Below are 63,703 nucleotides of genomic sequence, written 5' to 3' on the forward strand. Positions count from 1 at the left end.
CGCTTACCACACAGCTCTGAATTTATTTTGCAAGTCTCTCTCCTCCACTAATCTGCAAATTCTCAGTGGGCCGGATCTGTTCCGCTCGTTTTATGTTCTGATGAACACTAGGCAATAAACGAGTCGAATGAACTGATGAATGAGTAAGTGAATGCATGGCTGAATGCAATTTTGGGTTCCAAAGATCCTCCCGTTCCAGGATCTCATTAGTTGGCCGGGGTCATTGTGATTTTCTAAGGAGGGAAAACTGTGTCACATCAGTGACCAGCCACATTCTCTCTCTCCTTCTCTCTCTCTTACACACACGCCTCCCTTCTGATGCCTGCCGTATGATGCTGGTGATTATATCCAGCAACAAGGAGTGGTGTGGAAAGGAAAAGTGTGAAATAGCCCAGTGCGGGGAAGGAAACACTTGTGGAACTTTCTGAATTGGTCATGGAGGAGAGAAATGTTGGAAAGGGTGGGCTTCCCAGATTTTGGGGATCTGCTGCCTGGTACCGCAAAAAGCTCCCCCTGACCCTTCATCTCCAGGTGTCAACACTGCTCCTGACTGTGATACAGAACAAGGGTGTGGCGTGCTAAGAGCTGCGGTCGGTGCATAGAGATGCTTGACGCAGCTCCCAAGTTTGACACAGAAACACGCAGCCCAATGGGCTTGGACATGTTGCCAGTGGAACTGAAGACCAGGGACCCAAACATTCTGACCTGAGTTAGACACTGAGCCCCTCAGGGAGTAGATTTGAGGAAGCCCTGGGATCTTGGGGAATGGAGCATGCCTATCAGACAGAGTGAAAATGCACCGGCTGTCTGTGCACACAGCAGGCCGGTGCGGTTGTGGCGTGGTTTGGCAGTATGAGCGCGGGGAGATGGCCCTACATAAAGAAGGAGGGTAGAATTAACACGAGGAGGCCCTTTGGGACACGGAGGGCCCTGGCATTTCATTCTAAGGTGCATTTTGTGATGTATGCACAATGCCCAAATCCATTCCCTCATTATGGCATGCAAAATGGGGATATTTTCACTCTAGCTATCTTCCTTCACTTATTAGCTAGAAAGCTTCTTTGATGAAAACTTCCCCTCATCCATGACTGAGGGACTATTTATATAGCAAAGATAAGATAAATATTTGACTTTTCCCCTTTATTTACCACCTGTCAAAATAACAACTCAGTGTGCCAGCATCATTTAACTTTAGTTTGTTAGTATCATTATAATTATGTTCATGGGTATAAGCATAAATCCATTGCCATTATTATGTTTTTCTATCTTTGGTCAGGACAAGCCCATTCAAATTGGTCTCTAACCAGGAACACGTTGATGTGTCAAAAACAGTACATTTAATCTTGTTTTCAGTATTTAAAAAATTGGGGCACAGACACCTTCACTCTAGCTAATTCTCAAAAGGATAATGATTTATAACGCACTGAATGGAGAAAGAAGTTACACGTGGAGAAAAAGCCCTATGATGAGGAAATCACTATTTTGCAACCCTCAATGTGATAACAGTAATTATTAAGGCAAGGATCATAAATGGGTGCCAGAACCATTGGTTGATTGGTGTTTTGGGCACAGGGCATTGGCACGGTGCCCAAATGTCACCCTACAAACTCTAGTCACAAATGGAACATGGACGTTTCTGATGGAGAAATTTGGTTATCACTCTCACTTGGCACTCAAGCCTGGCTTCTCATAACGGGACAACTTGACACGGGTCTCTCCTGGCGGGCATAACAGGAAGCACTCCCTACTGATGGAGCTGAAAACATGTCACCTGAAGAGAGCCAAGCTGCCAAACTTCACTCCTAGTGCTCAAGAAATACAGGGGCCACAGGAAACCAATCATCCAGATCCAGACTGTGTACAGCTGGAAAAGAAAACTGGCTTGGCTTGGATTTTGAAAAGTGAATATCATGAAAGAAAAGGTTTAGGGACTCAGATGAAAAGAGACTAAAGAGACCTAACACGTAACTAGAATGCATGAACTGAGGTTAGATCTAGTTTGAAGACCAAAGAAAACAAAAACACATTAACTGTAAGTAAAAATCATCTTTGTGGACCATTGTGGAAATTTGACTATGAAGCAGCTACTATCTATTATGGGATTATATTGATTTTCTTCCTGATATTGTGGCTTTTTAGGAGAACGTGCCAGAACATCTGCAACTGAATTTTTCAGAACTTTTAATTTTGAAATAATGATAGATTTACATGAAGTTGTAAAGTAATGTACAGGGAGTTTCCACACACATTTCTCCCAGCTTCCTCCAATGTTAGCATCTTGCATAATTATAGTGCAGTATCAATTCCAGGAAGTTAAGATTGGTACACCCCAGAGACTGTTTAAACTTCTCCAGTTATACCTGCACTCATTTGTGTATGTGTGTATGTTGTGTGTGCGTAGCAATTTTATCACATGTGTAGCTTTGTATGATCACCTCCAATAGAGATATTTAACTCTGCCATCAGCACAAGGCTCCCTCATGCTACTCCTTTATAGCCACACTCATCCTCTCAGCCCTCCCATCCCCAATTTCTGCAAGCACTGATCTGCTCTCCAGCTCTCCATCTCTATAATTTTGTTACTATAAGAACGTCATGGAAATAGAATCATATAGTATGTAATCTTTTGAGACTGGATTTTTTCATTCGGCATAATTCCCTTTTAAGTTCATCCAATTTGTTGCATGTATCAATAGTTCATTCCTTTTTATTGCTACATAATATTTCATGGTATGAATCACCACCATTTGTATAGCCAGTCACTCATTGAAAAACATTTGGGTAGCTTCCAGTTTGCGCATTACGAATAAAGCTGCTATGAACATTTGTGTACAAGTTTCTTTGTGAACATAAGTTTTAATTGTTTTGGATAAATGCTCAAGAATGCAATTGCTGGGTGGTATGGTAAATACATTTTGTTTTAGTTTTATAACAAACTGCATACTCTTTTCCAGAATGGATGCCCCACTTTACACCCCCATCAGCAATGTAAGAGTGACTCAGTTTCCCCACAACCTCACCGGCTATTTGGTGTTACCACTATTTTCTACATTAGTTATCTGATAAGTGTAGAGTAATACCTTATTGTGGTTTTAATTTGCATTTCCCTAATGGCTAATGATGTTGAACATTTTCCATGTGCTTGTTTGCCACGTGTATATCCTCTATAGTGAAATGTTTGTTTGAGTCTTTTGCCCATTTTCTAATTAGATTTTTTTAAATGTTGAGTTTTGAGAGTTCTTTATATATTCTAGATACAAGTCCTTTATTGGATACGTGATTTGCAATTTTTCCCTTCTCACTCTATAGCCTTTATTTTCATCCCCTTAACAGTCTTTTTTTTTTTTTTTTTTTTGAGGAAGATTAGCCCTGAGCTAACTGCTGCCAATTCTCCTTTTTTTTGCTGAGGAAGACTGGCCCTGAGCTAACATCCATGCCCATCTTCCTCTACTTTATATGTGAGAGGCCTACCACAGCACGGCTTTTGCCAAGCAGTGCCATGTCCGCACCTGGGATGAGAACCCGAGAACCCCAGGCCACCGAGAAGCGGAATGTGCGCACTGAACCACTGGGCCACGGCCAGCCCCTAACAGAGTCTTTTACAGAGCAAAATTTTTAATTTTGATGAGGTCTGATTTATTGATTTTTCCTTTAACAGACTGTCCTTTTGTTGTCAAGTCTAAGAATTTTTCTGTTAGGTCTAGGTCCTAAAGATTTCTCCTATGCTTTTTCTAAAAGTTTTGTGCTTTTACAATTTTACTTTTAAATCGTGATCCATTTTGAGTTAATTTTTGTAAAATGTGAGTTTTAGGTCAAAGTTTCATTTTTGGAGGGGTCTGGATATCCAATTGTCCAGCACCATTTGTTGAAAAGGCTATCTTTTCTCCATTGAATTGTTTTTGCACATTTTTGAAACCTGAGTTGTGCACATTTGTGCGGGTCTTCTCTTTTGCTCCCTTGATGTCTGTGTCTGTTCCTCTAGAGCACCACACTGCCTTGATTACTGTAACTGTATAGTAAATTTCAACGTTGGGAAGAGTGATTCCTCCAATTTATTCTCCCCATTCCAAAATTTTTCGCCTATTCTAGGTTCTTCCTTTTTCTTTACACATTTTAGAATAAGCTTGTCTAGGACTACAAAAAACCTTGCTGGGACTTCAACAGAAATTGCATTAAGCCTCTAAATCAGTTTAGGGAGAACTGACATCTTTATTATGAGGATTCCAACCCATGAACATGGTATGTCTCTCCAAGATTATTTAGGTCTTCTTTGATTTCTTTTCATCGACAATTTGTACAAGTGCCATACATGTTTTGTTATGTCAATATTTAAGTATTTCATTTTTTTGGAGTAAATGGTACTGTGTTTTTAATTTCAGTTTCCACTTGTTTGTTAGTATATAGAAGTGCAATTGATTTTGCTGTTGTTGTTGAGTTTGTATCCTGCAACCTTACTAAACTTGTTAGTTCTATACGTGTTTTTGTAGATTCCTTGGGTAGAATACGCACATTCAGAGGGAGAAAAAAATGTAGCAAAATGTTTTATTGTCTCTAAGTAGAGAAAATCTAAGTGTTCATTGCACTTTTTGTCAACATATCTGTTTAAAATTTTTCAAAACAAAAAGGAGAAATTTTCCGTAGCTTGCAACCATTAGCCTGCTCAGTTGCAATTGAAGCCTGCATGAAATTTTGTTTTCCATCCCACACCATAAACTCCCCTCACATCCCCCAAGTTTCCTTGCCCTGTACCCAACTGCAGCCCCTGGGCACTGTGACCACATGGCTCTTTCACTCTCCATCTTCCCCATCCTGCCTCTTCTCTCCTCACCTGGCTCAGAGGCCAGGGTCCAGCAGTGGAATGGCTGATGCACAGATGCCCTCATTACCTTACCCCACCTCCCTCTGTTGGGCTTATCTGGCAAACCACAAGCTTTGGCTAAACCAAACCGTCTGCTGGCTCCTCACCTGCACTGAGGGGGTTGTTTCTGCTAGGGAAATTTGCATGACCAAGCTGGCTGGTCTAAGTCCCCTAACAGGCAAACCACAGTTCCCTGGGGCAATGCTCCACCCCTCTAGACAGGAGAGCTGAGGAAGGATGGCGTTGGAGGCTCATGTGCTCAACTCTCAGTGCTTAGCAAGGCCTGAGCTAGCTCCACCGGACACAGAGCCTCTGGCTGATCCCAGCAGCCGAGCTCCAGACCCACCTGCCTCACCCCAAGGTGGCCTTCCTGATGAGGAAGCTCCTCCTGCTACCTAGAGGGGACGGGCAGAGGGTCCCTCTCTCCTGTGGCTAGATAAGGAAGGAAGAGATGGGCCCGGCTCAGAGCCCTTTCTGGTGCCTCCCCTCTGGGACAGGTGAGCACTCACCTGGATCATGTGTACCTGCTGCTTCTCTGCCTGCCATCTCCCCAGTGCACTCTACACCCATGGGCCCTGAGGTTGACTGTGTCCTTGTCCTGGGAAAAACAGCCAGTAACGTCTGGAGAAAACCAGATAAACAGTTCTTGATTTTCTGCCTTCAAGTTTTTTCTGTGTCTGAAGAAAACAGAAGTTGGTTACTTTTGTTAAAGGTGGTAATTAACAGAAATGATTGAGACCATGTTAAATATAATAATTACAGAGACATATGAATATGGTTTGTTACCTAAGGGAATTGTTACAATTTATTAATACAATAAATTCAACGTAATAAATACCTTGCTTTATTTAATAATGTTATTTTAACTTTACAATTAAAGTTAAATGTTTAATTTTATTACCTATTTACATAATTATATATCTGGCATGTCTACACACATATTACAGAGGTATATTAAGACAGTTTTTGGGGGTTTTTTTTGGGTTTTGGTGCGGAAAATTAGTCCTGAGCTAACATCTGTTGCCAATCTTCCTCTTTTTGCTTGAGGAAAATTGTCGCTGAGCTAACATCTGTGCCAGTCTTCTTCTATATTGTATGTGGGATGACACCACGGCATGGCTTGATGAGTGATGTGTAGGTCCACACCTGGGATCTGAACCCACAACCCTGGGGGCCACTGAAGTGGAGCATGCAAACTTAGCCACTACACCACCAGGCCGGCCCCAAGATGCATTTTTTAAAAGTCTATTAAAAAATAGTAATATAATAAAAGGTGAAATTAGGGTATCTTGTGTATTAACCAAGGGTTTCCAGAGAAATAGAACCAATAGGATGCATGTGTATATATATTCATATATATATATATAATTTTTATTTATATATAAAAATATACATATTTATATGTAAATTTATCATAAGGATGGCTCATGTGATTACAAAGGCTAAGTTCTCAGATCTGCAGTTGGTGAGCCTGAGATCCAGGAGAGCGGGCGGTGCAGTTCCAGTTTGAGGCCAGTAGGCTAGAGAGCCAAGACTAGCCAGTGTTTCCATTTGAGTCCAAAGACAGGAGAAAAACAGCTCAAAAGCAGTTAGGCAGAAGGAGTTCCCTCTTACTCAGCCTTTTTGTTCTATTCAGGCCTTTACCTCACTGGATGAGGCCCACCCACATTAGGGAGGGCAATCTCCCTTACTCAGTCTACTGAGATCAAATGTTAATCTCACGCAGAAATACTCTCACAAGACATACCCAGGATAATGTCTCAGCAAATATCTGGGCACCCTGTGGGCAGCGTGGCTGGTGTAAACGTGGTGATGGATCTCAAAGGGCAGCAGCTGGGTCCTTCAGTCAATCACACTCCCCATAGTAGGTCTGCAGGGACATTCTCATGGCCACCACAAAACTATTTTAACAGGAGATGTCCACACTCTCACTTAAGATATAGAAAATGGGAAAGAGCATCACTCTTGTCCTTACAAGAAAAAGCTCCATGGGGTGGGGGAAGGGTGGACTTGTTCACTTTCTTGATGGTGGTGTTGAATTAACAGATGTATACACATGTGTCACAATTCCTTAAATTGCACACTTCACATATGTGCAGTTTGTTGTATGGCAACTTGTCTCAAGAAAATTTAAAAAGTACTTAAGTAAAATATACAAGATGTCAGAACATTCTTTGTAACACAAAAAGTGTAAGAGAACTGTTTTCAAAATTCTTTTAAGAGGATACAAGAGTCCACAAACAATGCTGTAGATCTTTGCTTTTGGCAGCCTCTGCTGTTCTGCGCTTCCCAAGCCCGAGGGCTCCATCCTCAAAGCCGCCAGCCGCCCTTCCTACCCTGCCTGGCTCCCCCCAACACTGGTGGACCCCTCCTCTGGCCTCTCAGAACTGTCTTCTCTCCTGGGTTCTCTGGGCAATGTCTGACATTATTAAGCTTGATAATGTCCTTTCCTCGAAGTCCGAATGGAGAGAAGAGGCTGTCCGTGACCTCTTCCCGCAGGTCCAAAGCATTTTGTGGGATACATCCTAGCATTTTTCTTGGCCATTGCTCATTTAAAGTGCAATGCTGGGCTCTTAAAGTTTTATTTTGCCCTTAAAACATCGCTAATAAATAGTACTGACAAGAATTATTATTCCTTTTGACTACAGCACAGTCAACAGCATGGTGTAGTTTAAAGTTGAAAGTGACTTAAAGAGAACAAAATAAGTTCAAGATAGAAAGTGGGAAGAGCCTCTTGACCCTCAATTCAGGTCAGTTACAACCAACACTGGTTATCATAGGAATTGTAGCAGCCAACAGTTCAATAGCTGTGTGTCAAGTGTTCTGCGAAGCATGATACAGGCATTATCTGACTGAAATGTCACCAACAGCCTTAGGAGACAGAATCGCTTCTAATTGCCAGTTTAAAGATGAGGAAATGTAAACTTGAAGGAAATTAAGTCACCTGGCCATGAACACATAGCAGCGGGACCTCCAACGCCACAACCCCATCTACTGTCAGATGACACTCAACTGCAGGAATAAAACAGCCACAGTTGGACTGACTTCTCAACCTGGAATAAAGGATGCCACACGTAAAACAGTGAGAAAGAAAAAAAGGAGCAGCCGTCTATCCCTGGGAGGCTGACCCGGCCCTCATGGCCAGCCATGTTGCTCTCCTAATGGACATAAACCATCTCAGAGAACACCACCCTCAGACAAGCTCCCTCTGAGAGCATGATAAAAGGAGAAAAAATAAGGCAGCTTCGTAATTTGGTCTAAGTACAGACAAAATCAGTGTCCCGTGCCTCCCCCAAAATGCCAAACATCCCCTCTCTTGGCCAAAATGAATGACTGCTATTTCTTTACCAATTACAGCCATATCCTTGTTCTAGTCTCCCCTCGCTACAAATAAGATTTTTTGACATACCCAATAATAGACTTGCCCCCTCCTTCTGACAGCATCCAATCTAGAAGGGACCCCTGATTCCTTAGCCCCTTCTCTAAATCACCCAGCCAAAGCCCACATCCTATAACAGGTTCTTTCCAACATCTTAGAGACAGCCCCACGGTCCCCCCATGCTGTGCGGTCTCTAGAGAAATAAACTCAACTCGTTCAACTATAGGTGTGTTTCTGGTGGTGTTTGGCTGGAGTGCATTGACAAGAGAAAGTGCATAGCATGAAGAAAACTAAGGCCTTTGTGAAATGCCTCTGTGATAAGAAGGCATATAACCAGAGATGTAAATTAAATGAGAAAAGGGACTATGTGGGGGATTTCTGGGGCAGAGCATCCAGGAAAAAAGCAAACAAGCACACAAAGTACAATGCAAAAAGTGCTGATCTTGGAGGAACCCAAGGAGGCGAGTGTGGCCTGGAAAACGAGTTGATTCCTTCGTTAGACAAATATTCGTCTGCTGAACAGCCACTTGGGGTCCAGCTCTGTTCTGGGGCACTCAGGATGAGTCAGAAAACAGCACACAAAGATCCCGGCCATCCTGCAGTTTTCTAGCAGCAGGAGACAACTAGCAAGCAAAAACAAACAAAAAATGTACATATTAGATTAAAAGTTTAAACGGTGATAAGTAATATGGGAAAAATTAGCGCAGGGAGAATGGAACAGGATGAAAGGGGAGGACGGCTGCGTGAGCATGAGCTGTCAGGTCATCTCCAGATGGGCAGCGGTCGGCTGGCCTGCTCTCTGGCAGGGTCCTTCTCCAGCGCAGGTCACAGCCGGGACCAGACACCTTCTCCCGCCCCCACAGAACCTCAGCTCCGCCTGACTAATCTCGCTCCAGTAGGCTCGCACTTGGCGTCCCTCCCAGGCTGCCCTGGCCCTCCGCCCCAACTTTGGCCCCGCCCAAGCCCAGAGCTGATTGGTCTAAGAGGGCCACCTGATCAACGCGACCAATGGGAGGCCTCTGCTGCTTTTTAAAGCGCGGGTCGGGGCGCCGGCTGCGTGTCTCTCGGGCCTGGCACCTGTCCGCGTGTGTCTTCGTTGTGTGGTGCCCGAGGCCCGAAGTCGAGGGGGTCGGTAAGCGCTCCAGGGCGCTACTGGTCATGCGCCCCTCGGTCAGTTCTGCTTCTCTCCTTAAGTCAAGGTCACTTTGTTTCATTCTCTCACTTTATTTTAAATAGCTGGTAAGAGGAATACATACATCCTAGTTACTCTTACATCACCTTCTAACCTATAATTCGCTCATTGTTCTAGAGTAAAGTTGGAATTTTTAGTTTGATTAACAAAAGAAACAATTAGTGAGAGTATTTTGTAAGTGTGTGTATTTTCCCCTTACTCTTACCATCCAACATTGTAGCATGGCTTTCTTTTATTTTAATGGTGAAAACTTTATTCTTCTGGCCGTCACTACTCATTTATCATTAAGTTCATGATTAGGAATAGTTTATGGCACATGATGAAGTAGACTGGTGTATATTGTACATCTTATTTATTTTGTCATTATTAGTAATAGGTTATTGCTGGTATATACTGACAAAGACTCCTAGAGCAGAGTCTAGCCAGGATCCTCTGAGCCCTCTTCTTGATTAGGCCTCACCCTTGGCCTATGAAGACTTGAACAAACGCTAACAGTTTCTAACAGCTCAGGTTCGCATGCCTAGAATGACCCTAGCCCCCCTAAAACGCCTGCCTGAGAAAACTCAAAGCTGCCTGAGGAATTTACTGTTTTTTCCAGGCAACACCTGAGGACAGAGGCCCTGTCTCCCAGCCTCTGGGGGAGGGTGGGAGCCGAACTGCCATAAGTGATAAGCTCCAGTCAGCAAATCCAGGTGGGTTTCATGTGGACCAACCTGCCCTTCCCGCTTTTTGTACTTTTTCACTTCTCTATCTCTGCTGAGCCCCACTCACCATCCTCCCTCTTTTGTCATTCTCTCTTTGTAATGCCCAGTCACCTCTCCGCAAATCCAAGTTGCCTGCAGTTCATGCTGCACTGTTTTCCCTTTCGCAGTGGTGTATTACTGGTAAAAATCTGTTGCTACCACTTTAGTGTCTGGTTTTGTTTATCTTTGACAATACCACGGACCCCAAAGCAACCACATCATTAATGTCACATTAATTAGCTCATTGTAATTATTTTCATTGCTTCTTTTAGGATTTCTAGGTACATAATTATATCTTTTCTGATTGTTTTTAATGTATCTTTTTCTGAACGATACATATTTGCTTCATGTCACTGGTCAGAATTCTCAGAACAGCATAAGTGTAATGGTGGTAGTTGTCTAGCAGGTAGGTAGAATTTTTGCCAAAGAAAAATGTGAGGAACAGGAAAGATTCAGTCAGGCTCTAAAGAAATGAGATAGATCCAGTTAAACTGGAAAGGAACTTCCTTGGACAGTGGGAGTAGACATTTGCGTCTGCTTGATTCCCTCGATCCCAAAGTTAAATTCCAGTTGAAAAATGAGCCCATGATGATTTTCTGTTATGTGAATGGCCTATTCATACACTTTGCCCATTTTTCGATTTTGTGGGTATTTTTCTTACTGATTAGCATTCTTTTTCACTTATTTTTGTTACCATGTCTTTGTCAATTATATGCATTGAAAACATCATTTCCTAGCCTTTGGCTTCTCTCTGTGCTCTGTTTTTCATGTCTTCTGTTGAAAAAAAGTCTAATGTTTTGTACAGGCTTGATTTATCAGTCATTTTTTTGTGGTTTATTTCGTGGGAGGGGGCAGGGGTGGCTGAATAAGGGTCCTGAAGGCCTGCTTCTTCTCAGGCCCCACTGCTGCTGGCCTCGTTGTGGCATCTCAGCCCGGCCCTCTCTTCTCCACAGGAGGCGGAAGCTGAGGGTGGACTTTACTCATGACTTGAAGGAGGTGCACTGGGAGGCCTGCTCTGGGGGCTTTCTACACCTCTTTTCTCTTATTAAAACCTGGTCAAGGTCGAGCTGGTCCTGCTCAGGGCCAAGCCCAGGCCAGTGGAGGTGTCAAGGCAGGAGCCTCCGCATGTCCCAGAGCCAGTGGAAATACACCTCAGTCTCTTCCTACCAAGCAGAGCCGGAGTCTCCATGAATGATCTCCTCTCCTGCCTGTTTCAAAGAGTGGAGAGGAGCCATGGGTCACTGTACACCCATGGAGCTGCGTTCTCCATGGTGACCCTGGAAGACCGCAGAAGACCCTGGGGAAGATGGAGCTGGCGTGAGTCCAGAGGTCCTGGTGTTTCACAGCTGTGTGCTGCGGTTTCCACCACCGGATCCCGTTCATCACCCAGCTGCAGTGAATGAGCGACTTGGGTTGTGGAATGCTGTGGATGACAACAGGTGGGTTAATGTTGATGGAGAGGAACTTGTCCGGGTGCACACCAAGTTGCGGGAGATGTTGCAAGCCTTGTGGTGGTCTGGCAGGGAGTTGAGAACTTCCATCTTTCTCCCGGTGCAGTAGGTGTAACAGACATGACAGGAAGGAGGAGATCAAAATCAAAGCGGCAGTGGGCAGCAATGGGCAACAAATGCCCTGACATTGATTTTAAAGAAAACTCTCAGAATAGAGGAATTATCAAAATAAACAGTCTCGTGGTGGCCTCTTTTATGTAATGTCTTGTGTTTTCTATTCCAATCTCAGGATTCTAAGGCTCAGTTCTTCAAGAATGTAGCGGATGTTAGTTGAATATCTGCAGTGTAATGGCCATGACAGCTCTAGATGCAGGGTATAAAAAGACAAAAAGGACCCCCGGCACATGTACCCTCTGGTCTATTTGTTACTTCTTTTCCACTTTATTTCACTGCAGTATTCCTGCTCTTCTGGGCCACATCAAATTGGATGAGTTAATTAATCTCACTAAGCTTCAGTTCCTCATTTGTAAAATGGAGAAAATATCATCTCTTATTTCATTAAGAGAAACAAGAGGGGGGCCTATGTGAAAGGTGTTTAGCACAATGCATCCATTTACTCATTCATTCAGAAAGTACCTGCTCCTGCCCAGGCCCTATTCCCAGTGCTGGGAGTGCAGAAGGGGAAAGACATACAAGGTTCTTGCTTTCCGGGAACTTATACTGAGACAGGCAATCTAGACAATAAGCAGGTTATCAAACCAATAAGATAATTTCAAATAAGTGCTATGAAACAAAACAATGCTGCAGAAGGCTATGGGGTTGAGGGGTAGGTAGTAACTTATGCTTGGGCGGGGTGGGAAGGAAGATCTCTCTGTGATGAAGATAATGGAACTGATGTCCGAAAGTCAAGAAGTGATGGATCATAAGATATGGGGACAGGCATCCTGTGCAGAGGAGACAAAGTGTAGAAGGAAATATTTCAAATGATGAAAGAAAAAATGTTGATGTGACTGGAACTTAGAGAAAGAGCAATATGTTAAGAAATGAAATTGGTGAATTCCACAGTGACTGGACCACACGTTATGTGAGTGTGAGTCTGTTCGTGCTAATGTTGTCACATCTTTGAAACCACCTTCAATGACATTATGAATAAGAGGAGTACATGCAGAGTAGCATCTTAATTACAGCAGAGTTCTCATCAGAAACTAACATAGAAGTCAATGAAGTGACATTTTTAAAGCGCCACTCATAATTCTATACCAAAAGTACTTTTAAAAAAATATTAACAGAGGAGAAATAAAGACTTCTTCATATAAATGAAAACTGTGAGAGTTTATTACCAGCATACCTAGTCTATAAGAAATGTTAAAAAAGTTCTTCAGGAAGAGTGTATGACGCCAGACAGAAATGTGGGTCTATCAAGGAAATGAAGATCCCCAGAAACTGAAAGAAAGTAAATATAAAAGACTTTTTTCTTATTTCTAATAATCCTAATATATAATTGACTATGTTAAGCAAAGTGGGAGTATGCATCATGGATTTATGGCATATGTAAAAGTAAAGTATATGACAATGATACTACAAGAGATGGGAAAGAGGAATTGGAAGTATGCTCTTGTTAGTTTCTTACACTATACGTGAAGCGGTATAGTATTTATCTGAAGCTCATCTGTGATTAAAGATGTATATAACACTAAGACAGTTACCTAAAAAATGGCAAGCCAATAGTGGAAATAAAATAACATCCTAAAAATACTCCTTTACTCACCTCCTCTCAAATAAGTAAGATAAGGAAAGGGAAGAGGGGGGAAGGAATGAAGACCAGATGGAACTAATAGAAAACAATTAGCAAGATGGACACTTTTAATCTAATCATATCACTTACATTAAATGTAAATAATCTAAGCAATTAAAACAGATTGTCAGAATGCATTAAAAAACAAGAGCCAACTATATGCTAGCTAAAAGATAGTTTAAAATAAGTTAAAAATAAAAAGATAGAAAAAGGGTATTCCATGCAAACACTATAATCAAAAGAAAGCTGGAGACTTATTAGACAAAGGAGACTTCAGAAAAAAAAATATTATCAGGGATAAAGAGGTATTAAGTAATGATAAAGTGCTCAATTCACCAAGAAGACATAATAATCCTAAATGTGTATTGACTAACAATGGATCCTCAAAATATATAAAGTAAATACTAATAGAGCTGAAAGGAGAGAGAGACAAATCCATAATTAGAACTAACTAATAAATTTAACAAGGTTACAGGACACAAGAGCTATATGCAAAAATCAATTGTATTTCTGTACTTAGCAATGAATAATTGGAAATTGAAATTTGTAAAACAGATCCATTTACAGTAGCATGAAACATGTTAAATATTTAGGCTATATCTAACAGTATATGTTCAGGAACTGTGTGCTGAAAACTACAAAGCTCTGAAAAAAAGACCTAAATAAATGGAGAGATATACCATGTTCATAAATTAGAAGATTCCATATTCTTGAGTGGTCAATTCTCCCCAAACTGATCTATAGATTCAGATTTCCAGCAGGATTTGTTATAGAAATCAAAGAGTTGATTCTAATATTTGTATGGAAAGATTAAGTAATTTTGAAAAAGAAGAATAATTTGGAGAGCTCACACTATTTGAGTTCAAGGCAGATAATAAAACTAGTTACCAAGTCAGTGTAGTACTGGCAAAACAATAGATATACAGAGCAAGCAGTAAAACAGCATAGAGAACCATACATATAAATGGTCAGTTGCTTTTTGACAAAGTCCAGAGGCAATTCAATGGAGGAAGGATAGTCTATTGAACAACTGAGCACCCCTATGCCAAAAAAAACAAGCCTCAAATTATACCTGGTATCATATACAAAAATTATTTCAAAATAGCCCATAAACCTAAATAGAAATCCTAAAACTATAAAACTTGTAGAAGAAAATAGGGGAGAAAAATCTCTGTGGCCTTGGATTAGGCAAAGATTTGTTAAATATGACAGCAAAAGTGCTTTCTACCCATACAAGAAAAAGTTGATAACTTCATAAAAATTAAAAACTTCTGTTCTCCAAAAGACACTGTTAAGAAAATTAAAACACAAGCCAGAGGCTGGGAGAAAATATTTGTGAAACACATACCTGATAAAATGTTTTTATCCAGAGTATATAAAGAATTCTAAAAATTCACTAATAAGAGAGTTCAGTTTTTAAAAGGGCGAAAGATCTGAACAGATACTTCACTAAAGAAGATATATATAGAAGACCAATAAATACATGAAAAGATGTTCAACTTGATTAGTCATTAGGGAATTAAAACCACAAATTAAAACTACCACAAGATAACACTACACATCTAAAAGAATAGCTAAAATTAAAAGTTTTTGACAAGGCCAAGTGCTGACAAGGATGTGGAGCAATTAGAACTCTCATACATTACTAAGGGCATTGCATAATGATACAGCTATTTTGGAAAACAGTTTGACCATTTCATATAAAGTGAAACATACACTTAAAACTCAGCAATCTCACTTCTAGGAATTTACCCAAGGGAAATGAAAAATTATTTTCACACAAATGTTTATAGCAGCTTTATTCATAATTGCCAAAAACGGCTAACAGATATGTCCTTTGATTGGTGAATGGATAAACAAAGTAGTACATTCATATAATGGAATAACAACTCAGCCACACAAAGGAATGGCTGCTGATGTATGCAAGGCATGGATGAATCTCAAGTGTGGTGTGCTATGTGAAAGAAGCCAGTCTCAGAAAGGCTACATACTGTTTGATTCCATTTACATGGCATTCTGGAAAATGCAAAACTATAGGGACAACAAAGAGGTCAGTGGTTGCTAGGGGTTGGGAGTGGAGGGATGAGGTGATGACAAAGAGGCATGAGGGATTTTGGGGGTTGATGCAACTGTTCTATATCTTTTTTTTTTCTAGATTGACAACTGAGCTAACATCTGTTGCCAATCTTCCTTTTTTCTTCTTCTTCTCCCCAAAGCCCTCCCAGTGCATAGTTGTGTATTCTAGTTGTAGGTCCTTCTGGTTGTGCTATGTGGGATGCCATCTCAGCATGGCCTGATGAGCAGTGCCATGGATCTGAACCAGTGAAACCCTGAGACCTGGGAAAGGAGAAGGGGAAAGGATTGGTGAGGAAGAGCCTTAGACCACATTTCTGAGAAAATTTTAGCCAGACTGATGGTGAGTCCTCCAGCAAAAGCTGCCCATCAGGGGAATCCATGTGGGGAGGAATAGGCCAACACTAGTAACCGAGCCATGCTCTGTAAAGGGATGGGAGCAGCCTGGAAGAAGCAGCCGAGGGCTGTCCCTTCCCCGTCCCTCCCACCCAGTTCTCTGGAAGGGGATCTAGGAGAGGAACTTGCCTGAGACCAGCACCCTGCCTTCATGGTAAGTACTTCCACCTGGTCCCTGTGGTTCGGTGCTGCCACTGGGACGCCTGTAATACCTATTGAAATGGAGGAACCCAGTTCTGTGGAAGTATCCCCACCATGAGCCCCAGCCTGCGGAGGACAGCCACTGCTGAGCTTCTCCAGAGAGGCAGTGCCTCCTCATGAGCTTCACCTCATGAAGTGAGCCCCCTGGGAAACAATCCGCTGGTGTTTCTCTGGTCCTCTGTAATACATCCATTGCAGCCTGAGCCCCTCTCTGATCATTTTGACCCTGTTTCTCAAGACTCTGCTGGGGCAGTTCCACCATCTCCATCTTTTTGACACTAGGCTCCCATTCATTCAAGCTTCAAGCACCATCCCATTAGGACCAACTCCAGGTGTCTGAGGTAGCGGGGAGACTGTGCCAGCATCAACAAACTCTCCCCATCCTGCCTTTATCCTCCTCTTGATCCAAACCCTCGAAACACAGCTAGTCAAGAGCTCCTAGGTGCTTTTTGGTGAAGCATCTTTCCTGTCACCCAGAGACAGTACTCAGCAGTCAGGCCACCCTGAGATTTGTCATCGGTTATTAGTCCAGAAGAAATTATAGGATTTGGGGCATGACTTCAGGAGGGCAAGCATTATCCTAAAAGACTCTTCAGGTGAGGTCTCTGCCTCGTCTCCAGGTGAGGGGAAGCTCTGGGCCTCTAGCAAGGGGGAAGGGCACTTCTCTTGGCCCAGATGTTTCACAGGAATTGGAGTTACACGTTCTAAAGTGTCTCCAGCTAGATGTCCCCATGCCAAGTCTCAGGTCCCATGCCTTCCCTATCACAGCCCTGACTTTGGTGTTGGAGAACTGCTGGGGCTGTGAAGTCAGCCTCCTTGTTTTCTGCATTACACTCGCCCTCGAATGTTGGCCTGGCCTCCGGCCACAGGTTGTGAAGGCCTCTAATCACTGCCATAGAGGCCATCTGACTCCCACACTGGCTAGCTGTCCTGAGCCTGTCATTTTTTTTCTTCTAGTGCTTGGGTGGTAGTTAGCAACAACCAACCCATTCCACAGTTTTATAATGACCATTTCCACTAATTGCTCAAATTCAGAGATGTTGCATTAGTCAGTGCAGCCCCTTCCATCTGAACCCCATAAGTCCCCCCCATGTGAGTATCTTATTAGTTAAATGTCTTATTACTTGTGGTACCCAGCACCCTAGAGTCATCACCATCCTACTTAACACCAGGAATGGGGTCCTTATTTCTGTTTGGCTGGTGAGTTGTCCAATTCCAGAATCTCATGATTAAGATCTGCTTCTTATGACCACTTACCACAGGACCAGCTGCTTAGTTTGGGTTTCTCAAGAACCAGATCCTGAATGGAGCGCCGGTAGCTTATTCGGGAGGAGATCCTAGGAAACGTGGATAGGGCAGGAAAACACACTACCACACTGGGCAACTGGAGTTTAATTCCCCTGGGGACCCCGGGAGACATTCTAGAACACACGCCTCAGAGATATCCCTCCAGAAGGGTGAGAGAACTGGGGTGTTTATACACCAACTCTCATTGGTCATTGGTCAAGAGCTGCTCCAGGGAGGAGCCAATTTCTTACACTCCTGTCCTACCCTGCACACAGCCACAGGTGACACTGGTGGCCCAAGATGCCCAGGTGACAGTAATGAAAAGTCGAACAGAAATGTAAGTGCTGAGGGATGTGGGCAGCCCCTGAGAGCATCGCCTGCGATATCCAGCGTGAATGAAAGCGCTAGCCGTGGAGACCAAGAGGAATATGTTAATTTGAAAGATGTTGTAGGGAGACAGAGAGTCCTGCTGTGTAGACCGAGGGTTCTCATTTAGGTGAGTGTCAGTCAGGGTTGATGGGAGAAGCAGAATCCCTGTGAGGGTGCAGAACAAGGGATTATGACAAGGGTGGCCTGGCGCGTGGCGCTAGCAGCAGAGCCATCGTCGCAGGCCACTGCCTCTCTTCCAGTGCTGAGCCTGCACTCGCTCTTGGTCTGTCAGATCCAAAGTTGGGAAGGAAAGCCAGGTGTGGATGAGGACACAGACAACTGGAACCCCCATCTCCTCTCTCCCTTTAACCTCAGTGCTGAGGGCGACCGGCAGAGGAAGCTGGCACAGGAACAATGGCTGTAGCACTGCAGCCACCTTCCAGATCTTACATAACTGTTCTCTTGAGCCCCACTCTAGCCAAACCATTCAGGGAAGAGAATTCTGCAAAGGCAGTTTAGCTGAGCTAAGTTGAAACAAGGCAAAACCACCACAAAGTGACGGAGGAGATGGCAGTTCTAGAGAAATCTGATAATGCATTTAATTTGGTTTATATTTTGAAGATTGTGGAGCATAGGGAGAAGCCAGCAGAAATGGGAAAAGAACATTCCAAGGAAGGTGAACACTGTCTATAATGAGTGGCAGGTTGTTTCCACTTAAGTGGTCGCAGCAGCTGTAAGCTGGAGAGAGGGTGAGGCCGAGGAGCATCTGTCAAAACCGGTACTGATCCGGGACACCGGGCTGGTGGGGCTTGCTTCCCCACGCACGGTCCCGGCAGGCAGCAAGCCGCTCCTGGGACAGCACACAAGTCCTGGTGCAGCGCACTCCACCACTGGGGCGAGCCTGAAGCCCAATCCCTAGGCCAGGAGGCTGCTGTGAGTAGGCGGCGGCGTCACCGCGGGACAAGCCCACAGCGCCACCTGCTGGCCACAGGTCAAACTTTGGGCTCTCCGTGAGGAGTTTCTTCTGCCGCTCAAGTCCCCAGCCTCTAACAGACATAGATTCGAGTCCCCGCGATGGCAATGCTGCTGTAAGAGATGGGGTGACCTGATGAATTCTAGGGAGCCGAACGGTTCCATCTCTTCTTTCTTGGCTCCTGCATCTTGTTACTAACCCTCCCTATCTCTAGGTTTAATAATGCACAAACTTGTGTTTCTGTTTCCTTTGCTTTGCTTTTAGCTATTCAATATATCTGGACTATGTTTTTGCATACAGAGGAGGTAGGTATTGAATATTTTTTTTAAATGTGGCAAGTTCTGGTAAGGCTTAATGACAAAAGGATTAAACACATGTTTGTGACCACTTTATATAGTGCTTCAAATTTCACTCAGGGATTAGTGAGACTTTTCTGCTCTTACTTGTTCAGACGACAAATGGTCATATTATTGATGTTCAATCTAATGTGCATCTCTTATTGGCTGAGATAAAATGTTTTCAAGTTTTTTTTACTATTAAGAAGACTGGAATGTATTAACTTCCTACAGTTTAATTAAATGGCAAAACATGACCGCAATAAAGGGAAAATCAACTATGTATATATAGTTAAAAATGTTGGACATCCAGATAATATAGATATCCAAAAATGAACAGAATCTTGAATTTCATCTTTTAATATTTTTCGACTTCTTTTTTGATGTGCTTCATACATCAAAAAATATATTTTTTACATTGAGGTATAGTTGACCTATAAGATCATATTCACTTTAGGTGTACAACATAATGAAATGTGCATATTGCAAAATGACCATCACAATAAGTTTAGTTAACATCCATCACCATACATAGTTACAATTTTTTTTCTTGTACTGCGAGCTTTTAAGATCTACTCTCTTAATGAGTTTCAAATATATAATACAGTATTATTGACTGTCGTCGCCGTGCTGTCCATTACATCCCCAGGACTTACCCATCTTGTAAGGGGAAGTTTGCACCTTCTGGCCCCTTCACTCATTTCGCCCCATATGTTTTTCCTTAACGGAAAAGCACTTTATTCCTTCATTCAACGGACACTAAGCAAGTGTCAACTGGCTGATAGGCGTGTCCGGCACTGGGGACACGGTGGTTGTCAGCAGGCAGCGCCCTTTTCCTGGGGGATCTCACATTCTGGTGAGAGAAGACAGAGGCTGAACAGTTAAGCAAATACGTCATCCATAGGGAGGGTGACAAAGCTGCCAGGAGAAACACAGCAGGGTCGGGACAGAGGGTCGCGGGAGGGCACTGTCCTGGTCATGGGCAGGATGGGCCTTCCTGGGGAAGACACCTTAGCAGAACCTGCTGTGGGGAGAGTGTGACCAGGCAGATGACGAGAGGAGCGTCCAGCGCGTGGGACCTCAGGCCGAGACCCACTCAGGATGTTCCTGGAATGTTCTCTGAGCAGCCAGACTGGGAGTTCTGAGAGCAGGAGGAAGGAGGTGGACAGGCTGAGGGGCCTGGAAGCCCCTATAAGGCCTTCGGCCTTTCCCCTGAGTGAGAGGGGAGGTCACCGCAAGGAAGTTTTGTTTGTTGTTTACTTGTTTTTAACACTCAAGCTCTATTTCTTTTCTTTTTAAACTTGAGACTTTGCTCAGGCTGAAGGCATTATCCATGTCCTGGAGGCGGTGGTCGATCCTGGGAGGGCACCCCTGGGCTGCAGGAAAGGGCAGGCATCAGGAGAGGGGTCTGCACTGCCTGAGCTCCCCCACCCCATGTGCGTGGGAGGTTTGTGTGTGTTCTAGCAGTTTCTGAGATAAATATTTTTAAGAGCTGTGCTCACCTCTGTGTCTTGGGGCATCTTACTTACCACATGGAACCCTGAGATCTTTTTCAAAGGCTCCCCTTTGGGGACTATGCTTTTGGCTATTCCAGGCCAGACAAGATTTTGCCACAGACAGCCTGTCAAAGGCCGTTGGGTGGCAGTGAGCTTGGGCTCGTCTTCCTGGTGGCGCCGGCAGGGCAGGGAGAGGTGGACAAGGCTGGTCAGCTGGGGGGTTTGTCTTGTTGACCCTTTGCCTGGGTCACTGTGGGTCCCACGGAGCTGCTCCCACAGCCCCAGTCAGCCTCTAGGGGAGCCAGCCTTGTCCTCTGCCTGGAAAAGCTGTCCCAGAGCCACCAGGAATGAGCAAGGACTAATAACAGCACCGATGAGCAAGGCGAGACGGCGGCTCAGACAGGCTCCTCCAGGAGGGTGGAGGGTGCAGCATTGAGGAGGGGACAGTGACAGGAGACCCTGTGCCTTGGCCATTTGGTTTGCTCATCCCAAGCTTCTGGAAATACCACCTGGCGTTTCTAGGGTGGTTTGAATGAATAAGTGAACATCACTGCAAACGGTGTCACTCATCTGAAACCACCAGCTCCATGTCCCCACTGGCTGACCCTCCAGCTGGACACATAGCTCCCTGCTGAGAGTAATGGTTCAGGCTCCCTGGGCTGTCTGGACCACTCCCCTGCATCCCTCCCCTTCCTCATCTTCCACTTCATCTCCATCCTCACACTCTCTCAGCTCAGATGCCCATAGCCTTCATTTCTGCCTCTCTATCGGAAATACCCCCAGATCCTTTTCCCCCTCTTAATTAAATTACATTCCCATGTGCCTTAACTCTGCCATAAACTTTGTTTGTGGTGTTTTTTCCTATGTACAGTTTGAAAATTTAAATAGTGAAATTATAGATTTTCTTTTATACTTAAAATTATAGATGGAAAATTGCATTCAAACAAAATTTCACCCCATCCCTGACCACTATGCTCTTCTGTATTAGTTAGGGTTCTCCAGAGAAACAGAGCCAATAGGAGAGAGATTGATAGATAATAAATAGTAGATATACAGATAGATAGATCTAGAAAGAGATTGATCATAAGATACTGGCTCATGTGATTATGGAGGCTGAGATGTCCCAGGAGCTGCTGTCTGCAAGCTGGAGACCCAGCAGGCCTGTGATGTGGTTCGAAGGCCTGAGACCCAGGGGTCAATGGCGTAGATTCCAGGTGTGAAGGCCTGAGAAGCAAGAGTGGGGGGCCAGGAAAGACCACTGTCCCCACTCAGCAGGCAGGCAGGGAGAGGGCAAATCCCCCCCTCTGCCACCTGTGGTTCTGTTGGGGCCCTTACCAGATGGCATGGCGTCCCCACACTGGGGAAGGCCAATGCTTTACTCAGCCACCAATTGCAATGTTCATCTCTTCCAGAACCACCTGCACAGACACACCGGAAGTAATGTTTAATCAGAGCTCCACAGACCACGGCCCAGTCAAGTTTCCTAGAGATTGGTGTTCATGTACGCGTTCATTGCAAAAATATTTATTGAGTGCTTCTCTTAAATGAACGGAGGCGTCCAGCAGCTGTCCCTGCGTCAGGCTGAGGTGGAGGCAGGACAGAGGGAAGGCAAATGCCCTCGTCCACTTAGATACTATAGTTTCTTAAGAATTCTTAATATTGTTTTTACTGTGGTAAAATATACATAAAATGAAATTTACCATTTTAACTATTTTTAAGTGAACAATTCAGTGGCATTCACAATATTGTGCAACCATCACCACCATCCATTTCCAGAACTTTTTCATCTTCCCAAACTGATACTCTGCCCCATTAAACACAACTCCCTAATCCCCCTCCCCCAGCCCCTGGTACCCACCATTCTACTTTCTGCCTCCATGAATTTGACTACTCTAGGAACCTCATAGAGGTGGAATCTATATAATATTAGTCCTTTTGGACCTGGCTTATTTCACTTTGCATAATGTTTTCAAGGTTCATCCATGTTGCAGCATGTGTCAGAACTTCATTCCTTTTTATGGTTGAATAATATTCCATTGTATGAATACACCACATTTCATTAATCCATTCATCCTTTGATGGACATCTGGGTTGTTTCCACCTTTTGGATTTTATGAATAATGCTGCTATGAACATGGGTGTACAGATATCTCTGCTTTCAATTATTTGGGGTATATACCTAGGAGTGGAATTGCTGGATCGTATGGTAATTCTTTGTTTAACTTTTTGGGGAACCACCAAACTGTTTTCCATAGTGGCTACACCATTTTACACTCCCACCAACAATTCATGAGGTTTTTAATTTCTCCATGTCCTCAATAATACTTATTTTCCTTTTTTCTTTTTTTTTTTTTTTTTTTGAGGAAGATTAGCCCTGAGCTAACATCTACTGCCAATCCACCTCTTTTTGCTGAGGAAGACTGGCTCTGAGCTAACACCTGTGCCCATCTTCCTCTACTTTATATGTGGGACGCCTGCCACAGCATGGCCTGCCAAGCAATGCCATGTCCACACCTGAGATCTGAACCAGTGAACCCCAGACCACGGAAGCAGAACGTGCACACTTAACCCCTACACAACCAGGCCAGCCGTTCCATTTTTTTTTTTTTAACAATAATCACCCTAGGGTGTGTGAAGTGGTATCTTATTGTGTTTTTTGTTTTTAACTTCGCATGTCTTTTTATTTGCAGGGAAATAGTCTCCCTAAGTTAACATCTGTTGCCAATCTTCCTCCCTGTTTTCTTCCTCTCCTGGCCCCCCAAAGCCCCAGTACACAGTTGTGGATAGTTGTAAGTTCTTCTGGCTCTTCTATGTGAGCTGCTGCCACAGCATGGCTACTGACATACGAGTGGTGTGGTTCTGTGCCTGAGAACTGAACCTGGGCTCCCGAAGTGGAGCGCAGCAAACTTTAACTGCTAGGCCATCGGGACAGGCTCTCCTGTGGTTTTGACTGCATTTCCCTAATGATGTTGAACATCTTTTCATGTGCTCACCTGCCATTTGTATATCTTCTTTGGGGAAATGTCTATTCAAGTCCTTTGCCAGTTTTTAAATCAGGTTATTCGTTTTGTTGCTGCTGTTGAGTTGTGATAGAAGTTTTGCTCTTTTTTAAACAATCTCATTGAGACCTTTGAAAGACATTCCTGACAGGAGACCCAGTAGCTCTGGACGGCAGATGGAGCCATCAATGTGCAGTCGATGGATCAGATGTGCAGTTACATGAATTTTGACAAAGGCATACAGTTGTGTGATCACCACCACAATCAAGATATGGAACAGTTCTTTCACCCTGAAAAAAACTCCTTTTTGCCCCTTTGCAGTCAATCCCTTCCCTGCACTTGCAGGTGCTGAAGACCACTGATGTGGTTCCTGCACCTCTAGTTGTGCCCTTTTCCAGAACACCACACCAACAGAATCAAACAGTACGTAGCCTTTTAGGTCTGATGTTTTTCACTTAGCATAACGCATCTGAGATTCATCCACATCGTTGCATGTGTTTTTTGTTTGTTTCTTTTTATTGCTGAATATTCCATTGCATGGATGTACCACAGTTTATCTGTTAACTGATTGAAGGATATTTGGTTTATCTCCGGTTTTTGGTGACTATGGATAAAGCCACTATAAATATTTGCTTACTGGTATTTGTATAGACATATTTTCATTTCTCTCAGATGAATATCAAGGGGTGGGGTTGCTGGGTCATATGGTAAGTGTTTGTTTAACCTATAAGAAACTCCTCAACTGTTTTTCCGGTGGCTGTACCATTTTGCATTCCTACCCACGATGAATAAGAGTCTCATTGCTCTGCATCCTCATCAGCACATGATATAGTCTGTGTATTTTTGCTGTTCTAATAGGTGTGTGATGACATCTCATTGTGGTTTTAATCCGTATTTCCCTGAAGAAGAACATTGGTGAGTATCTTTCTGTGCCCTTATTTGCCTTTGGTGAAGCATCTGCTCAAATCTTTTGTCCGTTTTTCACTGAGTTGTTGGTTTTGAGAGCTACTTACCTACCCTGAATACAGCCCTTTATCAGATACAAGTTTTACAACTGTTTTCTTCTCGCTCATAGCTTTTCTTTTTATTCTCTTAAGAGTGTCTTTCAAAGAGTAAACAATTTAGTTTTGGTTGCTGTCCAGCGCCTTCCTGTGTTGTTTTTTGCTTTGTCCAGAGTTTGATCTGTGAGAGGTTTGGCTGGAGAGGAGCTCACACAGAAACGACTAGAGGAGAAACTTCACACACTCTGATTCCTTTCCCACAGGCTGCAGCACGCTCTGGCAAAAACCCCAATCTGCTCATGTCCGATACCTCAGTTTCCTCATGTACAAAATGGGGATAATGAGAGCGCCTACGTCATGGGGTTTTAGTGAAGATTAAATGAGTTAATAAAGGTAAAGACCTTGAACAATGTCTGCAACAGAATAAGGGCTCAAGATAGATAATGTCACTCTCTCCCCTTTCCAAATCCATCCAAAAAGTCGCCTGTCACGAATGGATAAAGAAGATGTGGTACATATATACAATGGAATACTACTCAGCTGCAAAACAGAACAAAATCATTTCATTTGCAATAACATGGATGGACCTTGAGGGAGTTATGTTAAGTGAAATAAGCCAGCTAGAGAAGGATAATCTGTGTATGACTCCACTGATATGAGGAATTTAAAAATGTGGACTAAGAACAGTTTAGTGGATACCAGGGGAAAGGTGGGGTGGGGGGTGGGCACAAAGGGTGAAGTGGTGCACCTACAACACGAATGACAAACATTAATGTACAACTGAAATTTCACAAGATTGTAACCTATCATTAACTCAATAAAAAATAAAAAAAAATTTAAAAAAAGTTGCCTGTCGATCCCAGTCTCCATAAGAGCCTGGGGAACCTTTAGTTTTACTAAACCCTTAGTAAAGGTAAGCCCAGCGTTTCTCAAAGTGTGAACTCCAGGCCAACAACATCAGCACCCGCTGGGAGCTTGTCAGAAATGCAAATTCTCAGGCCCTGTCCAGACCTACTGAATCAGCAGCCTCTGTTTTAACAAGCCCTACAGGGGATTGTGGCGGACGTGAAAGTCAGAACCACTGCTATAGGTGGAATCCTGCGCCTGCAATAGCATAATAGTTAAGAAACATCCCTTCTCTTAATTTACTGCCATGGTGAATGAAATCCAACTTCGTTTTTTTTTTTCTTAAAGATTGGCACCTGAGCTAACAGCTGTTGCCAATCTTCTTTTTTTTCTTTCTCCCCAAAGCTCCCAGTACATAGTTGTATATTCTAGTTGTGGGTCCTTCTGGCTGTGCTACATGGGATTCCACCTCAGCATGGCCTGATGAGCAGTGCCATGTCCACGCCCAGGATCCGAACCAGGGAAACCCTGGGCTGCCAAAGCAGAGCTCATGAACTTAACCACTTGGCCACGGGGCCGGCCAACTTCTAAAAAACAGCCTGTAATTCAGATGAGATGGCAGTAGGGGCAGAAGAGAGAACAATATGCTCCACTGACTGAGACCACATGGGTATCAGGCATACTGAATACAGGCCCAAACCTCAAAACCAAGCCAAAACAGGATTACCACATTAATCAAAAACTAACCAGAAACAACAAAATATGGCTATTACTGAGCACTTAGGCAAATAAAAGAAATAAAGACATCCAATTTGAGAAGGAAAAAGTAAAATTATCTCTGTTCACAGAGGACGTGATTTAATATGTAGAAAATGCTGAGCCAGCTGTGGTGGCCTAGTGGTTAAACTTCAGCACACTCTGCTTCAGTGGCCTGGGTTTGGTTCCCCAGCGAGGAACCACACCACTCGTCTGTCAGTAGCCATGCTGTGGCATGTAGTTCACATAGAAGAACTAGAAGGACTTATGGCTAGGATATACAACTATGTACTGGGGCTTTGGGGAGGAAAGAAAAAGAGACGAAGATTGGTAACAGATGTTAGCCCAGAGCAAATCTTTCCCAGCAAAAATAAAAGAAAACCCTAAAGGGGCCAGCTTGGTGGCACAGCGGTTAAGTGTGCACATTCCGCTTCGGTGGCCCAGGGTTGATCAGTTCAGATCCCCAGTGCGGACATGGCACCACTTGTCAAGCCACGCTATGGTAGACGTTCCACATAGAAAGTAGAGGAAGAGGGACACAGATGTTAGTTCAGGGCGAGTCTTCTCAGCAAAAAGAGGAAGATTGGCAGCAGATGTTAGCTCAGGGCTAATCTTCCTCAAAAAAAAAATAAATAAAAAAGAAAAAAAGAAAACCCTAAAGATTCCACCAAAAACATGTTAGAACTAACAAACAAATTCAGCAAAGTTTCAGGACACAAAATCAACACAAAGAAATCAGTTATGTTTCTATACACTAACGATGAAAAATCCAAAAAGGAAATTAAGAAAATTCCAATTACAACAGCATCAAAAAAGAATAAAATACTTAGGAATAAATTTAACCAAGGAGGTGAAGGACCAGTACACCGAAATCTATGAAACATTGCTGAAAGAAATTAAAGAAGACATAAATAAATGGAAAGACAGCCCATGATTATGAGTTGGAAGACTTGATGTTAACATGACAATACTACCCAGAGTGGTCTACGGATTCAGTACAATACCTATGAAAATCCTAATGGTACTTTTTGCAGAAATAGAAAAATCCATCCTAAAATTCATATGGAATTTCAAAGGACCCTGAATAGCCAAAAAAAATCTTGAAAAAAAAGAACAAAGTTGGAGGTTTCACTCTTACTGATTTCAAAACTTACTGCCATGCTACAGTAATCAAAACAATGTGATACCAGCATGAATACAGACGTGTAGACCAATGGAATACAATAGAGAGACTGGAAATAAACCTTTATGAAAATTTTTTGACAAGAGCACCAAGACCATTCCATGAGAAAGGACAGTCTTTTTAACAAATGGTGCTGGGAAAACTGGATACCCACATGCAAAAGAAGGAGGTTGTCCCCTTACCATACACCATTTACAAAAATTAATTCAAAATAGATCAAAGACCTAAAAGAAGTGCTAAAGCTATAAAACTCTTAGAAGAAAACTTAGGGGAGAAGCTTCATGACTTTGGATTTGGCAATGATTTCTTGGATGTGACACCAAAGGCACAGACAACAAAAGAAAAAAATAGATCAACTGACCTACATCAAATTAAAAACTTCTGTGAATCAAGGGACATGGTCCACAGAGTGAAAAGGCAATGCACAGAATGGAAGAAAATGTTTGGACATCATATATGTGAGAAGGGATTAAAATCCAGACTCCATAAAGAACTCCTACAACTCAACAACCAAAAAACAAACAGCCCAATTAAAAAATGGGCAGAAGAGCTGAATAGGTACTTCCCCAAATAAGATAGACAAATGATCAACAAGCACATGAAAGATGCTCAACATCTCTAATCTAAGGGAAATGAGAACCACAACCACCATGAGATAGCACTTCACGTCCACTGCAATGGCTACAATATAAAAAAAACAAAAAACAAAATCGAGAAAGTAGTAAATGTTGGTGAGGATATGGAGAAACTGGAGCCCTTGATGGGAGTGTAAAATGTGTAGCTGTTGTTGCAAACAGCATAGCAGTTCCTCAAAAAGTGAAAACTAGAATGGCCATAAGACCAGACAGCTCCACTTGTGGGGGAACACCCAAAAGAATTGAAAGTGGGGTCTCAAAAACGTATTTGTACACGCACGTTCATAGCAATATTTTTCACGATGGCCAAAAGGTGGAAGCTACCCATTTGTCCCTTGACAGAAGAATGGATAAACAAAATGAGGTATATCCACACAATGGAATATTATTCAGCCTTAAATAGGAAGGAAATTCTGACACATCTACAGCATGAATGAACTTTGAGGACGTGAAATAAGCTCGTCACAAACACACTGTATGACTCCACTTATATGAGGTACCTAGAGAAGTCAAATTCACAGAGACAGAAAATGGGGGTTGCCATATGTTTTGGGATGTTGTGTTTTCATTTTCGTTCATCTCAAATATTGCCTAATTTCCTTTGTGATTTCTTCTTTGACCCATTGACTCTAGGAATGTGTTATTTAATTTCCACATATTTGTGAATTCTTCAAATTTCCTTCTATTATTGATTTCTTATTTCATTCATTTGTAGCTAGAGAATATACTTCATATTCTTTCAATCCTTTTAAATTTAGTGAAACTTATTTTATCACCTAATATATGGTCCATCCTGGAGAATGTTTCGTGTGCGCTTGAGAAGAATGTGTACGCTGCTATTGTGGATGGAGTGTTCTACAGACGTTTGTGAGGTCTAGTTGGCTTACAGCATTGTTCAGATCTTCTATTTCCTTGTTGATCTTCTGTGTAGTTGTTCTATCTACTATTGACAGTGGAGCATTAAAGTCTCCAACTCCTATCACTGAATGAAGGAGCCCATTTGGGCAAATGACGCATACGTTTTCTGATAATCAGGCTCAGATCAAGGGTGGGAGGAGGGTACCCAATGCAAATAGTTTACCCTCCCAAAAAAGAAAAGTTAGGGATAAGCTCAGGATAACGCTAACCTACCTAACACCACTCTCTCAAAATTCAAAACATGAAACAGAGTTAAAGCCTAAGGAGAGCACCGCCATCCTCAGCGATGCTCCCTTCAGTGTCCCCAAGGCTTCACTTCTCACCATGGAGCTAAAGCATGATGGCGCCCAGAGGCCTGAAGTTAGTGAGCAGGGATTCCCCTCAGCAGGACTACCGGGAATGCAGCTGAGGGAGGTGGAGCTAGGAGGGTGAGGTCCTTACAGGCCAACCACACGGGGACCCCTCCCTTTGCTTCCAGTGACTGCCTTCCAACTGGGAAGTCTGGAGAAGTCCCTCAGATCTGACCCTCCTCTCATTTCCTGCATCTCAGTACGTACTCACCCAGACACACAGCTTCCCGATCTTCTACCCAACAATCCAGCCCGGCTACAGCTTCAGCTCAGTGATGTCAGAGCTGTCCTTGGAAATCCCCTTTCTGGCCACCATGACCACCAACCACCACTGGCCTCCATCACCTACTGGAGGAGGGCAAACATTGCTTAACAAGGCCGCAAGGGGGCAGTAGAGAGTTGCATTTGCCCCTTGTTCCTCAGAGTGTGGTTGCAGGCGGGCACATCACCTGGGAGCTTGTAAAAAATGCCACGTTTCCGGGCCACCCCAGACCTGGCGAATCTGAATGCACATGTCACAAGATCCCTGGCATTCCACGCACATGAGCGTCTGAGAGGCACTCATCATCTGATTCAACCTCACTTTTTGAGACACTTTCACCCAAACCACAAATATGGGCCAGGAGATGACTATCTGAAGAGCTGAAATGCCTACTCAGGAGCACAGGAAACCCAGAAGAAATATGACGTTCACACCCTCTGCGCACAGAGAGCGCTCACCTCCCGTTGTTGGTCTCTAGCTCCCTCTGGTTCTAAACCACAGGCCCTTCCCTCCTACTTAGCCTGGACTGCCCTGGCATTTTGAGCACCCTCCACCTGTGGCTTCGTGGCCCTGTTCCTGGAGGGCTGCTGCCCTCTGGGGAGTGCCCCTCCCCCCTCCAGCCTCCACTTTCCCGTGTCCCCACCCCACTGCCACTGCACCCTCCACTTTCTCTGCCCTCACCCTGCGGGACCTGGAGCCCTTCCCTGGCTGGGGCTGCTGCTGCTCCCCATTAGTTCCTCAATCCCGTGGACCACCCCTCACTCTGAGCTTTACCACGCAGGGAAACAGACAGGGATTTGACGCTGCCAGTGGCCGCTCTTCCTCAGTTAAAACTGCCTTCTCTGAGGACAAGTGGGTGAACGGGACTGGCTTCATTTCTTGTTAGTCTGTTTAGACCAAGGCTTAAGAAATACCTAAAATGCAAACAATCCTCAATAAATTGGATGAATGTCCCAAAGGAACTGTGACTTGTGGGCCGGTGACAGTGTTGGAGGCATCAGAGGAGAGCAATCTAGAGGGGAGAAGGACTCGTGTTCCTAATTCTGCTCTGGTGGCTCTGACCCCGCTGACAGAGGGCATCCACAATGGACAGGCACGTGGATCCCAAATCCGACACTCAGGAGAAGTGCTCAGCCCAGCCCCGGGGCCAGGGCAGCTGGAACCAAAGGGTCATCATTATTATGGTGGCGATGCACGTTCTGGGGCCCTGAGCACATCTCAGACGCAAAGGTGGAGCACAGCTGCCTTGAGGCAGAAGGGCAAGGGAGAAGCCCTGCAGGGTGTGGGGAAGCTAAGTGAAGAACCCACCCAAACGGCTTCTCTTGAGACCAGCCCCGCGCAGATGCCTAGGGAGCCCACATCAGGACACGGGTGGGGTCAGATTCCCCCGAGACTAGAGCCAACAATGTGAGAGTCCTGGTGGAGCCCTTCTCAGCTGTGGGGTCTCAGGAGGCAGAGCTCTGGGGCATCTCCACCATAGCCTGGACCCCTCTTCTGCTGCCCCTCCTCGTTATCCGCACAGGTGCTGCCCCCAGGCCCTGCCGGAAGGCTCAGCCCCCACAGGACCCTGAGCTGGGCCTGCCCCAAACCCTGAGCTCAGCCCAGGCACAGCCTCAGGATGCAATCGCCTGGGTTTGGGCCCTTCATCCTGAAGCCCCCCTCCTCTCCTCTCTTACAGGCCCTGTAGGCTCCTATGAGCTGAGGCAGCCACCCTCAGTGTAGGCAGCCCTGGGACAGGTGGCCACAATCACCTGCTCTGGCGATAACCTCAGGGATAAATATGCATCTTGGTCCCAGCAGAAGCCAGGCCAGGTCCCTGTGCTGGCCGTCTATAATAATAGCTACCAGCTCTCCAACTCAGGGAACAAGGCCACACTGCCCATCAGCAGGGCTGAGGATGAGGCTAACAAATTACTCTGCCACCTACCATGGCAGTGGCAGCAGCTGACAGTGACTCACGGTGACACAGACAGATGGGGACATGGCACATGAGCCTGCCACTCTGGCCTGGCACTCACAGTCCCTGCCTACAGGTCCCCCTGCCACCTCCATGCTGGACCGGAGAGGTCTGGGGCTTGTCGTGGGGATTCTCGTTCTCACCGTATGATGATCCCCAGGGGGTCTCGGCCTCCTGCTCTGCCCCTGCTGAGCCTCTGCTGAGGCAGCGTCCCCACAGCCCAGGGCTGCAGGAGGACCAACAGCATGGTGGCTGTGAGCAGCTTCGGTATCACGGAGCTCGGTCCAGACCCAAGATGTTTCCAGTCATGGAAAGTGACTCCACGGACACTGGGGACAGAAGGCATACCTCACTGGCCACCGCTGGGCTTTAGGGTTCCTCACACCAGCAGGGTACAAGGTCATAGGAAGGGAAGTTCTAATTGTCACCTAGATGTGGGGCATGAGGGCCTCTATGGGGGGAAGGTGACATCACGGTGAGTTGATGTCCTGGGGTTCCTTTTCCCTTAGAGTGGGAGACTCGCTGACCTGGGACCTGGGCTGTGGGCCCCTGGAGACAGGCCCCCTCCAGCACAGGAGGCTTGAAGGGCTGTGAGTTTCCCATGCCGGGGCCACTGGCGCAGGGGGAAGGGAGAGGTTAGGAGGCAGACAGACTGGACTGTAACTCTGGTTCACACACCCTGTCGAGAGCCCTGTTGAGCAGCTGCTGCCCACCAGGCTCAGTGCTAGACGCCAGGGATGCACAGTGGATGGGAGGCGCGCCCTCCATTCTTCAACTTCCGAGTCTCACACAAGGATTCTCAGCTGTGGGGCCCAGGAATCACGGGCAACATTGCACATGGGCGGGAGAACGAGCTTTACTCTGGGGAGAAATTCTATGGCTTATGACACATTCCCAAAGATATGCACAGACCACAAAATCTTATCATTCTTAGATCTAGAAGGTTCTACTCCTTCCCAGCTCTGTAACCTTGGGCAAGTCACTGCACCTAAATAAACCCCTAAATTTCGGTGTCTCCATTGGGAAATGGGGATCATAATGACCACTCCATAGAGTTATTATAAAGACGTCATAGCTAGCTGTATGAGGCAGGTTTCTCCAGAGAAATGGAACCAATAGAATATGTGTATGTACCTATATAAAGAGAGCTTCATTTTCAGCAACCGGCTCATGTGATTGTGGAGGTGCAAATGCAAAATCAGGGTGGGCCTGCAGGCTGGAGACCCAGGAAAGAGTTGCAGTTTGAGTCAGCCTGCTGGCAGAATTGCTTATTGCTCAGGGGAAGTCAGTCTTTGTTCTAGTCAGGCCTTCAACTGATTAGAGGAGGCCCACCCATACTAGGGAGGGCAATGTGCTTTACTGGAAGCATCCATTTAGTGTTGATTCACATATTTAAATGTTAATCTCACCCAAAAACACCCAGGAAGATATTCAACCGAATATCTGGGCACTGTAGCCCAGCCAAGATGACACATAAAATTGACCACCTCACTGGCTTAAATAAACAATGGTGGCCATATCATCACCTCCATGTCAGATGAAACCTTAGACGTCTGGGCTTTGGAGGATATTTTGAACATTTCAAAATAGCAGAGCCGACCCCCAGAGAGGGGCTCGGGAGCCAGGCAGCAAGCCCAGTGAGCCCCGAAACCTAGGAGTTTCTAGAACATTGGCACCTGGGACCTGGCGAAGATACCCACGTGCCTGCCCTGAAGACAGATGGGAGACAGGAATCTGTGATGGCCGTAGGCAGAGTTTCTGGGGCCTGTGGGATGGAGCGTGGACAGGGGACTGACCAGGAGGAGTCAGGGGTGCCCTCTGACATGGAGCAGGGCAGAAGTGACTGGACAGGGACACATCCCTCTGCACAAGGAGAGAAGGGCTGGGACAGGATGCAGAGGGGCCAGGGACCCTGAGCAGAGGGTCCACTGAGTAGAACAGCTGGACACGGACCTCTCCGGCCCCTCCTGAGTCCAGCCCTGGGCACATCTCAGTCAGGAAGGAGGTGGGGACAGGCCTGGGCAGGCCAGAGCTGCAGATGCTCCAGATGAGAAGGCCCAGCCTATCCCTCAATAGTCCACAGGATCCAGCTAGATCCAGATTTCTGACTGCGGCCACCAGAGGAGGATGTGGTCTGTGGTGACGTCTGCCTAGAGCCTGTGGCAGGTACAAGGGCAGAGACAGAGGGGCAGCTGGGGCTACTGAGTTTTGGGACAGCCCCCTTCTCCCCGAGACCTGGGGCTCCCCCAAGAGGAGCCACAGCTTCTGAGCCCTGGGCAGTGGGTGAGTGTCACCCCCACACAGAGGTGGCTGGCAGGGAGAATCTTCAGCCTGGACCCGCAGGGCAGACCCCGCCCCAGCCCTGCAAGGTGCAAGGAGCCCAGGTCAGGGGCAGGAGTAGGCCAAGCCCTGAAACGGGGAGAAGCTGGACTGGCTCAGGGGCCCTCCAGGGGCTGCCCCGTGCCCTGCACGATGCATGTAGGGCACCCACACTCGTTACTCTTCAGTGCCTTGCCCATCTCCCCGTGAACTGTGAGATCTCCAAGATGCAACACCTGGTCCTCTGGGATGCTCAGCCAGTGTGTGTGGGACACAGAGATCCAAGCAGTCGTGACGGTCCATGGAATCTGACCTCACAGTGGCCTTCATGAACTCCATATGACATTGGGAAGTCAGTCTGTCTGTCTGTTACGGCATCCCATGACCATGACTGGACAGACACCAATGGATGTCTGGGATGGCCTGACTCCACCAGGGTGTGTGGCTTCCATGAAATTCACTCTGGGGGACCCTGGGCCGGCCTCATGAAGGGGGATGAGTCACTGGGACAGCACCGCCGCGAGACGCCCTTGACCTGTGTGGCCTGGGACGTGCGGGACCTAAAGCAAAGAGCAGTTTAAACATGAGCTCCAGGTCCGCCAGCCGTGAGATGCAAGGGTGAATCTGACAAGCTTTGTCTCATATGCACAACTGGACCAGTGTGTCCCGGGTGGCACTTTCCAAAAGTTCTTTCATCAAAACTCCCAGTAAGAAATACATGTCCCATCACTATCCAGCTTGTGGGCATTTAGACAACTGAAGCAGAATCCCACGAACCGTCACCACCCCTCCCTCGCATGGGATGCTCTCCGTTCTCCAGCCTGTTCTAGGCTACTTCACTGTTGCAAAATGCTGGCTGCAACTGACTGAATTCATTTCACAATCGATTCACAAACCCTTTCCGAGTTGCAATGCAAAATTTGAAAAGCAACAGTTGAAGTATCATCAGGGATCCATTCATTGTTTTGATGGCTAATGATTTTTCCCAAGCCACATCAGATGGGCCAGCTGGTAATAATATCAGTGACAAATATGATGACAATCATCTTCCCTGTGTGTTATGCTTGTGCAGCACTTCTCAGTTTAAAAAGCACTTTCAAAAGACAAGTCCTGTGTGATTGCAGTTAGATGAGGTCTCTGGAATCGTCAATTCACAGAGACAGACAGTAGAACGGTGGGTACCAGGGGCTGAGGGAGGAAAATGGGGAGCTGACGTTTAGTGTAAACAGAGTTTCAGTTTGGGAAGATAAAAAAGTTCTGGAGATGGACAGTGGTGATGGTTGTACAACAATGTGAATGTACTTAATACTGCTGACTTGTCCACTTAAAAATGGTTAAGATGGCGAATTTTATTTTGTGTGTATTTTACCACAATTGAAAAAAACTAAAGACAAAAAGCGCTTTAACATCCGTTATCTCCCAACATCGGCCTCACCACAGTCCTGACAGTGAGCCAAGCGGCTGCACTTCCAGACTCGCCCTGGGCAGAGGAGGTGAAGCCTGGAGACTCGGAGGTGACCAGAAGCATTGCAGCTGGCAGCACCTGCACGGAGCCAGGCCCTTGCCACCCCAGCGGCTGCTAGGTCCCTCTTCGTTGCCCTCCTTCAGTGCCCACCCCACACCAAAGCACAGGGTTCTTGGGCCAATGATGCAGCTGGACGCTGGGGAGGTGGGCGGGCTCACCGGTGGGAGAGGAAAGAGAGGCCTTGCAGAAGCCGTCACTGTGCGCCAGACACTGGGCTCTGATGGTGACCTCGGGATAAAATCTGTGAGGGAGTGTGTGTGTGAGAGAGAGAGATGGAAGAGATCTGTGAGGTCCTGCACGTGGAGTGTTAAACACCATTTGGGTAATTGTATCATGATTCTAGGACTTGAATGTTGGTTTCTTACTAAACCTGCCCCTGTTTCCTCCTGTCACCCACCATCCTGCCCCAGGGCTGGTCTGAAGAGAAGCCCCAGCCCCACCCTGCTGAACTCAGGCACCTCCTGATCCGCTTGCTGCCCTCCATGGCCCCTCTAGAGAGAGATGCTCCAGGACCCAGGGGGCCCTGGGGAAAGGAGGGCAGGGCAGGTGTGCCCCACCCAGGGCCCCAGGGGGGCCAGGCTGACAGCTGTGGTGGAAGACGGTTGAGCCCTGGATCCCAACCACAGCAGGGCAGTTGGCAGATATCCCCCTGGGAGAGAGCCCCAGGGGTAATGGCCATGGGCTCTGCAGGGGGCTGGGCACTGGGGCAGGGACCTGAGAAGGCCCAGGCAGAGGACAGGGACACACAGGCCAGGGTGCATTGTGACAGCTGCTGCCAGCAAGAGGCACCGGGGGCACCTGCCGACTCCCTCTCCAGGGAGCCCAGGCCAGCAGGTCCTTTGACCCTGAGGGTGGATGAGGCCCAGGACAGGCCTGATGGGTCATGAGGCCCCCTGGGGGCAGAGCCCTGGCCCCAGGCAGCTCTGGCCGCTGATACTGCTGGGACTGGCCGTGGGCACCCATGGCCTGCTGCCCCCAACAGCCGCACCACGGGGCAAGACCCCGGGCCCTGGAGCCCCAGCAGGAAGCAGCCCTTGGAGGCTGTGGGACAGGTAAGGGGCTGAGCCATGTCCGGGGTGGGGGGGTCAGTCTGGATTGGGAGTGGGGGACAGAGAGCCACAGTGAGAGGAGAAGGGAGAGAAGGGAGAATGAGCCAAGAGGAGAGGGCTGGGCAGACACTGGCTTTATTTAAAGTGTCGACATTTTGTCCAGTGTGGATTTGTTTGCATTGATTTTTATTTTTTTAATATTGTATTAAAATATTACTTATCTTAATTACTGAGTTTTTGGCACCCCTTAAATTTGGCACCCAGTACTAGTGCCTCCCTGGCCTCCCTGGTCCTCTGGGCAGGGCAGAGGCGGGTTCGGGCCGTCTGCCTGGGTGGCGGGTGCCAGGGCCTCCATCTCTTAGCTGATGAGGCACCGCCTCACCCCTCCCCCCACAGGCAGGAGCCACTCCCTGGAGCACCAGGGCGCGGGGGGACCCTCCCTAGTGTCCCCAAGTCACTGGACGCTCAGCCAAGTACCCTCAGCCAGGGCCGCCTCCTGTGACTGGCCCCCTAGGAACCTGAGCCCACCCGGGGTGAAGGCCCCTCCGTGGGAAAGGCCCAGGTGAGGGTCTTTGGGGGGCCACGGTCCACCCCACCTTGCTGGGTGACCCCAGCCCCCTCCTCTCTGCATGTGGTGGGAAATCCCTGGACAAGATGCCAAACATCTGGGTCCACTAATGATACTGAGTGAGCATGTTCATCATGGGCACTAATCATTTTAGGGGCAAGCCCCACTCCCAGTGGCCCCACAAGGCAGGTCCTGCTGTCATCCTCAATTTACAGAGAGGGATAGAGGCCCAGAGATGTGAGGTGACCGGCCCAAGGTCACACAGCTGGTGCAGACTCCAGCGCCCAAGCTCTATGGCCTCCAGCTGTCCCCATCCTCATCTCCTAAACTGATTGGGCTAACAAGTCCGCCTCTCCAGGCCTCAGTTTCCCCCTCTGCAAAGTGAGGGGTCCTGATTGGATGAGGGCCTTGCAGCTTGACACTCGCCCCAGGGAGGCTGGGGTCACCATGGTGAAAGGCTGGAATGGAATGAACTGATCCTCTGCTACACCAGCAATCCAGTCATGGAGGGTGGGTCAGCAGCTGTGAGTGTCAGCTCAGGACAGCATCTCGACATCCTACAGGGACTGCTGAGCAAGGGCAGGGCCCAGGAAAAGACGAGGAGAGATAGAGCCCCCATCAGGATCAGGGCCTGTGCTGGCGTTTGGATCCCAGGGGAATGAAATTTGGCCTCAAGTTAAGGTCCGACAGGAGAGGGTGAAGTGGCAACCACACACAGGGTGATGTCTGCAGGACAGAGGCACAGACAGGGAAGGGCAGAGGAGGCCCCACTGGGCATGGAGTACAGGTAGAGGGATCCACCTGGGCAAGGTGATACAGGCATGGAAGCTCCCAGGGGTCTGCAGGCCTGGAGTGGGTGGGTCCTGGGGCCAACGTGGTCTGAGAGGATGCTGGACAGGTGGCCAGCCCCAGACCTGGAGGACCCATCCCTGGAGGGCAGACTTCATCTGGGGAGTCCTGGGAGATGTTTGAAAGGTAAGGACATGACCAGACTTGGGTGGGTGGGGGTGGGAATCCAGAACTAGAGAGACCTCAGGGAGGGTGTGGCAGTGTCCCAGGCAGAGGGGACAGATATGTGGACAGATTCAGGAAGTGGAAGAAACAGGAGAGAGAGGAGCCAGGATTTTTTCTGGACAGTTAAGAGAAGCTGTGACTGCATCAATGTGTCCTGTATTTTAACAAAGTGATCCAAGAGAAGGAGTGATCTTCAAGGCGCTGGTCTCCCTCAAGGACGTCCTCTCACTGACGGGCCCCTCAGGGCCAGGGGATGGGGAGAGGCTGGGCCTGAACACAGGGGATCATGTCCAGGCATGAGGACAGACCCATGGAACATTTTAGGAGCAGTAAGGTGGGAGGGAAGGAAATGCCTAAGCTGGTCTTACAGACGGAGGGGCGCTGACCAGTGATGGGGGCGCCCCAAGCAGAGGAAGCGTGCAGGCCAAGAGGAGTGAGGTGTCCAAGCACACAGCGAGTTGGGGGAGGGTGGTAAGGATGGGGTGGTGGCCGACCATAGGGGGTCTTATGCTCCATGTTCTTTTTCCTGTCGTCTTTAAGGGATTTAAGTAGGGGACTCTCAAACTCGGACTTGTGTCCCGGAAAAGTGGCTCTGGATTTTTTGAGGCCAGATTGGAATGGCAGAGGGAGGGCTGTCCGCGCAGCAACCAGGTACCAAGATCTATGGAATTGACAAGTGAATGTAAAGTGACAGAACCAGAGAGTTGACGCGAGGAGTGGGCACTCTCGTAGACTGTCAGTGGGAGACTGAATTTCTGGAACAAATAACACCATGTATCAAGATTCATAAAAATATATGTCCCTTTTAATCAAGTAATTCCACTCCTAGAAATTTATCTTGAGGGAAGAATGAGAACTTTAGCTAAATATTAGAAATGTGTTCATGAGGAAAAAAGTAGAAACAACCTCAATGTCCAACAATAAGGAAAGGTAAAATGAACTATGGTACACCACGACAGGGAGTATTAAAGTCATTCAATATGATATTTTTGACAGCTGTAATGACATAATAAAGATTTTTTTTAAACAGGCTGCAATATGTCATATATCAATGTTTTTCTATTTTTATTGTGTTTTAACTTATGCAGTAAAATTCTCTTTTTTTACAGCAGATATAGCAGTTGTATAAATTTTCATAAAATCATAGAGTCGTGTAATGACCACCACAATCAAGGCAGAACATTTCCATCCTCTGAAATGTCCCGGTGCCCCTTTGTAGTCAGCCCTTTCTGCACCCCAACCGTGGAAACCACTGATCTCTTTCTGACCCTATAGTTTTGCCTTTTCCAAAATATCATGTAAATGGAATGATGCAGTATGTAATCTTTTTATGAATTAAGCTTTTAATTTTGAGATAATTGTAGATTCACTGGCAGTTGTAAGAAATACTACAGAGGGGTCCCATGGACACTTCACTCAGTTCCTCCCAATGGTCATGCCTTACAAAACTATAGTAAAATGTCAACCAAGATACTGACATTGACACAGTCAACGTAGAGAACATTCCGTCACCAAGAAGATCCCTCACATCACCCTTTTATAGCCATGATCACTTCCTTCCCTCCCAAGCACCTCCTGACCCCTTGGCAACTACTAATTTGATCTTTGTTTCTAGTTTTGTCATTTCAAGATTGTTCTAATGCTGTCATTTCAAGATTGTTCCATAGATGGAACCATACAGTGTGTAACATTTCAGGACTGGCTTTTTCACTCAGCAGGATTCTCTGGATGTCCATCCAGACTGTTGGGTGTATCATAGTTTGTTCCTTTTTATAGATGGACAATGTTCCAAGTACAGAACCTTTTGAGTCTGACTTTTTTAGTTCACATAATGCCTTTGCCATTCATCTAAGTCATCCCGTTTATCAATAGCTTGTTCCTTTCTGTTGCTGAGTGGGATTGCATTTATGACTGTCTCACAGTTTGTTTAGCCATTCACCAACTGAGGAACATTTGGGCTGTTCCCAGTTTGGGGCAATGATGAATAAAGCTGGGGTAAACGTTTACAGACAAGTTTTTGTTTTACATAAGTTTTCATTCCACTTGGATAAATACCTAGGAGTAGGATTTGATTGATCACGTGGTAAATGTATGTTTACAAGAAACTACCAATTTTCCAAAGCGGCTGTATCTTTTTCCACGCCCACGAGCAATGTGTAATAGGGCCAGTTGCTCTGCATCCTCACTTGCACTTGGTGTTGTCAGTTTTTTTAGAAATTGAGATAAAATCCATTTAACATAAAATTCACAATTTTAAAAAATGTACAGTTCAGTGGCATTTAGTGCATTGACAACGTTGTGTGACCCTCCCCACTATCTAGTTCCAGAACATATGAATCACCCCAAAAGGAAACCCCAAAGCAGTCAGTCTCTGGTTCCCCAGCCCCCAATCCCTGGTATCCACTAATCTGCTTTCTGTCCTTATGGCTTTCCCTATTCTGGAGATTTCACATAAACGGAATCATACAATATATCTTGCCTTCTGTGTCTGGCTTATTTCACTTAGCACATTTTCAAGTCTCCTCCATGTTGTAGCATGTAATTCATTCTTTTTAAGGCCATATAATACTACATTTTGCTCACCCATTCATTGGTTGATAGGTATCATGGTTATTTCTACCTTTTGGCTATTGTGAATAGTGCTGTTATGCACATTCATGTCAAGTTTTTGTTGGAAGACCTGTTTTCAATTCTTTTCGGTATATGCCCAACAGTGGAATTTCTTGGTCACGTGATAACTCTAAGTTTGACTTTTTAAGGACAGCCAGTCTGTTTTCCACAGTGGCTCCACCATTTTGCAATCCCGCAAGCAATGCATGGGGGTTACAGTTCTCCAGACTCTTGTCAGCATTTGTTATTTTCCCTTTTTATTTTTTGTTATAGCCATCCTACTGGCTGTGAAGTGGCATCTTATTGTGGTTTTGATTTGCATTTCCCTCTAATGATTAACAGTGTTGAGCATCTTTTCATGTGATTGTCACTTTTATATCTCCTTTGGAGGGATGTCTGTTCAAGTCTTTTGCCCATTTTTCAATTGTTTTTCTTTTGTTGCTGAGTTAGAAGATTTCTTTATACACTCTGGATACTCAACCCTTATCAGATATATGATTGCAAAGTCATTTCTCCCTTTCTGTGCGTTGTATTTTCACTTTGATAAGAGTTTTTCTTAGATTCACAAAAGTTGTGAATTTTGGTGAAGTGAAATTTATCTATTGTGTCTTTTATTGCTTGTATTTTTTGTGTCATATCTAAGCATCTGTTGCCTAATTCAAGGTCATGAAGATTTACACCTATATTTTCTTCTAAGAGTTTTATAGCTTTAGCTCTTACGTGTAGATCTTTGCTCCATTCTGAGCTAATTTTTCTATATGGTGTGAGGTTCAATTTCATTTTTGTGCATATGGATATCCGGTTGTCCCAGCACTGTTTGTTGAAGAGACAATTATTGCCCCTGTTGAATTGTCTCAGCCCCTTTTTCAGAAAATCAGTTGACAATAGATGTAAGGGTTTCTTCTGGACTCTCAGTTCTATTCTGTTGGTCTATATGTCTGTCCTTCTGCCAGTACCACACTGTTTGATTACTTTAGCTTTGTAGCAACTTTTGGAATTAGAAAGTGTGAGTCCTTTAACTTTGTTCCTCTTTTTCAAGATTGTTTTGCCTCTTGGAGTCCATTGCAATTCCATGTGAATTTTAGGATCAGTTTTTCCATCTCTGTAACAATGGCTGGACATTGAAATTTTGATGGCGATTGCATTTAATCTGTATGTCACTTTGGGTAGTATTGCCATCTTAACAATATTAAGCCTTCCAAACCACAAACGCAGCATGTCTTTGCATTTACTTAGGTCATCTTTAATTTCTTCGAATAATGTTTTGCAATTTTCAGTGTAAAGGTCTTTTACCTCATTGGTTAGATTTATTCCTAAGTATTTTATTCTTTTGATGCTATTGTAAAGAATTTTTTCTTAATTTCTTCTTTTAGTTGTTCATTGCTAGTGTATGGATATATGAATTTTTTTAGTGTATAGAAGTATGAATGTGAGTTGATCATGCAACTGCTGCATTTGCTTATTTGCTCTAGTAGGTTTTTTGTAGATTCTCTAGGATTTTCTCTATATAAGATCATGTCATCTGTGAATAGAGATGATTTTACCTCTTCCTTTCCAAGCTGGATGTCCTTGATTTCTTTTGCTGGCCTTAACTGCTTTAGCTAGAACCTGCAGTGCAGTGTTGAACAGAAGGGGAAAAATACACATCCTCGTCTTGTTCCCGACCTTAAGGGGAAAGCTTTCACACTTCCGTTATTGAATATTGTGTTCACTGTGAATTTTTCATATATGACCTTTATCAAGTTGAGCAAGTTCCCTTCTATTCTGAGTTTTTTAAGTGTTTTGTCATGAAATTGTGTTGAATTTTGTCAAATATTTCTCTGCATCAATCGAGGTGATCCTGTGGTTATTATCTTTCATGCTATTAATATGATATGTTACATTGACTGATTTTCTTAAGTTGAAGCATCTTTGCAATCCTGGGATAAATCCTGCTTGCTGTATGATTCTTTTAATATGGTGCTAGATTCACTTTTCTAGTATTTTGGTGAAGATTTTTGCATCTATATTCATAAGAGATATTAGTTTGTAGTTTTCTTGTGATGTCTTTATTTGGCTTTGGTATTAGGGTAATTCTGGCCTCATGGAATGAATTAGGAAGTGTGCCTTGTGTTTCTATTTTTTAGAAGAGTGTGCAAAGGATTGATGTTAAATTTAAATGTTTGATAGAATTCCCCATTGAAGCCATCCGGTCCTGGGCTTTTCTTTGTGGGGTGTTTTTAATTACCATTTTAATCTCTTTACTTGCTGTAGGTCTGTTCAGATTTTGCATTTCTTCTTGAGTCAGTTTCAGTAGTTTATTTCTTTCTAGGAATGTGTTCATTTCATCTAGGTTATCTAATTTGTTGCTATACAATTGTTCATATTATTTCCTTTCAATGTTTTTCATTTTTGCATGGTGTGTCGTAATGTCTCAACTTTCAGTTCTGATTTTATTTATTTTTTGGTGAGGAAGATTATCCCTGAGCTAACATCTGTACCAATCTTCCTCTATTTTGTCTGTGGGATGCTGCCAGAGCATGGCTTGATGAGTGGTATAGGTTTACACCCAGGATCTGAACCCGAGAACCCCAGGCCCCTGAAGTGGGGTGCACGAACTTAACCACTATACCACTGGACCGGCCCCTCAGTTCCAATTTTAGTAATTTGAATCTTCTCTCTCTTTTTTTGTTTGTCAGACTAGCACAGGTTTGTCAAATTGGCTCATCTTTTCAAAGAACCAACTTTTGGTTTTGTTGATTCTATTGTTTTCTATTCTCTATTTCATTTGTCTCTGCTCTAATCATTATCATTTTCTTCCTTCTGGTATCTTGGAATTAGCTTACTCATCTTTTTCTACTTCCTTAAGATGTAAAGTTAGGTTATCAGTTTGAGATCTTTGTTCTTTCTTAATACTGGCATTTTTATAGCTACAAATTTTCCTCAAAACACCACTGTCACTGAATCCATGTTTTGGTATGTTCAGTTTTTGTTTTCATTCATCTCAAAGTATTTTCTGATTTCACTTGTGATTTCTTCTATGATTCATCGACTGTTTAAGAATGTGGTGTTCAATTTCCACTTATTTTTTAATTTTACAGTTTTTCTTCTGTTATTAACTAGTGCTTTCATTCTGTTGTGGTCAGAGAAGATCATTTGTATAATTTCAATCCTTTTAAATTTATTGAGCCTGTTTTGTGATTCAACATATGGTCTATCTTGAGGAATGTTCCATGTGCTCTTGAGAAAACTTTTTGTTTGGCAGTTGTTGTGTGGAGAGTTCTATATGTGCCTTTGACTCTACTAGGTTTATAAGTTATTACAAAAACTATAAAATATAAAAAATAAAGTCATCTGTTTCCTTATTGACCTTTTGTGTAGTTTTTCTTCATGTTACCGATTGTGAGGTATTGAAATATCCAAATGTTGTTTTAGAACTGTCTTTCTCCCTTCAATTCTGAACAATGTTTGCTTCAAATATTTTAAGACTCCGTTGTTAGGTGTGTATATATTTATAATTGTTATATCTTCTTGGGGGATTGACCATTTATCGATATATAATGTCCTCCTTTGTCTATTGTAACAATTTTTGACTTAAAGTCTCTTTTGTCTTATATTAGTACAGCCACCCAGGCATCTTTTGGTTGTTATTTGTATACAATATCTGTTTCCATCATTCCACTTGCAATCTCTATGTATCTTGGATCTAAAGTGATTCTCCTCTACACAACGTATAATTAGATCTGGTTGGTTTTTTCTAAAATCCATTTTGACAATCTCTATCTGTTAATTGGAGAGTTTAATCCTTTACATAAAGTAATTACTAAGAATGAAAGACCTACTTTTGCCATTTTGCTATTTGTTTTCTATGCCTTACATCTTTTTTGTTTCTCAATTCCTCTGTTGCTGCCTTCTTTTGTTTTTAATTTATTTTTCTAGTGTACCGTTTTTATTTCCCTCTCATTTCCTTTTCGGTTTATGCTTTCATTACTTTCTTAGTGGTTACCTTGGGGATCACAATTGACATCTTAAATTTATGTCAATCGTATTAGTTTGCTAGGGCTACCTAACACAGCACCACAGGCTGGCTGGCTTAATCACAGAAGTTTATCTTCTCACAGTTCCGGAGGCTGAAGTCTCAGATCAAGGTGTCAGCTGGGTTGTTTTCTTCTAAGGCCTCTCTCCTCGGTTTTTAGATGGCCGTCTTCTCTGTCTTCACGCGGTCTTCCATGTGTGTGTGTCTGTGTCCCAATCTCCCCTTCTTGTAAGGTTACCAGTCGTGTTGGATTAGACCCGTCCTAATAAGCTTGCTTGAAATTGACCAGCTCTTTAAAGACTCTGTCTCCAAATGCAGTCACATTCTGAGGTTCTGGAGGTTAGGACTTTGATAGATGAATTTGCGGGGCACACAGTTCAGCCCATAACAACAAACCAGTTTGAATTAATACCAAATTAGTTCCAATAGTATACAAAAACTCTGCTCCTACACATCTCGGTCCCTCCCTCTTTACATTGTTATTGCCACAAATTGCATCTTTACATTGTGTATCCGTTAGAATATATTTTATAATTATTGTTTTATACATTTGTCTTTTAAGTCACTTAGGAAAAAAAAGAGACGTTAGAAAACAAAAATACAATAATACAAGCATTTACATATACTTATACAGCTGCTCTTACCAGCATTCTTTATTTCTTCATGTGGCTTTGAGTAACTGTCCAGTTTTCTTTCCTTTCAGCCTGAAGCATTTCTCTTACGGCAGGTCTTCTGGTGATAGACTTTTCTGTTTGGTTGTTTTTTTTCACCTGGGAATGTCTTTATTTCTCCTTCATTTTTTTTTTAGGAAGATTAGCTCTGAGCTAACATCCACCTCCAATCCTCTTCTTTTTGCTGAGGAAGATTGGCTCTGAGCTAACATCTGTGACCATCTTCCTCCATTTTTTATATGTGAGACACCCGCCACAGCATGGCTTGATAAGCAGTGTGTAGGTCCGTGCCTGGGATCCAAACCCACAAACCCCGGGCTGCTGAAGCAGAACATGTAAACTTAACCACTGAGCCACCAGACCAGCCCCCAACCTTCATTTTTGAGGGATAGTTTTGCCAGATATAGAATTCTTGGTTGACAGGTTTTTTTCTTTCAGAATTTTAAAGATGCCTTTTGGCCTCCTTGGTTTCTTGATTAACACCTTAAGAAATCAGGTGTTAATCTTAGTGAGAATTTCCTCTACATGTTGACTTGCTTCTCTCTTGGTGCTTTCATGATATTCTCTTTGTCTATGGCTTTTGACAATTATAATATATCTCCGTGTTTTTGATCTCAGATCTCTTTGCGTTTATTCTACTTGAAGTCTGTTGAGCTTCTTGGATGTGTAAATTTAGGGTTTTCATCAAATTTTGGAAGTTTTTAGTCAGTATTTCCTCAAGTATTCTTTCTGCTCCTTTCTCTCTCTTCTCTTTGTGGGAATCCCACTATGCACATGTTGGTATGTTTGGTGGTACCCCCCAGGGCTCTTAGGCTCTGTTCATTTTTCTTCATTCTCTTTTCTTTCTACTCCTCTGACTGGATAATACCAGTTGACCTGTCTTTTAATAATTTCTATCTTTTCATTGATATTCTCTATATAGCGAGACATCATTCTTCTGGTTTCCATCAGTTCTTTGGCCATGGTTCCCTTTAACTCTTTGAGCATATTTAAGATAGTTGATGGGGCCAGCCAGGTGGCACAGCGGTTAAGTGCATACATTCTGCTTCGGTGACCCATGTTCACTGGTTCGGATCCCGGGTGCAGACATGGCACCACTTGGCATGCCACGCTGTGGTAGGCGTCCCACGTATAAAGTAGAGGAAGATGGGCATGGATGTTAGCTCAGGGCCAGTCTTCCTCTGCGCAAAGAGGAGGATTGGCAGTAGTTAGCTCAGGGCTAACCTTCCTCAAAAAAAAAAGATAGTTGATAAAATGTTTGTCTGCTAAGCCCATTGTCTGGGGACAATTTCTGTTCATTAATTTTTTTTTCCCATGAGTGGGCCACGCTGTCTTGCTTCTTTGCACACTTTGTAATTTTTTGTTTAAGACTGAAATTTTTAAATATTATAATGTAGAAACCCTGGAAATCAGATTCTCTCCTTCCCAGAGTTTGTTGTTACTGCTTATTGGGAGTTGTTGCTGTTTATTTACTTATTGACATTTCTGTACTATCTTTGCAAAGTCTGTATTATAATGGGTGGCCACTAAAGTGTCTGTTCCATTATGCCTGAAGTAAAACAAACAAACAAAAAACCAAACCAAAACCAAACTCTCCCTTTCTTTGTAGGTTGGCTATGATTTAGGGCACTTCTTCAATGCTAGACTATTTGCAACCCTGCCTTGGGTCTTCACTTCTGCTTGCATGGAGTGTAAAGGTATGCCAGGAGTGAAAGCTTTGGGCCTTCTCAGGTCTCCTGTGCATGCGTGCTATCCTGGGAATGCATGTAGCCTTCTATAGTCCCTGGTATTCGCAGGAGCTTTTCAGAGCCCTTATTTCCCCAAGTATCTCCTTCCCTAGCCTCTTATTTCTCAGGCTTTTTGTTCTGTCTCTTGCTCTCCCCAAATGTCATCCCTTGTCCCCAGCAGCTGTGACTAATACATTTGCCTTTAAACGCTTTCAGCAAACACACTGTGGGAAGCTGCCTCAGCTCTGGCGTAGCTCTAAGGCAGACAAAACAAAGGCAAGCGTTTGGACTGATTCTTCAGGGAGCCATCAGATTGGGCAAAACACACAACCACAATTCTTTGAGACTAAGGTCTGTATTGCTTCCTCTGGTATTAGCAACCTGCCCCAGGAATCCAGGCTACTGTCTTCATGGACGCTATCAAGCTGGAGAGTAGGGGATGGTGAGTGGGTAACTTAAAATGACACAGTGCTCTCCTGCTGAAATTCAGCAACTTCTTTCTTCATTGAGCATTTCCCTGCTTGTCCTCAACCACAGAGAGAAAGCATTCAGTCCTTCACCATTCACTGTGATGTCAGTTGTAGGTTTTTTGTAGGTGCTCTTTATCAGCTTAAGAAAGTTTCCTCTGACTCCTAGTTTTCTGAGAGTTTTTATGATGAATAGATGTTGAATTTTGTCAAATGCTATTTCTGCATCTATTGAAATGATACTACAGTTTCCTCTTTAGTCTGTTAATGTGGTGGATTATATTGATTGATTTTCAAATATTGAACCCACCTTGCATTCCCAGGATAAACCTCACTTTATTATATGTATTAGACTTTTTATGTATTGCTGAATTTGATTTGCTAGTATTTTGAGAGCAATTTTTACATCTATGTTCATGAAGGATATTGATCTGAAGTTTTCTTTGCTTACAACGTCTTTATCTACATTTCATATCAAAGTAATGCTGCCTTCATAAAAGTATTTGGAAAATTTTCCCTTATATTTTCCAGAAGAGATTGTGTAGAATTGGTTTTATTTAATCCTTGAATATTTTTAAGGAAGAATATAGAATTCACAGGTGAAGCCATCTGGACCTGGAGTTCTTTGTTAGAAGTCTTTTGACTCTGAATTCAGATTTTACATGGATACAGGTGAGCTTAGGTAGCTCATGCCTTTCAAGGAATGGGTCCACTTCATCTAAGTGCTGACATGTATTTGCATGGAGTTGTTCCCAGTATTCCCTTATTAACATTTTAATGACTGTAGGATCTTTAGCGATGTTCTTCCGTTCCTGATGTTGGCACTTTGTGTCTTCTCTCTTCTTTACTTGGTCAGTATGGTTAGAGGTTTAATCAATTTTATTGATTTTTTAAGAACCAGATTTTGGTTTTATTTGTTTTCTCTGTTTTCCATTTCATTGATTTCTGCTCTTTATTGTTTCCTCTCTTTGGGTTTGAGTTGATTACTTTTCTAATTTCTTAAAGGTGGAGACTTGGATAATTGAATTCAATGAAAAAGAAAACACAACATATCAAAATTGGTGGGACACAGCTAAAGCAGTACCTAGAAGAGAATTTATAGCATTAAATACTTACATAAGAAAATAAGAAGTCTCATATAAACTTTGTTTTAAAATATAATTGTATATGCTCTTTTAAAGCCTGGAAGAAAATATACCAAAACCATTAATAATATTTATCCCTCTGTACTGGACTTACAAATAATTTTAACTTTAACTTTCTTCTTTATGATTTTCTTTATTTTTCAATATTTCCTTAAGACCATATATTCCTTCTTTTTTCTTTAAATATTATCTTTCTGTTTCTTTTTTTGTGAGGAAGATTAGCCCCGAGCTAACATCTATTACCAGTCTTGCTCTTTTTGCTTGAGGAAGATAGTCGCTGCCAATCTTCCTCTACTTTGTATATGAGATGCCGCCACAGCATGGCTTGACAAGTGGTATTAGGTCCACACCTGGGATCTGAACCTGCAAACCCTGGGCCACCAAAGCAGAGCGTGCAAACTTAACCACTACACCACTGGACTGGCCCCTATCTTTTCTTTTTTATTGTGTTATAATACACATAGCATAAAATTTACCATCTTAATCCTTTTTAAGTAAATTCAGTGATACTAAATACATTCACACTGTTGTATACCCATCACCACCATCCATCTTCATAACTCTTTTCATCTTGTAAATCTGAAACTCTATATCTATTAAACAATGACTCCCCATTCTCCCTCCCTGCCAGCCCCTTTGTCCTTGTGATTTTGACTACTCTAAGTACCTCATATAAGTGGAATCATACAGTATTTGTCTTTTTGTGACTGGTTTATTTCACTTAGCATAATGTCCTCAAGGTTCATCCATGTTGTAGCATATTGCAGAATTTCCTTCCTTTGTAAAGTTGAATAAAATTCCATTGTGTATACATATACACATTTTGCTTATCTATGCATTGGTCAATGGACACTTGGGTTGCTTCCATGTTTTAGCTATTGTGAATAATGCTGCTGTAAACATGAGTGTACAAATAGCTGTGTGTTACCCTGTTTTCAGTTCTTTTGAGGATATATCCAGAAAGGGAATTGCTGGGTCATATGGTAATTCTATTTTTAATTTTTTTGAGAAACCTCTATGCTCTTTTTCAATAGTATCTGTACCATTGTACAGTGTCACCAACAGTACACAAGTGTTCCAATTTCTCCACATCCTTGCCAACACTTGTCTTCTTTTTGTTTGATAGTAGCCATCCCAATGAATGTGAAGTGGTATCTCATTGTGGTTTTGATTTGCATTTTCCTAATGATTAGTGATATTGAGAATCTTTTCATGTGCTTATCTATCATTTGTGCATCTTCTTTGGAAAAAAGTCTATTCAATTTCTTTGCCTATTTTTGAATTGAGTTGTTTGGGGTTTTTTTGTCACTGAGTTTTAGAAGTTCCCAATATATTCTGGATATTAACCCCTTATCACATGCATGATTTGCAAATATATTCTCCCATTCTATGGGTTGCTTTTTACTCTGTGGACACTGTCTTTTGATGCACAAAATTTTAAAATTTTCAAGAAGTCCAATTTGTCTAGTTTTTCTTTTATTTCCGCTGCCTTTGGTGTCAAAACAAAAAGATTATTGCCAATCTAATGTAGTGAAGTTTTTGTCCTGTTTTCTTCTAAGAGTTTTGTTGTTTTAACTCTGGCGTTTATGTCTTTTATCCATCTTGAGTTAATTTTTGTATATAGTGTTAGGTAAGGGTCCAACTTCATTCGTTTGCATGTGGATATACAGTTTTCCTAGCACCATTTGTTAAAAAGACTATCCTTTCCCCACTGAATGGTCTTGGCATCCTTGTCCAAAGTCATGTGACTGTATCTGTGAGGGTTTGTTTCTGGGGTCTCTATTCTATTCAGTCGGTCTATATGCCTGTGTTTATGCCAATACCATACTGTTTTGACTACTGTAGCTTGAAGTCTCATAGAGTCACTCCCCCAACTTTGCTCTTCTCCTTCAATATCGTTTCCGCTATTCTGGGTCTTTTGCCCTTCTATATAAACTTTAGAATAAGTTTATCAATATCCACAAAATTTCTTGCTAGGATTTTGATTGGAATTGTATGACTCTAATATCAAGTTGGGAAGAACTGACATTTTGACAATATTGAGTCTTTCTATCCATGAACATGGAATATGCCTCCATTTATTTATCATCATAGTTTGTAATTTTCCTCATATAGCTATTGTAATATTTTGTTAGATTTATTCCTAAGTGTTTCATTTTAGGGGGTGATAATGTAAATAACATTGTGTTTTTAATTTCAAATTCTACTTGTTCATTGCTAGTATATAGAAAAGTGACTGAAGTATATTAACCATGTATCTTGCACCTGCTATAATTGCTTATTAGTTTCAAGAGGGTTTTTTTGTCAATTCTTTTAGATTCTCTACAAAGACAGTCTTATTATCTACCAAAAAAGACAGTTTTCTTTCTTCCCTGCAAATATGTATACCTTTTGTTTCCTTTTCTTGTCTTTTTGCATTAGCTAAGGCTTCTAGTATGATATGAAAGGCTGTGGTGAGAGGGGCCATCCTTACCTTGTTCCTGACCTTGGCAGGAAAGCTTCAAGTTTCTCACCATTAAGGTGATGTTAGCTGTAGCGTTTTTTGTTGATATTCTTTAGAAACTTGAGGAAGTTCCCTCTATCCCTAGTTTACTGAGTGTTTTCATCATGAATGGATGTTGGATTGTGTCAAATGCTTTTTCTGCGTCTATTGACAGGATCGTGTGATTTTACTTCTTTAGCCTGTTGATGCAATGGATTACATTAATTGATTTCCAAATGCTGAACCAGCCTTGCATGCCTGGGATAAATCCCACTTGTCATAGTGCACAATTCTTTCAATATTTTATTGGATTTGATTTGCAAATATTTCATGGAGGATTTTTGCGTACATGTTCATGAAAGATATTGGTCTGTAGTTTTCTTTTCTTATAATGTCTTTGTCTGGTTTTGGTATTAGGGTAATGTTGGCTTGATAGAAGGAGTTAAAGTGGTAAATTTTATGCTATGTATATCTTACCACAGTAAAATAAAAAAGGAAGTGGCACTACATAGCCGGAGAGAGATGGAGAGATAAATATTACACTTTTTAAATACACTTCTGCATTGCTCAATTGTGTTATATGTGCGATATTCTTATAATTTTAAAACGATTTTAAAAATTTAAAGCAAAAGAAATCTTATATTTGCATCACAAAACCAACCACAGCTTACTGGACTAGTTTCTAAGATGGGAACACACTGGCCCAACCCTCTGGCAAGATGCTTGCATCCAAAAAGCCCCAACTCAGTGCTGCATCCTTGAATGAGTTGGAAATTAAAATCAGCAAAAACAAAACCTGGGGCTTCTTGTGGTTTGGGAGTCTCAGGGGGTGGTTTTGTTGTTTCTTAATTATTTTGAGCCTTGTTTTAACTTTTAAAAGGAATATTTAGATGCGGAATCTAAACACAGGTTTCCAACTCATAGTCGGATGTGTTGAGATGAAGACAAAAGAAGAGCTGGGTTGGGAGAAAGATGGTCAGTCTCATGTGGACAAGGAGAGTTTGAGATTCCTGTTGGGCATCCAGCTAGAGATGGTCAGTAGGCAATTTAGGTGGAGCTAAGGAGAGGGTTTGAAGCTGAGATAGACTCAAGCCTAACTATATGGGCAGTAGGGGGAGTCCACAATGTGAGAAGATGGCAAAGAAGGACCAGGGTAATGGTCTGGGAGTCAGCAGCCATACATGGGCTGAGGAGAAAGGGAAGCCAGAGGAGGAAGAGAGTAGAGGGTCTCAGATGCCCAGGGTAAAAGAATCACTGGAAAAAACGATCGACCCTGTGTTGCATCCTGCAGGGACATAAAGTACAAAGGGAACTGGGGAGGGATCTTGGACTTGACTGGGACAAGGGCCTTCTTGGCCTTGACCTGAGAGGTTTCAGGGAGAGACAGGGGTGAGAGCCAGGGGCACCTTCCCATGTCCCAGCACATAGAACAGTGCCTGGCATAGACAGGAGCTTGGGAGCTGTTGCTGATGGATAGATGTGTGGATGGATGGATGGATGGATGATGGATAGATAATGGTTGGATGGACAGACGATGGATGGATGGACAGATGAACAGGCAGATGGACAGAAAGCCAGTGGTCTGAGAGATCAGAGAAGTCTTCAGGAAAGAGGTGAACTGAATTGTGTCTTGATTCAAAGGGGGAGCACTGTGAGTCAGGAATGACTCCGTGTCCATGGGCCCAGGGAGGACGCCTGCCAGCTGGACTGTGGGAGGAACACTCAGAGGCCCGAAGATGAGGCCTGAAAGGTCGAGCAGGTCTGAGCCAGCTCAGGACTCACTTTACCACGCCACACCAGAGGACAAGGCACTCATGGATTTGCCAAGCACCTACTGTGTGCAGTGTCACCATCAGCCCTGAGGATTCAGTGGTGACAAGGACAGCCTCGGAGAGGGGGCACACACACTGGGTGACTCCAAGGTGTGGGTGTCACCTGCCTCAGACAGGAGGCTGGGTGTTGGGCCACCTCTGGGCTGTGAGTCCACCCAGGGCTGCCCTGGCCTCTCTTGGGGGCTGGCCACCCACCTGCCCAGCCCCAAGATGCAGCACCGCCTGCTACAGCCCTGTGCCCATCATGCCCACCAGGTTCCCACTGCGACCTGGCCCCCGAGGGGCAGGCCCCAGGTGCTGGCCCGGTGGGTTTTGGTCTGACGTTCAGCCACTATGGTATATCTTCAGCGAAGGGACCCAGCTCACTGTCACAGGCAAGTACCTTTCACCACCGTTCCCCTCTGCTGTCTCAGGAAAGTCATTTCTGTCTGTCTGGGGGTGCTTCCCCTCTGCCCTCCCAGCCTTTAGGACTAACTCCCACCTTCCTTTGTGGGACCTGGGTGTGGGGTTAGTCTCAGGGTAACCAGCAAGAAGGACCCAAAAGCAGGAGCAGCCACCGCTGGAGTCTGACAGTTAGATGTGGCAGATCCCAGGGCCTGGGCTGAAGGTTTGACCCAGGAACAGGGGCCCCTCTCCCTCTCCTAGGGCAGATGCCCACATGGAGGCCTGAGGTTCTGACAAGGGGCACTGGAGTGGCCTTTGAGACAGTCCTTGAATCCCAAGGTCTAGGCTGAGGGCTCAATGCCCATCCAGGGTGGAGGAGCCACACAGGAGGCTAGGGACAAGTGTGGGACTGTGACCCTTCTCTCCAGGGACACAGAAGGGCAGCTCAAGAGGAGGCTCATGGAGGGCAGAGAGACAGGTCCAGCTCCCTCTAGGCTGGCGCTCTCGGGGCCTCTGCTGGGCCTTGAGGACACTGAGCCACAGGTGAAATGGGCGAGGTGGCCGGAAGCCTGGTGCTCCCTGGACGGTGGTCAGAAAGGAGCAGTTCCCATGGGGCAGAGGCTCATCTGGCCCTGGGTCGCCATAATCCCTGGGACCCAGGGTCTCACCTGTCCCAAGGGTTGGCTTCCCGCCTCCCTCAAAGGTAGCATTGGGCTCAGGAGACGACAAACGGGGAAGTGAATGGGGGGCTCAGAGCTACACGGCTGTTCCGTAAAATCAGGAGACCCCGGAGGTGCTGGGGTGGCTGTGGAGGCCACTGTGCCTGTCCTCTGGGGGGAGCAGCCCAAGGAACGCAGCCGAGGTGAGGGTTCCTACAGTCAGGGCAGTAGGGACAGGGACAAGGGCAGAGCCGCAGAGGAGCCCCCTGGCTTTGGCTGGAAGAGCTGAGGCCGGGCTGGGGCTCAGGATTCCAGACTCAGACTCCAGACCAGGAGGAGGGAGTACAGCCTGCCCTGCTTACACACGGGGAGACTGAGGCTGCAGATGGAGCATGTGACCAGGTCCCCTGGGAGAGGTGACTTGGAAGGGCTTCTGGGAGGGTGAGGGGCTGTCTGCTGTCAGGGGCTGAGTGGAAAGGAAAGGAAGGAAAGAAAGGAGGGTCCCCTGGGTGAACAGGCACAGGCTCTGTGGGAACAGTCATGAGGCTGTAGAGAAAGGGACTGCCCATCACCCTGGACTCTCCTGCTGTCCACACAGGTGGGCCCAAGTCTGCGCCCTCAGTCACTCTCTTCCCGCCCTCCTCTGAGGAGCTCAGTACCAACAGGGCCACAGTGGTGTGTCTCATCAGTGACTTCTACCCCAGCAACTTGACAGTGGTCTGGAAGGCAAACGGCACCCCCATCACCCAGGGCGTGGAGATCACCAAGCCCTTGAAACAGAGCAACAACAAGTACGCGGCCAGCAGCTACCTGACGCTGTCCCCTGCCATGTGGAAGTCTTACAGCAGCATCAGCTGCCAGGTCACGCATGAAGGGAGCACCGTGGAGAAGACAGTGGCCTCCTCACAGTGTTCTTAGGTCCCTGAGCCTGTCCTACCCTCAGGGGCCTGGAGCTGCAGGACACCTGCGAGGTCTCCCTCCAACCCCGTCATCCTCCCTGCACCCAATCCATTCTCAATAAAATGTCCTTTTGTCAATCAGAAATCGTGCTCTCTGCTCATTTTTTTCTTGTCTCATATTTAATTTGCAGCCTCTCCAGGATTCTCCAGGTGGGGTTTGGGAATCCTTGGGACCCAATAACCCAACGGGAGAGCCTCACAGTTTCCTGGGGGCATCTGCCAGGAAACCCGCCAGGACATGAGAAGTCTAGTCACCAAACATCAGTCCCTCTGCCCTCTCCTTCCTCTCGTTCCTCTTCCATCACAGGGCCGTTCCCACTCCCTGCCACCTCTCTGGTGGGAGCTGTCCCTGGCCAGCGGCGTCTAGGTAAGGCTCCCTCCCTGCCCAGGACAGAACCCTCTACACCCTTCCTGTCCTCTCTTTCCTCAGCCCAGAGTCCCTGCTCTGACCTGGACCCCTCTGCTCCTGGCCCTCGCCTCCTAATGCCCTCCTTCCTCCCTCCCCAGATCAGCTCCTGCCCACCCTCACCCCCTCCCTGTCACTCCTAAGGGTTGGACTACCCATGGGGTCCAGGACACTCCAGCAGCATCGGCTCCCTGGCTCTTAAATCTGGGGCCCATCTCGATCCTCACCCAATGGCAGGTTCAGAGATATAAGAGGACTAGGGGGAAGCCAGGAAGGAAACTGTCACACGAAAGCCCTGCCAGGAGGCTCAACACTTGACAAAGGTAAGCTCTGAGCTCCCCAAGAACCCATGCAAAGAGGGAAATAGGTGCCTCATAATTTCTTTGAGATTAAACAAAGCCTTTCCTTGAGGGAAATTGACGTCTCAACACTCAGGCCAGTCATCTTGTACCATAGTTAAAAGTGGAGACACGTTTCACCCGAGGCCTCAGCATTGATGGGAATCAGGCTCTGACACACCCAGTGATCACCCGGCAGCCTCAGGATGTGGTGATGACCACGAGCTGGTACAGCTGCCCCTGCATGGGGAGGCCCCTGTGTTCTTGCCTCCAGTACTACCAGCTCACCCTTCCTGAGGGGGAGGGGAGGACATATGTAATCACAGTCCCCCAATTTGCCTGGGGAGTCCAGCCAGGCAAGATCCTCACCCTGGATCCAGGGTGGCTCCTTGGTACAAAACCCTACCACCCTGCACACACCACACGCCCAAGGCTGCTCCCACCCCTGTCTGACACCTCCTTGGGTGTCCTGGGCCCCCTGAGCTGTTCCCCACTCATGCCCTAGCTCTGCCAAAGGGGGAGTTATCTTCTCAGGCATGTAGCACAGAAAGTCACCTACCACCTTCCTGGGGGCAGGGGGCATTATGTATTGGGAATCATCTCCAGGGATCTTGGATGCCAGCGGTAAACCAGGTCCCGTTTAGGGACTCTGTGATGCTGTGAGGCTCCCGGGGTCTGGGGTTGCCAGCTGCCCCTGAGGACGAGGGCTGCAGTGAGAGAACCTGTCCTGGCCCCATCCAGCCCTTCACGCCAGGCCTCTGGGCTCCAGCTCCTCCACCTCACTCTAAGGATGGGGGCAGTGGCTGCAGATCAGACACGTGTCCCTGGGGCAGAGGGCCAGGGAGGCGCCACGCTGAGCATCCTCAGTGAGTCTCTCCCTTGGTTCCTGCGTTAGTCTCCTGCGGCTGCTGTAACATCACTACACACTTGGTGGTTAAACAACATGCATTTATTCGCTCGCAGGTCTGAGGTCAGAAGTCCGGAATGAGCCTCATGACTGAAGTCAAGGAGCCGGCTGGTCGCCCTCCTGGAGGGTCCAGGGAGGACCTGCCCCCTGGCCGTTTCCGGCTTCTGGAGGCTCCCACACTCCTTGCCTTGCCGCCCCTCCATCCAACTTCAAAGGCCCAAGGCAGCGTCATCAGTCTCTCCCCTTCTCTCTGCCCTCCCCTTCCATCCTACAGGTCCCCTCACTCTGATGCTCTGGCCTCGTCCTTCCCTCAGACAGACCCCACGTGGGGCCCCAGACAATCCAGGGTAATCTCCCCATCTCAAGGTCCTTAACCCCATCACACCTGCACAATCCCTGTTGCCACGGAGGGCCCCGTTCACAGGTGCTGGGGCTAAGATGCGGAGACCCTCGGGGTGGCTTATTTGCTGACCGCAGCCCCATTTCCCAGATCTCGGGACTCGAGACACCTTCTCCCAAGTTCCTTTCCCTTTGCGTCCTGCTCAGTCCCCAGTCTGGGCCACTCCTGAGGGCCTTCCCTGCCCAGGCCCAGCCCTCCTTCCTCCCTGGTCTCCTGGGGCCCCTCCTCCTCCTGGGGTCCCAGGGAAGGGACTTGGGCTTTCGCTTCAGCTTGGGGCATTTCTTCCCGCTGGCCCTCCGGCTAACTGCTCTCCAGACCTTCCTTCTCGGCCATCAAATCACTCTTGGATGAAGATCTTATTAAGATCTTCTTCTACGGATGGAGGCACCGAGGCCCAGAGACCCTGAGTGACCTGCTTGAGGTCACAGCAGGGACCAGAACCTGGGCCGCTTGACTCCAGATCTCAGCCCCTGACCCCGGTTCCCGCCGGGCTCTCCTGATTAGTCCAGCTTCCTCCCTGGAGAGCTCTGAGACCGCCTACACCCAGGTCCCCTGCCCCGGGACAGAGTTGTTGGGGTCGACAAGAGACCGAGGGGGACAGGGGCCTCGGGTTGGAGTGGCTGGGTTCCTCAGGCCCCTCCCACATCCTGTGGTCAAAAATTAGGGTGAGGGCACTTGAGAGAGGTGCCGAGGGAGGGTCTCCTCTTTCTGGAGACCCCTCCTCAGTCCAGTTCTTGGAAGGGAGGCTCCCTGCAGGGCTCACCCTTGTTTGCCCCAACACCAGGACGATCATTACCTGGCAAGGGGCCTGCCCAGCCAAACCCCAGGTCTTGACGATAAAGTCCAAATGCCAAGCCCGACACGAGGCCACTGGGCATCTGCCCCTCCCCAGCCCCAGCTGCGTTTCCTGCTGCCTCTACCTCCCCCACACCTTCCACTCCAACTGACTCAGATCCCTAAAGGCCACACTGCCTCACCCTCTGCACCTTTCCTCCTGCTGTTCCCTTTGCTGGCATGCCATTCCTCATCCCCACCCACCTGACGTAGCCTGCCCCTCCTCAAGGTCTGCAGTCAGCTCTTCCGTCTTCCCTCATGACCTTTCCTGACCTTCCTCTTGAAGCCAGGTACCTGAGGGTTACTGTCAATATTCAGTAAGAACGTGGTTACCCTTCCACGTGCTTCCCAACCCAGACACAGATGAAAAGAAGTTAATGTTGTTAATTTGCTGTTTTCTTGTTTGACCTGAGGGGTGACTCAAGGGTCACAAGGATTTATGAGCTTGTTTTGCAGAAGAAAAAGAATGTCTTCAAGGGAGCGGCATCGACAGGTGAGCAGCCCCCAGGTGCAGTTGACGTGCAGAAGTCTGACTGCCCACGGGCTTACCTGGACTGAAACAAACAGATTTCCCCTTGTTTCTCTAGAACTCCTCCTCTCAAGCCCCTTAGCTCTATAGAATCCCCTGCTTTCTTCTCTTGTGAAGGTGGATAGGAGAGAACCTTTCCTCCTGCCTTCTCATTTTGGTCAATTCGAATAAACCTTCCTCCTTCTCCAAGCCCTCGTGTCTCAGTGAAGGGCTTACTGCATGTCCAGCACAGCAACTGGAGATTGAGAGGGTCAGTGTCACACACGGGCATGGCTTGAGCTGCAGCTGATCAGGGACAAGGGCGAGGGGGGCTGAGAGGAGCTGCTCCCAGGCGTCTCCCACTCTCCCCGTCTCCCTGGAGGCTGTCAGGAGGCAGCTCCTCATCATCTCCCCGTCAGGATGAAGAATGAGACTTCAGGCCTCAGACCCCCAGGGCACAGCTGCAGGATGAAATGGGGTCCTCAGCAAGAGGGTGTCCCGTCACAGCCCATCAGGGCCATAGGAAACTGGCCTCCTCTGCTAGTCTTTCTTTCTCTGTCTATGTAAGTCAGAAACCGGATCTAAAAAGGACTCGATTGGTTCTCTATTGGCCTGATCTCTCAGCCTTGTCTCGGGCTCGACAATCCTGGGCCGCATGGTGGGTGCATGGCCCCAGCAGAGCTTACACCCCCAAGTCACCAGCAGATGGTGGGCGCAACCAGGAGGGGCTGCACCCCTATCAGTTCCTCAGAGGCTCAGCTGGGTGCAGGGTGGGCATCACTGAGCCCCTCAATGGATGCTGCTTGGTTGTGGGATTGTCCCCAGCTCTGCTGCCCTGTTATCTCACCTGCCATGAGGACAGTGACCGAGTGCTACTTGAGGGAAGCACTGTGCTGGTGTCTGAGGTGCTTTACCTCCTATGATCCCAAGACCACCCAGGAGGGAAGGCGTTAATATCCCCCACACCTTATGGATGAGGAGACCTAGGTTCCCAGAGCTGAGGCCACCTGCTCGAGTTCCTCAGGTGCTCAGGGCTGCACAGATGGTGGGCACCCAGGTCCCCTGACTGAAGTCCCCCTCCCTCATGAGGAGGCCGTACCTGTGCTGTGCCAGGAGAAGGTGCTGTGCACACAGACCCCCTCGGCCTCTGGCAGAGGCATCCTCAAGGCTCTATGGAGTGGGGGGACCTGGTTTCCTCAGCCCTCTGTTCTCAGCACAGTGAGAGCAAAGTTCAGCATGGGAACATGGTGAGTGTGACAGTTGGAGTGCCACCATGCCTGTGCGTAGAGTTGTCAGCATCTGGGGCTGTGTGTGTGACTAGGGTGTGAGTTTGTGGGTTTGTGCCCCTTCCTCTGCCTCTCAGAACAGCGGCCTCTTAGGGAGGAGAGCAAGCACACAGTGGGTCAGTCAGTTTGGAAGCGGGGCCCTCCAGAGCATGGCAGGAAGCTGCAGAGCTCTGCGTTGCCACATCCACGGACCCAGGAGTCTCCCACCCACCCCTGGCTCCACGTCCACTAGGCCCACAGGCTCAGGGAGGTGCTGGCCACACCCGACCCTCTCCAAAGCTACCTCCAAGCTCCCAGTGAAGGCTCCACACTCCTGTCCTCTCAGCGAGGGGCTTCCTCGAAAGGCCCCCCCATCCTCCGTCGTCCTGAGTCTGAGCTCCCCCAGAGTCCTGCGACCTGAGGACATCAGACCTGTGTCAGCTGGCCCCACGAGGACAACAGACTCCTGTGCAAAGCAGGGCACGTGTTGTGTGCCCATTTCAGAGGAAAGAACGTAACCACGGGGCCATTTAGAGCCAGTTCAGACGGGCTCCATCCCTTATCAACAGAGTGATTAAGAAAGTGCCTCTCAGAAAATGTGCAAAGTCATGTAGCCAGAGCATGCACGGAAGAAATCTTGACCTGAAATGACTGTGGAACCAAAGATTCTGCTCCCTGTGGAACCAAGGGAAGAGGACGTGACCGGAACCTGAAAGTCGGACTCTCATCCGAAGTGAGGGCTCCGTCCTCCAGGAAGATCTGGCGTTAAAATTCTTTCCCCACCTCACCATAAATGTTTAGAACCTCCCCATAAATGCTTGAAGCCCATGAATCAAAACCTGTCCCACCAGCATTTCCACACACCAGCCTGTTCTCCCGAACCTCTTAAATTGTGTCCCAAATCTTGAATCAAAGAGACACATCCCAGGGCACACACACCCTGTCTCCCTGAAGATGGAGCTCACGGAATAAAGCTGATTTCTTTTCCTGGAAGCTGATGCTGTAATTAATTGGCTTGTTTACGTGCATTGGATAGGAGAGCCCCATTTTCATGCGGTAAGAAGAAGTGAGGCTCTGATGGCAGGAGGAAGGTTGCAGGGAGCTGCCTGTGGTCACATGGCGAGTTGCTGGTTGACCTGCCCCCTAAGCTCTTTCCATGGCTCCTCAGCTCTGCGTGACGTGCCATTCATTCATTCACTCACTCACTCATTTAACAAACTCTTGGTGAGCACTGCTGTGGGCCAGGGCTGGATGCAAGAAGATGAGGACCACCTGCCCTGGAAGAGCTGACATGATGGGGGGCACAGCCTTAGAGAGCATGCCTGACTCCACCTTTGTCCTCAAGCCCCCGAGGTCAGCTCCCAGGCCAGGGAGCATCTGATGCAGCAGAAGCATCTACCCACACACTTGGGATATGATTGAACCAACAGAAACGTCTGGGGGATGCCCCAAGCTGCTGTCACCGGGCATCTCTCCAGGCACATCACAGTCCCTCGTGGAGCCTCCAAGTGCCTGTTAGGGATATCATTACCCATTTCACAGAGGGGACACTGACCATGATGGATGCACTGGGCCTGCCCTACCCAGCTCAGAGCCAGGGCAGCCCTTGAGGGAGTGAGGGCCCCAGGGCCCCAGGTGGTTCACACTGGGTAAGCCAATCACGGAATAGAAAAGAGTGGCAGGCCAGGGAGGGGGCTTGGCCTGGCCCCACCCGGCCTCCATGTGTGACCCTGGGCAGCCCCCTCCCTTCTGAGCCTCCTCCTCGCTGGAGGCCAGGCTGATGGGGAGAGGGGTTGGTGGCTTCCTCCACAGCCTAAAAGCAGTGCCCAGAATAGCCTCTGGTAGGCAGAGGGGCCCTGGGGGAGCTAGGGGAGGGGACTGCTGGGACCTGGGGGAGAGGACAGAAGGGGAGGGGAGGGGATGGCTGGGGCCCTGGGGGAGGCCAGAGAGCTCTGACTGAGCTGAGCTGGGTGACTCTCCCACCTGCCAGGTCCCCTGTGATGCCTGCAAAGGCACCTAGAGAGTGTGGCCCAGCCAGGCCTGGACAGGGGAACCCCTTCACCCCATACTATTCACTGAGCCCAGCAGCAGTGGGAAGGGGGGGTCTGCCCCCAGCCTGTGTCTCGTGGGGACAGGGACACTCACCAGGAAACAAATGAACCAGACTCGAGGCCCACAAACTAGGCGACACCTACTTCCCAAAACAAAGTTCCAAACCCAGGTTTCCAGCCACCTTGAAAATACAGCTTCAGGGGCCGGCCTCGTGGCCCAGTGGTTAAGTTCACACACTCCCCTTAGGTGGCCCCAGCTTCACTGGTTCAGATCCTGCAGGCCGACGTAGCATCAAGCCATGCTGAGGCTGCCTTCCCCATAGAGGAACTCGTAGAACCTACAACTAGGATATACAACTATGTACTGGGGGGGCTTTGGGGAGGAAAAAAAAGAGAGAGAGGAAGATTGTCAACAGATGTTAGCTCAGGGCCAATCTTCCTCACCAAAAAAAAAAAGGAATTAAAGATCAAGAGTGATTTACAAATAATAATAATACAGCTTCAGGTGGGTCCATGATCTGTCAACTGTCCCCTGTAATACCCTTTGGTTTGGTGACACATGGCACAGCATGACAACAACCGTCCACATCTCAGAGTGGGCTCTCCTTCACCCCCTCCCTCCCAACACATGAGTCTCTTCTCAGAGTCTCTGTGGCCTCCAGCCAGGTTCTGTGTCCCACAGCCCATCCGTAAGTGGAAGGCACATCAACCTCCTCCCTGTGGCTCCAAAGTAGGACGTGTGGGAGGAGCAGGGCCAGTTGCCCAGGGTCCCCAGCTGCACACGCAGGAGCATCCCAAACCAGCATCCACGGGGCCGCAGCGGCCGGGCCTCTCCCCAAGGCACTCCTGTGCCACGTCCCCAAGAGGCGCCCCCTCATATGAGCAGGAGACCCTGTGAGGACTCTCTCCCTCTGGGGCCACCTTGGGCAGCCTCTGCTCCTACATGGTCACCCTCAGGAATTGTGGACTGGCCTCGGGGACATAAACACAGTGATATGCTGGAGGCTAGTGGGGTCGGGGCAGGGCCAGTCTTTGGATCAGTTTTTCGGAAAAGCCAGCTGGTCACCTGGCACCACAGCGATCCTAACCCTGTTTGACAGCAATCCCACAACTGCCGACCTCCCCTGGAAGACCAGGCCCAGGGCAGGCTCTGGGGGTGGCCTGCGTCCTCAATTTCCCCAGATGTCCCCAGTTCATGCCTGTGTCCTGACATAATTATTAACAGTGCCCCTTCCACTCCTATAAATGTCCCTGTTTGGGCAATAAATTTTGGTCACCCAAGCTGGGAGTAGCTGTTTGCTGAATGACTGAACAATGCTCCCTATAACGGAGGAGGACCAAGGCCATCCACCAGCCCTGCATTCAGCCGTGCTGCACACCACACAGCGCCATCAAGTGCTCTATGGGTCTGTCCTTGACAGAGGCGCCACGATGGGAGTCAGCGGCCTCACCAGGGCCCACAAGCAGGCGGTCACCATGGGGTTCCTGGTCACCATGGGTACCATTGGAGCTCTGGTGTGAGCTCACACCAGCCCAACCTGTGAGAGACCCAAGTGTGACCCTGACGTCATTTCCTACTCAGTGACAGCACAGCGTGACAGGGACCAGCAAGGGACAGGTCCTCTGGGCAGCCCTTGTCCCGGGGAAACAGACAGGAATCAGGGAGAATGCCGTGGGACAACAAGGACAGGGCCCTGGGGAGGAGCTGGGTGACTTCTGTGGTCAGTGTCACAAAGCTAAGGTCCTCAGTCCCCATGTCCACTCTAGGGACAGAGTAGCTGACAGCACAACCCACCAGGGCACCCACCAAGCGTCTGTTTCCACACAAACCACCCCCTCATCGTAACACCCTATTTCTGTCACCACATCAACATCCCAGGTCCCTCCTGTTCCTCAGGCTCCAGCCTGGGGACATCTCGTGTCAGGACTGACACCCACTGGGCATCCACTGAGCATCCACTGTGCCCAGGGCTATTCTGGGCACTGGAGCCTAGACCACACACAGGTCCTCACTAGGATGGGCAACCCCAGCCTGGCCAGTGTCCAGCCTGCGTGGGGAGATGTGGGGGTCTCCTGACCATCCCGGGAGGAGGGAGGAAGCTGTGGCCAGACC

General features: G+C 46.3%; 1 protein-coding gene across 1 annotated transcript; it reads left to right on the plus strand.

The window, feature by feature from the left end:
• Positions 1–36,063: 36,063 nt before the first annotated feature.
• Positions 36,064–54,966, plus strand: LOC100630636 (immunoglobulin lambda constant 3). The gene is made up of 3 exons (XM_023645089.2): positions 36,064–36,351; positions 53,135–53,253; positions 54,521–54,966. Exons 1-3 carry the CDS (start codon positions 36,155–36,157, stop codon positions 54,838–54,840), a joined length of 636 nt encoding a protein of 211 aa, XP_023500857.2. The 5' UTR covers positions 36,064–36,154; the 3' UTR covers positions 54,841–54,966.
• Positions 54,967–63,703: the final 8,737 nt, after the last annotated feature.

The sequence above is a fragment of the Equus caballus genome, chromosome 7 (genome assembly GCF_041296265.1).
Source record: "Equus caballus isolate H_3958 breed thoroughbred chromosome 7, TB-T2T, whole genome shotgun sequence".
Classification (NCBI taxonomy): domain Eukaryota; kingdom Metazoa; phylum Chordata; class Mammalia; order Perissodactyla; family Equidae; genus Equus; species Equus caballus.

Excerpts from the sequence above, each read along its gene's own strand:
- LOC100630636 (XM_023645089.2), top strand. The coding sequence starts at position 36,155 with ATGAGGCCCAGGACAGGCCTGATGGGTCATGAGGCCCCCTGGGGGCAG. Across the intron at positions 36,352-53,134 it reads CCTTGGAGGCTGTGGGACAG|GTTCCCACTGCGACCTGGCC; the intron begins GTAAGGGGCTGA and ends CATGCCCACCAG. Across the intron at positions 53,254-54,520 it reads GACCCAGCTCACTGTCACAG|GTGGGCCCAAGTCTGCGCCC; the intron begins GCAAGTACCTTT and ends CTGTCCACACAG.